Source organism: Panicum virgatum, chromosome 7K (genome assembly GCF_016808335.1).
Source record: "Panicum virgatum strain AP13 chromosome 7K, P.virgatum_v5, whole genome shotgun sequence".
NCBI lineage: Eukaryota > Viridiplantae > Streptophyta > Magnoliopsida > Poales > Poaceae > Panicum > Panicum virgatum.
The window spans coordinates 33423371-33493417 of record NC_053142.1 but is presented as its reverse complement, the minus strand read 5'-3'; the positions used below and the strand labels follow the sequence as shown (position 1 = coordinate 33493417).

The 70047-nt window shown below is 48.5% G+C and overlaps 5 protein-coding genes and 1 long non-coding RNA gene across 7 annotated transcripts in view; 4 read left to right on the top strand and 2 right to left on the bottom strand.

The window, feature by feature from the left end:
* Positions 1-3993: 3993 nt before the first annotated feature.
* LOC120641084 (two-component response regulator ORR1-like) lies at positions 3994-7870 on the top strand. Its single transcript, XM_039917043.1, has 5 exons — positions 3994-4520; positions 4787-4845; positions 5606-5683; positions 5813-5883; positions 6862-7870. Exons 1-5 carry the CDS (start codon positions 4379-4381, stop codon positions 7229-7231), a joined length of 720 nt encoding a protein of 239 aa, XP_039772977.1. The 5' UTR covers positions 3994-4378; the 3' UTR covers positions 7232-7870.
* A 13018-nt stretch (positions 7871-20888) lies between these two features.
* LOC120641082 (polyadenylate-binding protein-interacting protein 7-like) lies at positions 20889-28770 on the bottom strand. Of its 2 annotated transcripts, XM_039917040.1 has the most exons (8): positions 25906-28770; positions 24691-24828; positions 24428-24560; positions 23681-24325; positions 22535-23314; positions 21696-22093; positions 21351-21420; positions 20889-21277 (listed from the first exon to the last, which is right to left on the bottom strand). In XM_039917040.1, the coding sequence occupies exons 5-8, from the start codon at positions 23176-23178 to the stop codon at positions 21214-21216; spliced, it is 1176 nt and encodes a 391-aa protein (XP_039772974.1). In that variant the 5' UTR covers positions 23179-23314; positions 23681-24325; positions 24428-24560; positions 24691-24828; positions 25906-28770; the 3' UTR covers positions 20889-21213. The 2 variants fall into 2 exon arrangements, with proteins under 2 accessions (XP_039772974.1, XP_039772975.1); XM_039917041.1 differs by lacking the exon at positions 24691-24828 and having other exon boundaries at positions 25906-28510.
* On the bottom strand, positions 26045-28729 carry LOC120640152 (putative pentatricopeptide repeat-containing protein At5g08490). Its single transcript, XM_039916027.1, has 4 exons — positions 28158-28729; positions 27260-27470; positions 27056-27157; positions 26045-26941 (listed from the first exon to the last, which is right to left on the bottom strand). The coding sequence occupies exons 1-4, from the start codon at positions 28727-28729 to the stop codon at positions 26045-26047; spliced, it is 1782 nt and encodes a 593-aa protein (XP_039771961.1).
* Positions 28771-32594: 3824 nt separating the features above from the next.
* On the top strand, positions 32595-36933 carry LOC120640151 (predicted GPI-anchored protein 58). Its single transcript, XM_039916026.1, has 5 exons — positions 32595-33005; positions 33946-34017; positions 34159-34352; positions 36706-36753; positions 36850-36933. The coding sequence occupies exons 1-5, from the start codon at positions 32672-32674 to the stop codon at positions 36931-36933; spliced, it is 732 nt and encodes a 243-aa protein (XP_039771960.1). The 5' UTR covers positions 32595-32671.
* A 21232-nt stretch (positions 36934-58165) lies between these two features.
* On the top strand, positions 58166-59173 carry LOC120643041. Its single transcript, XR_005662838.1, has 3 exons — positions 58166-58558; positions 58856-58947; positions 59105-59173. It is a non-coding gene; the product is annotated as an uncharacterized LOC120643041 (long non-coding RNA).
* Positions 59174-68334: 9161 nt separating this feature from the next.
* LOC120641081 overlaps positions 68335-70047 on the top strand; it is a 1774-nt gene continuing 61 nt past the window's right edge. Inside the window, exons 1-4 of the mRNA XM_039917039.1 lie at positions 68335-68405; positions 68836-69046; positions 69126-69296; positions 69819-70047. The exon at positions 69819-70047 is cut by the window's right edge and continues 61 nt beyond it. Coding sequence (XP_039772973.1) covers positions 68888-69046; positions 69126-69296; positions 69819-69911 — 423 coding nt within the window. The 5' untranslated portion in view covers positions 68335-68405; positions 68836-68887 and the 3' untranslated portion in view covers positions 69912-70047. The remainder of the gene's footprint in view (positions 68406-68835; positions 69047-69125; positions 69297-69818) is intronic.

The window sequence follows — 70047 nt, the reverse complement described above, 5'->3', positions numbered from 1 at the left end:
TTTGTTTTTAATCTAGAACAAAAACCAGTGAGCAAATGAAAAAGTGCATGTAATGAAGGTTGTATATCTAGTAACAAAGAACTCAGATCAATTAAGTTTGAATTTTTACGATTTTTCTACGAATTTATATCGATTTTACAAGTTCACAGCTTTGGAAAACAAAAAGGAATAAAAGAAATGCAGACAGGCCCCTGGATTCATAGGGAAAACCCCCTGAAATCCTAAAAATATTCATAGGTAGGTCCCTGGGCGGAGGTTGAAGAAGGGGAGGGTAGGGGCGGCCTTTCCCGGCCGAAATCCGGCGGCTCCGGTCGCCGGCAGCGAGAGGGAAGTGGGGGGGGAGCTAGAGGAGACTGAGCTCTACCCGTTTGTGGGCTCAAACGAGGTTGGGGATGGCCAAAGGTGTGCTCCCCGCGGCGAGCAGTGGGCGGCGGCGATGGCAGGCTGCGGCAGCAGCGCTCCGGCGGGTCTGGACGGCGGCAAGCTGGCTGAGAAGCTTCACCGAGGCGCGAGGAAGGTGGCTGGGGGGTCCGTTGGGGGCGAGGTGGGGCGGAGGAGGGGGTTCTGCGGCAGGCTATGGAGGGCCGACGGCCATGGCGCGGCAATGGCGGGCTGCGCGCGAGCAGGGTCTGAGCTCGGCCTTATATAGGCGCACGGGGGAGGGGAGGTGGTGCTGGGGAGGCCGGGCAGCTCGAGCAGGCGGGCAGCGGCCCGGGTACGGCCATGGCAAGGGTGTGCGCAGTGTTGGCCGCGAGCGCGTGTCGCGGAGCCGGCGTCGTGGTGCGGCATTGAAGCCGAGGCAGAGCACAGCAAGGAGGGAGGCGGTGTCGCAGTGGTGACGGGACGGGGCGAGCTGGGCAGCTGGCGAAGGCACTCATGGCCGGGCGGTGGTCGCAGCGTGGTGGCAGCAGGCGACAGGGGCGCGGCGCGTGGCCGACGGGCATCATGGCCGGGTCAGGGCGGCGCTGCAGCACTGGAAGCAGGGGAGTGAGACAGAGGAGTGAAGGAAAAGAGAGAGAGGAGAGAAAGTTGACTTTAATTTTTCTTAAAAATTTCAATGGACACGTGAAAAACTTTCAACACAAAAGTGGTAGAAAATTTTGAACTTCACAACTTTCTTTTCAGGCAAAAACTCATTTGAAGTTTAGATGAAGAGCTAAATTTGAATGTTCGATAAATATGAATTATTGCCCTATTCAAGTTCATATTCAAATTTTTCTTCAATTTTTGTATAGCAACTTGAAAAACTTTGAACATGAAAGTTGTTCATCATTTGAAACCCTAAAACTTTGGTTTTTGGTAAAAGTTCATTTGAACTACGGTTTGAAATTTATTTTTAAAACCGGTTTATTACAATTTGAATTAATTCGTCATTTTATGTGACATTTATTCAATGCATGTTTGAAGATCCTAATGAATTTATGCAACATCATCTAGGGTGTGCATTGATGCATTTCATGTGTCATTTCATGGTAAGCATGAAAAGTATACTAGCTCTTTATAAAAGGTGTATTTGCTCTTAACTAAAAGCACATACATACACGCACACATGCAACTATTTAAAATTTTCTTGGTTAATGACGCATGATGACAGGTTTAATTCTTCTTGCTTAGTAGTTTAATTACCTAGGCTGTCACAGGAGGAGGAGGAGGAGGTGGCGGCGGTGGATCCGGGCGTCGGCGAGGAGGAGGAGGTGACGGCTGCGCGGAGGAGGAGGAGGAGGAGGAAGAGGAGGGCGTGAAGGGCATGATATGTGTAACATAGGAAAAATATCAAAATTATATTTCAGAGCATATAACGAATAAATGTTTTGAAACAACAATGTATATGTATGTCACATTACTATGTCATACAACTTAAGGCTGACTTTGTGTTTTCAACACTCTTTAACACTAAACGTGTTGAATTGTATTTTTTATTTTTTTTACAATTCTACATGACAGTACATGCTTATGGTAATTATTGCACGTTGTTTTGAAGTATTTTGCATCTCTATTTGAAATAAATGATTTTTTTGAATAAATTAAAAAACATTTGTAGGAGCGGCTCACCCCGCAGCTGCCCCTGAAAATGCGTGCGGTTTGTAGGGGGGTGGGGGGGGGGGGGTTGGTGTTGAGCCGCACCTAAAAATTGAATTTGTAGGGGCGGCCATAGTCACAGAATTCGGGGTCGATGCCTCGTCCCACGACCCGGGAACGCCGTTCCGATTCGAGGGTCGGGGTCGAAGAGGGTCAGTGTCCCATTCAAGGTTGGATCGCGTCCCGGTTTGAGAGGGGTCGCAGCCCCATTGCTAGCAGATTTAATTGGGATAAGAAGGTTATTGATAGCGGATTGATGTGGTTTTTATTAGATAATAAGCTGAGTACGTGTAGTATGATCTAAATGTACTATTTTGTATGTTTCTTATATGTTTGTGCAGATTAGTTTCTTCATTAGTAGCGCGCGCGCGCACACACACACATATATATATATATATAGTTTTTGTCTTTTTAAAGACGCATCGACCCGAAAATATCGACCCGGATGAATTAGAGTCGCGTTCCACATAATAATTTATCGTTCCATAGAGATATACCCCCTTCGTACCACAATTTTATAAAGTGACGTCCCTCGACCCTCGACCCCGTTCCTCGACCCGGTCGACCCAGGAACTTTGTGACTATGGGGGCGGCTCACGCCGCCACCCGCCCCTAAAAAGGGCACCCATTTTGAGGGGCGGCTCAGGGGGTGAGCCGCCCCTACAAATTCTATGTTTAGGGGGTGGTTCGTTTCTACAATACCCGTACTCTATTTATAAGAACGGATGACTTTTTGGTCCGCCCCTAAAAAACGAGGCGTTGCTACAAATCTTTTTTTGTAGTAGTGCGTTTTTCACCTCGATTCCTATTCCTGTTCCATGCTACTATGATCAACATTGTTACACAGTACAATAAATAAACCCTGAGCTCGCCGAAGCTGTGCCAAATAGGGTCTGAAGAGGTAGGTGAGGGTGAAGCCGTTAGAAACCACAACCTCTGGCTTCATTCGCACAGGCAGAAGCCGTTTTGCGACTTCTTCGTAGCTTTGACGGTGAAGCCATTTTGAATATAGCCCTTTGACAGGGCTCCACCCGAAGCCGTACCAAACGAGCATTTTATTTCAAAATGGATTTACAAAATGACTTCACGCTACAATACCAATAGGCGGCGCCGAAGCCGAAATAATCCCCGCCAAACAGACGTTAAAGCCCTTACCCAGGGTCCGTGCGTGTTTACACGTCGCCGAGATGTGCAGATCACCCGTCGCCGCGCCGAGGCTGCTCCCCGATCGCTTGAGATGGCAGCCGGATCGAATTCGAATCCACGTGCTGCCTTTTTTCCCCCTAGTCCCCCGCCATATCTAAGGCTTGCTCCAACAGTTCCCTGGGAACTGCCCCCACCCTACGTAGGGGGAGCTTTGGGGGGAACCGTTAGAGGGATTCCCCCCCCAAAGCTCCCCCTATATACGGGGGGAGTTGAAACTCCCCTCATATATAGGGTGAGTTTCAACTCCCTTATATTCTAATTACATCGTTTCTTCATGATATTAATCCCGTTTGAGTCCTATAATATGATGATAATGCGTATTATGACAGTACAAATACTGTATGATTTTTTAAAAATTCAAAAACAATAAATAAATAGTTAGTTAATGAGTGATAGTATATAGAGAGAATAGATATGGGGGGAATGGTTGGAGAGAAAGAGTTATAGGGGGAGAAATTTTTTGGAAGAATGTAGTAAAATATAGTAAATAGTATATTTTGGGGAGTTGGAGAGGGAGAATGGTTGGAGATAGCCTAACGTCGCCGTCGCCCGCTCCGAAGAATCAAATCGGCACAGTTCGATCGCACCCCCAATTCCAAACGGCGCTCCCTTTCTCCAGCAGCCTCCCTCCAACGGAGGAGTGGTGTGGAGAGATTGCCCGACAGCAAAATCTAGTCTAGAGGAAAAAAGCAAGCAATTCCCGTGCCCCGCGAGCTACCACTCCCGCGGGCCCCCTCCGCGGGAGGAGATGGGCCCCGCTCCCCGCCACTCCCCCTCTTCTTCTTCGGGGGGGGGGGGGTGCTCGTGCTCTCCTCTCCTCCCTCCCTCTCCCGCTCACACGCCTGCCTGCTGCCTGACACATGCTACAACCTCCCTGTCCTGGCGAGCCGTCAGAGGATTGCCTCCTCCTCGTATTCCTCACCTTCTGTTTGGTCACCTGTGGCGTCACGCTTTATAAGGGCACTCGACCGGCAACCCTCTTCCCTACCCACGCCACGAGTAGAGACTAGAGAGCTTTTGCCGCAGCTGCTGCGCGCCGGTCGGAGAGGAAGAGCAGAGGGACACTGAGGGACAGAGGAGGGGAGAGACAGAGATGGCGATGGCGATGGCAGTCGGAGGAGGAGCGGAGGTGGAGGAGGGGGTGACGAGGGTGCTGGTGGTGGACGACTCCCCCGTCGACCGCCGGGTGGCGCAGCTCCTGCTCAGCAGCGGCTCCTGCGCCGGCTCATTCCACGGTCAGCCACCGCCGCTCTCACCTCAGCCCTTGCCCTGGTTTCTTATCCCTGCGATTCATTCGCTCGCTCCCACTGCCAACTCGAATCATGCTTCATCCACTTCCGAACTCTGAATCCTGAAACTCCTATACGCGTGTGATTGATTCATTTCTGGTTTCCATCTGGTGTCATGCTTAGCGTTCATTCATCGTGGTGGTATCTCGATTTCGTTGCTGCCACCTGCGGCTCTGCTAGATTCTAAACAGCTCCTGCGATTTCCCCTGCAGTCATCGCCGTGGACAGCGCCAAGAAGGCCATGGAGTTCCTCGGCCTCAAGGACGGCAAGGTAACACGACCAACCAACCCTGCCACCCCCTGCCTCACCATCGATCGCCATGCTCAATTCTGTTTCAGAGCACATACAGTGTAGCAGCGTAGCAGCAGTAGGACGATTACCGGCAAGCAAACCCCCCGCCATCCCGTGGCGGGCACTCCACCACCGGGCATGGGCGCCTGCGCCACCTGCCGGCGACACGCCGGCCGGCGCCGGGCCGGGCCGTACCGTACCGTACGGGCCACTCCTCCGCGTGCGCGCATGCGCGCGTGACGGCTTCTGTTCTCTTCTCCGCCCCCCTCTTTTGGAAGCAAAAGGTCGCTGCTTTTCATGGCGGGCAAAGGAGAAAAGGAAAGAAAATTAGCCCTGCCGCCTCTCACCACAGCCACAGACCGTAGGCTGAACAAAGCCGCCTCTAGTTCAATGCTACTGCTACTGCTACTGCTACTCCCCTAATATAATGCCGCGCTTAAGACAGCATTAGTCGCCTGATGCTGCATTACAGTCAGTGGCGGCACGGTTAAGTATGACTCGAGTGCTCATCGCCCCGTAAAAAGCTCAGCACTGTAGGGACAGTACAGTGTGGGTGTCTGCGCTGCGCTCTGCAGTAGACTCCAACGGAATCCTGTTCGGTTCCTCCCTGCCTTTTTTTTATTAAAAATTTCCCCCTTTCTTTTGGCTCCTCCTTTACCTTTATTTCTGTGCTTCCAACAGTTGTTTAATCCACCAGTAATTCGTTTTTGGCTAAGCTAATCCCGTGGCGTCTTTGCAGGAGCAGGCCATCGACATGGTGCTCACCGACTACTGCATGCCCGAGATGACCGGCTACGACCTGCTCAAGGCCGTCAAGGTACTGCGAAACCAGTCAACTGCATCTCAGCATTTCTGACCATGTAGTATGTGCAATGCGTCTGCTCCGTTCCTGCAATTCAATTTCATTTAGTCTCACTCTCGCACGCTGCAAAACCAAACATGACAGGCGCTGAACCCCCGGAAGCCGATCCCGGTGATCGTCATGTCGTCAGAAGACGAGCCCCAGCGGATCAGCAGGTGAGCCTGGCACCTCCATTGTTTTCCTCTTTCGAGCATCAAGGGTTGTGTTTAGTTGCAAATTTTTTTCTCCCCAAACTTCACTATTCACTTATCACATCAAATCTTTTGACTCATGCATGGGGTACTAAATATAGGTAAATAAAAAAAACTAATTGCATAGTTTTGATGTACGTTGCAAGACGAATCTTTTGAGTCTAGTTAGCCTATGGTAGGACAATATTTACCACAAACAAACGAAAAATGCTACAGTGTGCTACAGAATTCGATGTGACTCTTTTTACCACCTTTTTGCGGATCTAAACACAGCCAAGTTCTTGTGCAAAGTTACATTGAAAAATGGGGAAACAAAAAAAAGGTGCCAGGGTGAGGTCCTTGTGAATGCCTGCTCCAGCTCCAACAGTACCAGATGGGTTAGAGCAGGTATTATAAGGCCAGCGAGGCGGGCTGGGAGCACAGCCACATCGGAAAAATCATCGCTAGCGGAGAGAGAAATAGAGAGAAGGTGAAGCGGGTGTCTCGCTACACGCCGGCTTCCAGCCGGCTGCTGCGCGCGCGAGCTGCCCTCATTTGCTGCGCTGTTGCTGCGCTCGCGCGCGTGTTGTTTCCATTGGCCGCAGCGCTGCCTCCTTGCTCCTGCTGCCACCGCCCGACATAAATGCTCACCACGCTAGCGATTCTCGCCGGCGGCGGGCTGGGTTATAAGCCCTGCTCTTAAAGCCCAGCCGTAGTGTAGTAAGTAGACATTCACTCGGCCCGTGACTGTGTACCTGTAGGCTGTAGTCCTGCGCAGGCCTTTCTCCTATTATGGGTCAATAAGGACTCGAGCGGTACGAGACAAAGATTTCGTCTTTGCTCGGCGCATTCAAGCGCAATCTTGACCATCAATTGCGCGGCAGAATTGCAGTACGATCCTGCAGGCAATGCTGCTGCTAGAGATTCTAAAGAGTTTTTTTTTTTTTTGCTCTGATGAAACAGATGCTTGAGCGCTGGTGCTGAGGACTTCATCGTGAAGCCCCTGCAGAGCAAGGACGTGCAGCGCCTCAGGAACTGCTCCGCCGCCAGGTCGTCCAACAGGGCCTCCCCGCCGTGCGAGTGCGACGCCGCGGCCAAGAGGAAGCCGCTGGTGCTGCCGCCCTCCGCCGCCGCGTCGCCGTCACTGCCACGGCGGGCGAGCTTCGCCGGAGGAGTCGCCATGGTCCTGCACTCGTCGCGCGTGGAGCTCTCGCAGCACTTGCCGCTGCTGCTCAAGCTCGTCGTGCTGGCCTACGCCGTGGTGTGCGTGGGCGAGCTCCTGCACAGATGGTCGTCGCGCGGCGGCTGCTCGCTCGCCCTCTGGTGCGCCTGATCGAGCAGCGGCAATCCGGCAAAGCCGCGGTGCGGCAGGGCCCAACAGGAGACTGATGCATTGCAAACCCAGAGCTCTTTTCCTGCAGCCTCTGCTGCACCGATCACTGGGCGTTTTCAGGCTCCAACAGCCGCGGAGATTCTAGCTTAGCCTTTAGGTAGATTGTTTGCTTTGAGATTCTAACCGGGGTTTCGATGATGAGCCGGCGGCCATGGCTGCTGCCTCGTGGGTGGCCTCTGTTCGGTGGGAGAGACATGGTGAGGAGCCGACAACCCCTTGTATCCTTGTACAGAATCAGAATGCGATGCGTGATCGATCTGAGCATGTACCTGGCGTCCTTTTTGGCCTGGATCTTGGAGTCGATACGCTGATGCGACGCCGGGGGGCGTCTCTTCCCGCCTTTCGTCCTGGGTGATGTCGACTGCTCACCGGTTTTTGTAGTTCAGACGATCGGATCGGATCGGATCCCATGAGAAAGAGGGCAACGCAAGTTGACTAGATGTAGCACCAGATCCTTCTGATGGGGAAAGGTAGAAATAGGTGGTACTACCTCCCAACTCAGTGATTGTGATCTTTATTACTTCTGTAAGATTGAGCTGTGTAATTGCAGTACCCTTCATTTTGTTGTTCTACCTGTTATCCTCTAGTCTTCTTGTTGAGGTGCAAATTCTTTCAGGCCCCGTTTAGTTCCCAAATCACATCGAATCTTTAGACACATGCAATGCATGGAGTATTAAATGTAGTTAAAAAATAATTAATCACACAGTCTAACTGATTAGCACGAGATGAATCTTTTAAGTCTAATTAGTCCATGATTGGACATTATTTGTCAATCCCAAACTTTTTCACCAACTAAACACACCCTCAGTATGCCTTCCTTGTATGGATTCAACTCACGCTGGACCTTAATAATGACATCTTAATAAGACGGTTGCACTAACAAAGAAAACTAATTACAATAAGCTGGAAAAGTAAAAAAAATCAGGCATCATGCAGCAGTAAATGTTAGTGGGAGTCCAACGCATGTTTGCTAAGATGTTCAGATTGTAGTATTGAAAGCATCAACTGTACTCGGCGTGAGCACCAGCAGCAAACACATACCACAGTAGAGCATTAGCTCCAGAAAGTGAGACTGATGACAGGTAACAATAAATTCTTTACGATTTCATTGGCGATGGTGCAGTACACGAGAGCACTCAATCTGCACCGCAGAGACGCATCAGCCATCATAACTTGACGCCACAACAGTGGAACTATCGAACCGAAAACAGGAGAAGCAAGCTTCACATTTAAGGATGCCAGATGTGCTACTTCAATAATCTGCAATGAGTTTGGCATTTGGGCGGCAAAAGGTACATCGATTAACAACTGATACTATGCAGATGTCAGAGTGGCAAATGAGGATCAGGAAAGATTCTTGCCGGGCATCTAATAGTGACTCTACAAACTGGAATAATTTTGGAATAATCTCTACAAACTGGTTGTAAATATTCACGCAAAATACCCCAGCTGTCTCACTTGCAAGAAAATTTCCAATACGCGGATGTGAGTTGGATGTCACATCTGAACTACATGCTGTCTAGGAAACAGTTCAGACGTGGCACCTCAGATACAATGATTTCAGATTTAAATCTCAAATATTTACATTACAATGTGGGTTTCTTTGACCAACAATATCAGCTCCTTCTAGAGACATATGAATGGGATCACCCACTATTCCTATTTTCCTATCGCTACATAAGATTCTAGTTCTATGATACAGTGTGCAGAGCAGCTAGTCCTCTCAATGTTCTACTTGTTATCCTCTTGTTCAGGTGCAAATTCTTTCAATATGTCATCCTTGTATGGACCAGAATCATGCAAGACCTTAATAACATGCTTAACCTGATATTTACACGAGAAAAGAGCATAGTTGGAGCTTCAGTAAAAGGCAGGAAGGCATGCAAAACATCTATCAGAATACAATGTATTTTCACATTTTTAAACTTTTGGTCTGTGTGACATCAAATATATGCCATACTAGTAATGTCAGCATTTGCGCATCACTAGGAGGAAAAATAGAACAAATTAGCTACTGGGAAAAAAAATATTGTGCACGTTTTGTGCACCAGCAAACATTGATTAGCATTTAGCTCCAAACGTGATGCTGATGGACGGTAACAAGAAATTATTTTCATCACAAAATTCATAGCTGTGTGACGTGTACAAATAGGTGGCTGGAAAAAGAAAAAGAAATGCTATGCAAGTTTCACAGTCAAGGATGCAAGATGAAGTATTCAACCTGCAGTGAGTTTGGCATTTGGATGGCAAAAAGCACACAGATTAACTAATAACTACAGATAATATGTACTCACCATGTTTTCAAATCGTCTAGTCGAACCTAGTCGCCATGGGACCGATCAGACGACTAGTCGCGATTAGTCGTCGATCAGGCCGATTAGTCGAGCTTAGTCGGTCATAGTCGTCTGCCTAGTCGTCCTATGTGTCCCAGGACCGATATGATATATGTACTACATATTACTTAATAAAAAGCAAGTATGAAGGAAACAATAATGGTCAATTTTTCACTTATTTGTGAGAGATGATTTGTGAAATGTCCAGAACTCTGTATTCCTGTCCCATAGTTCATATTCCTGTCTCTCAGCCTCTATATACCAAAAACCTAATGGGCCACCTTGCCAGCCCATCGCCGGCCGAGGCCCACAACTCAAACAGCCCACAAAACAATCTCAAGTCTGATCGTTTTCCAACCTGATCGTGTGACTAATCGCGACTAGTCGGACGACTAGAAAACTAGTCGCCCAGACCTACTCGGTGTCCCTTATCGGGGTCACCGGACCGATAAGCCCGACTAATCGCGATTAGTCGGACGACTAGATAACATTACTCAGATGGCAGAGTTGTAGATGCGGACAAAAAAAGATTCTTGTCAGGCACACATAGATTGGAACAGTGATTTTGGCGAGAAACTGGTTGAAAGTATTGACCCAAAAAATACCTGAGCTGTCTCATTTGCAAGAAAATTTCCAATAGCTTTCCCAAAACCAGGATCTGAGAAGTAGTGGCAGCTGTAAGTTGTCACTGGGAGATAACCACGCTGGATCTTGTGCTCTCCTTGAGCACCTGCCTCCACCTTACTCAGGTTTAATTCTATGGCTGCTTCAATTGCCTGGACAACCGAGTATTCCATAAGCGAACTAAATAATGACATTTGCTGGATTATATGGTTCCAAAGATGCGCAAATTACTTGATAATAACAAGCTTCAAAATGCAAGTTGGGAAAATAAGCATTTGGAAGGCATCCCCATAGTCGACCAAACAGTGTATCGCCTCCAATAAGGTTAAGAGCACCAGCAACAAGTTTATCGTCATTTTCAGCAACAATAAGCATCACATTGTCCTCCATCTTTTCTCCTAAGAGATGAAAGAATTCCCTTGTCAAGTATGGTCTGCCCCAGCTGCAAGGAAAAGTAATCTATGATGGAAAAATACAGCAAGCAAATATTACTGCCACACAATCCGTACCTATCAAACAAAAAGTAGTGCCAGAAGGTGAGTGATTATGTTAGGATTATTCTTAAAAATTAGTCTCTTTGTCACGGATGATAATATTGGAGGAAGGATTACGGCGTAGATTATATTTGAAAGAGGTTACAGGACGCGGCCCTGGACCTCGCCGGCGCGACGGAGCCGTGATGAACTCGACGGCGCACCAGGGAGGCAGGGCGGCGGCTACAGATGATAACAATCTTAAGCCTAATCTCCCTCCTCTATAGGACTTGGCTTATATAACGCCAATCCTGAACAAACTTGCCTAACTTGACTCTCAAGCTAACAAATCAAATCTTCAAAATATCTCTAACTAATCCTCCGCCTGGACGCCTCCCTGGTTTGCCTTGTGCCGGCCATACGTGCGACCCCACATGACATCTCTCCCTCCCTGGAGAAGCAGCTCGTCCTCGAGCTGGAAATCCGGGAACTGCTCACGGAAATCATCCAGCTCCACCCAGGACGTCTCAGCAGCAGGAGCACGCTTCCAGCGAACCAGAAGTTCACGCTTTCCTCTAGCAAGACGACTGCGTAACACATTATCTGGTTCCACCACAACCTGGCCATGCTGAATCAAAGGCAATGACGGCGTCTGACTGGGCGGCTCGCCGTAGAATTGCTTGAGTAAACTAACGTGGAAGACATCATGTATGCGAGCGCCCGCCGGCAAGGCAAGCCTGTAAGCAACTTCTCCAATACGCTCCAGAACTTTGAAAGGACCAAAGAATTTCGGCCCCAGCTTGCCGCGCCCCTTGACTTGGAGCGATGCTACCGGCCGGTGCAAGAGACGCAGCCACACCCACTGCCCTGGAACAAACTGCAGCAGACAATGACGGCGATCGTAGACGGCTTTGTAGTGCTGTTGTGCTTGTTCCAGATGATCGCGGACCTCAGCCAAAAACTCATCTCTTTCCTTCATAGCCTTCACGGCTGGGAGTCTTGCATCTCCAGGCGCATAGGACCGGATTGAGGGAGGCGGTCGCCCATACACCAGCTCAAAGGGCGACGCTTTGATGGACTGCTGATATGAGGAATTGTAGCAGAATTCCGCCCACGGCAGCCACTCCAGCCACTGACGACGATCACCAGTTAAGCACCTCAAATACATTGCGATGATCTTGTTGGTTGCCGCGGACTGCCCATCAGACTGCGGGTGATAAGCCGATGTCATCTGCAGCTTGACTCCTGCCAAACGGAAAAGCTCCCTCCAAAACTCACTGGTGAAGACCGGATCACGGTCGCTGACGACGGACGAAGGAATACTGTGCAGGCGAACAATATCTAAGAAGGCTCGCGCCACCGACGTCGCCGTGTACGGATGGCCCAGTGGAATGAAATGCGCCGCCTTGGAGAACCGATCCACCACTGTCAATATGACTGTCTTGCCGTTCACCTTGGGAAGTGCCTCGACGAAGTCCATGGCCACGTCTAACCAGACCGCCGTAGGGACCCCAAGTGGTTGGAGTAGACCGGCGGGTTGGAGCTGCTCACCCTTGTTGCGCTGACAGACGACGCACGCGCGAACGAAGTCCTGCACCACCACACGATCATTGGGAAAATGAAAATCAGCCCGCAGTCGGTGTAGTGTCTTGTGCACTCCTCATGTCCAGCGCCATGGACAAGCTCCAGAATCGTCTGTCGCGCACTCGACGTCGCCGCCACGTACATGCGACCCTTGAAAAGGATTAGGCCGTCCACCACGGACCACGGCGCTGGCTTGGCGCCGCCTCGAATGGCGCCCCGCAGCTGGGACAGGGCGACGTCCCCATTGATGTCCCGCCTGATGTCGCCTGATGTCGTCGAAGAGCGAGAACCGGGGAGCCGAAAGTGCGAGCAGCTCCCCCGACTCCTCGTCGCGGCGAAACAGCACGTCTGCCACCACATTCAAGGCGCCTGGCTTGTACTCCACGACGAAATCGAAGCCCAGCAGCTTACTCGCCCATTGATGCTGCGGAATCGTTGTCAGTCGCTGATCGAGGATGAAGCGGAGGCTCCGATGATCTGTGCGGACCACGAAGCGACGACCCCACAAGTACGGTCGCCAATGCCACACTGCTTGGACAAGGCCGATCAGCTCGCGTTCATAGGCGGCGAGCTTAGCATGGCGCGGCGCGATTGGCTTGCTGAAGAATGCAATCGGCCCGGCACCTTGATGAAGCACGACCCCGAAGCTGGAACCCGAGGCGTCGCACTCCACGATGAAGTCACGATCAAATGCCGGGAGCTGGAGTACCGGCGCGGTCGTGAGGGCACGCTGCAACGTATGGAACGCGCGCGCGGCCTCGTCGTTCCATCTGAATCCCTCCTTGAGGAGGGCGGTGAGTGGTGCTGCGATGACGCCAAAGTCGCGGATGAAGCGGCGGTAGTACCCTGCCAACCCCAGGAAGCCGCGCACCGCCCGTGCTGACTTCGGGGCAGGCCAGTCCAGTACCGCCTGCACCTTCTGCTTATCAATGTCGACGCCCTCCATGGAGATGACATGGCCTAGATAGGCCACCGATTGCTGCCCGAACTCGCACTTTGATCGCTTGAGGAAGAGCTGATGATCCTGCAGAGTGCGAAAAACTGTGCGCACGTGGCGGAGGTGGTCCGTCCATGACGAGCTGTAGATCAAGATGTCATCGAAGAAAACGAGGACAAACCGATGCAAGAAGGGCAGCAGGATGGCGTTCATGAGCGCCTGGAACGTGGCTGGGGCGTTGGTGAGGCCGAACGGCATAACGAGGAACTCGAATAGGCCCTGGTGCGTGCGGAACGCCGTCTTCTCCACATCATCTGGATGCATCAATACTTGGTGGTACCCCGAGCGCATGTCGAGCTTGGTGAAAAACTTGACACCCCGCAGCTCGTCCAAAAGTTCCTCCACCACTGGGATGGGAAACTTGTCTTTGATCATGGCGTCGTTGAGGCCGCGGTAGTCGACGCAGAACCGCCATGAGCCATCATGTTTGCGGATGAGGAGCGCCGGTGAGGAGAACGCCGAGGCGCTGGTGCGGATGAGGCCCTGACGAAGCATCTCGTCGCATTGCCGTTCCAGCTCGTCTTTCTGTGTGTGCGCGTAGCGGTACGGACGCACTGCCACGCCACCCACGCCCGGCTTAAGGCGGATGCGGTGGCAGAGGTGACGGCGAGGTGGAAGACCTTGCGGATCCGCGAACAAGCCGGCGAACTCCTCCAGGAAGGCGTCCATGAGGTCGCCTCCCGGGCCCGACAGAGATGCAGCGGATGGCCCTGGCGTGGTGTCGACGCCGCGCCACAGAACGCGCCTGTCGCCGCGCGTGAATGCCATGGTGTGCTTGGCGAAGTCCCACAGGATTGGGCCCAGCATGCCCAGCCATTGGACCCCAAGTACCATGTCGTACTCGCCGAGGGGGAGGGCATATAGGTCGATGTCGAACGCCTCCTCGCCGATGTGCACGGTTTGGCCCAGGACCCGGCCCGGGGACACGACGCGCTCGCCGTTTGCCACGGCGACCGATAGGCCAGCGCGCTTCTGTAGACGAAGGCCCGCCCGTCGGGCCATGCCGTCGTCGATGAAGTTGTGGGACGAGCCGGAGTCGAGAAGAGCGACTGCCACGGCATCCCCGACGGAGACGTACACCTTCATGGTCTGGAAGCCCTGCGCGCGGACGCCGGTGATGGCGTGCAGGGAGATGCCCGGTGAGTCCAACGCGCCCGAGAGCGCGGCGCACTCGATCTCCTCGTCCACCTCCTCATCGTCGTCGAATCCCACAATCTCGAGGACGAACAACTTCTTGCAGCGGTATCCCAAGACGAACTTCTCGTCGCAGTTGTAGCACAATCCGTCGGCACGGCGCTGGGCCATCTCGCCCGGCGAGAGACGGCGGCGAGGTAGAGACGATGCCAGCGACGTCGCAGCGGGGGCTGCCGGCGCGGCTTTGGACGCGGGCCGTGTCCCGGATCGGAGGGATCAAGTTGCAGGCGTTGCTCATAGGCGCGGGCCAGCATGATGCCGTCGTCGAGGGACTGCGGGCGGCGGAGTGCGACGTCGGTCTTGAGGGGGTTCACCAGTCCCGCCATGTACATCTGGACGAGTTGCAGCTCGGTGAGGTCTGCGTCACGACATGCCAGGGCGAGGAATTTGTCAGTGTAGTCCTCGACCGTGCCCGTGCGGCGAAGGAGCATGATCTCGTCGACCGGGCTGTCCGTCATGGGCAGTCCGAAACGCTGCTGCACGAGTTGGGCGAAGCGGCGCCAAGACAGTGTGCCCCCCGTGAGTTCCAGCCGGCAATACCATAGCTGGGCAGACCCGGTCAGATGCATGGCCGCGTACCAGACGTGACGGCGCTCGGGCGTGTTCTGGCCCTGGAAGAAGGTCTCACAGCGATTAAGCCATGGAAACGGATCCTCCTTGCCGTCGAACGTCGGGAACTCGAGGCGAACGCGCGGATGGAAGCGGGAGTCGATGATGTCGTCCTCCTCCTCGCGGAAGCGATCACGCGGCGGTGGTTCCTGGCGGAACGGTGGTGCCTGGTGCGGTGCTGCCTTGGTCCACGACGTGGCGGCCCGTTGGTGGAGTCGATCGTGGCGTCGGCATCGGCGGCCGCCTTGCTGTCACGCTGAGACGACTCGACGCGATAGAGGGCGAGATTGAGAGCACGGACTTGCTCCGAGTTCTCGAAAGCGGCGGACTGGAGTGTGACCACCTTCTCCGGTATGCCGGCGAGCTGGGAGGCCACAGGGGCAAGTGGCGCCAGCTTATCCACCTTGACGGCCAGGTCGTCGAACTTGGCGCCCAAGTTGGTGACCGTCGTCGCCAATCTCGTAGGGAGGCGGAGATCGTCGCCAGCTCCGTCTTCAGGTCCGCGTGATCACCCATGGACACGCAACAAGGCTCAGCAGATACCAAGTTATCACAGATGATAATATTGGAGGAAGGATTACAGCGTAGATTATATTTGAAAGAGGTTACAGGACGCGGCCCTGGACCTCGCCGGTGCAACGGAGCCGTGATGAACTCGACGGCGCACCAAGGAGGCAGGGCGGCGGCTACAGATGATAACAATCTTAAGCCTAATCTCCCTCCTCTATAGGACTTGGCTTATATAACGCCAATCCTGAACAAACTTGCCTAACTTGACTCTCAAGCTAACAAATCAAATCTTCAAAATATCTCTAACTAATCCTCCGCCTGGACGCCTCCCTGGTTTGCCTTGCGCCGGCCATACGTGCGACCCCACATGACACTCTTCCTATCCAGATAGAAGCCTATGTGTTAGCCATTACATGCAGCTTATCAGTAAACTACAAGCTCCAATACTAATATTCCTTTCTTGCTTTTATCACTTTTAGTTCTTATTAGTTATTACCGGTGGCAACCTCAAAATATTATTCCTTTAACAAAGTCATTCGTGTCTAATAGAGTGGGTCAATAAGAATGGTGCCAGACTATGATATGTGGAAATGCTCACAGAAGATGGACTGCCATTTCAAGGACCCTATTGGGATCATATAATGTTAAGCACAGAATGAAAAATACAAGGTAAATAGGAATGCAGAACAAAACTGATTATCAGTAGTGTTGCGGTAGAATTTATAGAATGTGTCCCAGTGGCTGCTCTGCAATGTGAATGAAAACAACTATAAGTTGCCCAGAAATCAACAAAGCTAACAAAATGTTGGTGAAAGAATTTGATGATGAGAAGGAAATGAATGTAGTGACAATAAATAACTATTTCTGCCTGATAATTACCTTTATTTCGTCTCCACGAAGTCGCTTCATTTGCAAATTTTGAGCAGGAATCTGGCAAGTTTTATAAAAGATTATCCTCAATTGACAATTACATTTGAATCAACGAGTCAAAAAGAAGGAAAACCTTTTTACGTTCTTGTCTGATATTCTTCCGTTTGGGCTGCTTCAAATCCATCAAAAACTCATCAAAACTGGAAAAAAAGGGGTTAACAGAAAGTATCAGCACATATAGAGATATTACAAGAAACTAGTTAACCAGAGCATGTATACTCAGAAAGTTTTGAGAAATCAATAAATCAGGGCAATTATTCCATCAAAAAGTTCACAACATGGAAAATCCACTGTTTTAAAATGGTGGTAAATGCATCTCTAGATATGCTTTAGCGTATATGTTTTCTCTTAGGTACAGCAATCTGGTCAAGGCAAGTATTTTATTTTGGCACTCATACAGGAATAAATTAATTACATAAGCAAATAAGGCATCATAGTCTACAAAGAAAGTCTAATCAGAATGCTACAATTCTCCGGCTCACCATTATTTCAAGATAGACTAGTACAGCAAAAAATCACAGAGAGTATAACCGAGTGTCATGGTTTTTACGAAACTTGAAACATGTGAGGTTAAGGAAAAGAAGAGAAAAATGACTGGACTAAAGTGTTATATGTATTGGAACTGATGCAACCAAGCTGTGAGTTCTTTTGCGGGTAGATCCATCAAGCTTTCTTAAAAATAAATGTCCCATCCAAGTATGAAAAGGGGCATTGGTCCCAAGTTACAGTATAATATGGTTAGAACTTAGAAGTCCCACATTGAAGCATTGAACCATCCAGAAAGAAATGCTAGTAATCACATCTTATATTAGCATACCTTTTGTAATTCCGATTTCTCCAGTGATATTGCAACCCAATCCTTTGTAACAGCCCATTATCCTTCAGTTTGCTGAATTCACCTTCAGATGGAAAAGTAATATGTAATGATGACACATTCATCTGTAATGCAGCAGAAACCAAAAGATTTAATTAGGTCAATACATCCAAAGGTTGTCTCCTCTAGAGCTATACAGAAGTTATTAATAAATGAACATAGCAGCTCTAAAAAGTTAATGCTACTTCACATAATAGTATAATACAAAACTTAAAACAGTAAACACCACGAAGAGAAATGATTCTAAAGAAAGCCAGATCTTGATAACTCTAATTACTTCATCATAGACTTACTGCCACCAGACAAATTCCGTAATGACCTAGTGCTGATTTGGGAATTTTGCAGATGCAAGCAGAATACATAGTTCTTCTAGTTCCGTAATGACTTACTTGATACAAATTGTAAATGTCAAGAAAAACAAAATGAGAACAAATGAGTCAAGTATCAAGAAATGGTGAGTCCTAGAGGATATCACAATGCCATATGAAATATAAGAGCTGATAGGTAGAATTGATTAACAGCAAAACATATACACTATAAGATTTTCCTTGGGCATTCAAGCAAATTACTACCAAACCAAAACTTGCAAAAAAAAATTCTAACTCTGATACCTTGGCTGTCAGGCTCTTCAAACCTTTGACTAGTGCATCAAAAACTTGATCTCGGTAAGGTGTACTTCGAAGTAATATTCTTTGGCCAGTTACTGGAGTAAATGGCACGCAAGACTGGAGCTTCGGATAGTATTCAAGGCCATAGCTGTAGTAAGCTTCTGCCCATGACTGATCAAACACAAACTCTCCTCTAGAATGGCTGCAAGTTCACATTATTGTTGCTCAGCCATTGAATAAGATGAAAGGAGCATACTGTACACAGAAAGTAGAAAAACAAGAGATGATATTCTGTTAATTATGTTAAACCTTTTTAGGTAAAGTGGAACAACACCTATAATATGTCCAGTCTCATCCCGTGCAACAACATGGAAAGGTAACCAACCTGTTTCCTGAAATTAGTCGAGGAGGTAAGGTCTCAAGGAGGTCAATAAGATAATAAAGTGTGCAACCATGCATAGTAGTACATAACAAAAGCTGCAGCTAACCTTTGTCCAATCTACGGGAATAAATTTTACAAAGACAACTTATTACACATCACATCTAATCATGTGGGGGTCAGGCTAAGCACATAGCAAAAGCAACTCCATCGTCATAGGTAACACATAAATTTGTGATTCATAAATATGTCTGGCGACATTGCAGCACAAATCTTGTTTGTTGTTCTGTTCTCAATTAAATGTGGCAAATTATTGTCAACAACAATGTGCACAGCATTGCAAATGTTTGTAGTTGGCTTGATTGCTTAACAATTAAAACTGAAATGCCACTGTATGCTTCAACAAGAAAACTAACCTACATGACAAAGGAAAATACTCACATCAATGCGTCAATAAATTTACAAATGGGTTAGCAGAGATACCACACTATGAGTGTGAGGTGTCCAACTGTCGATTCTCAGCAAGGAATCAGCAGTAATGTTTCATATGCTTACCTTCACTGCAGAACCTGATTCTTCTAAGCTTGAGAGGAATGCATGGGTAAGGAAGGGGTTGAACTCTTCAGGACCAGCTGGATCACACGCACAGGCATCCCAATCCGCAGCAGGAATGTCCATGATAGAAGAAGCAACAGAAATAGACACCTCATGTGGTTTTGCACCTACCTGAAACAAAGGGATGATTTAAGGAAATCATGAATTAGGTGCATAGGTCCTGGAAACAGAGTTCACCCAAGAAACACAAAACACCTCTGAGGCTGACCCTGAGAGCGTATATGATTCAGCAGGAGGGATCAATTCACGTGCTGTTGTGTCTCCCCTATGCCACCCAAACAGGGCATTGACCTTTATCCGTGATGTTTGGTAGCCCAGTTTGAATGGTGGATGTCCCTGCAAATGAACATTGCTGGAGTAAATAAACTTAATCTTTAGAATTGAATTCTGTAGCAGGATGAACAAACATTTTACATAACAGAAAATAGGCAAAGAAAGGAAACTAAACCGATGCCAAAATGGGCATAAACCTTATCGTTAGTTTAGACCAAGCTCATTTATGAATGACATGGGCAGTTTGCAGCATTAAGTGTAACACATGCTAAAGGCGCGCGCGCGCACACATGCGGCGTGATAGAACCATTTCTCTCCTAATTATTGAAGTATGACCAAAAACTTAGAAATGGGCAAATTATAGACACAACGTCAGTATATGCTGCAAGCAGATATAATGGTTTCTCTGTATATCATATAGCCATATACTGACGATCCAAACCATCAATTTGGCCCTTCAGTAAACACATTCACACATTTGATCCAAACTACTGTTACCATCTCAATCAACCTCCAAATCAAACACTCACAGTGAATATGTAATTCTTTTGAATGAATATGTAATTCAACTCTAATGTTTCATTTTAATTAGATCCGGATAATTAATATCGAACTAGTTCCCCTAAATGTTTCCATCGTCTCCCGCTGCTTCAGAACGAGGTGCAGCTTTCAGACCCTTATGTGCCGGGCGCCCACTAGCCGCGGCGCTGCATGGGGATTCCATCAACGAAATTACAGAGTTCTACTGTCAGATTACGCCACTCTAGCATCAAAGCCCAGGAATGAAGAGGACGAGGCAAGTAGTTGTGCGGTGGCAAGGGCTGGCGACAGGGGGTGGACACGAGCACTCACACGGCGGCTGAGGCGAAGCCGGTGGCGAGGGGCGGAGGCGAGGACGGTCGGGGAAGGGTGCCGCGTCGCCGCCGCCAGGGAGGCCATCGCTTGCTTGCTCACGCCGCGGCCTCCGAGCGCCTAGGAGACGCGACGAAAGCTTCGGCAGCGAGCGGTGTGACGCTGACTCCTGGGTCCCCCGAGCCAACTACGCGATGCGTGCTGTGGCCTGTGGGTGTGGCGCTGTGGCCACGGGCAGGCACTTGTGGTGTGAACCACGAGACTGCGCGAAAATGAAAGCTCGCACGCCGGCATGCGGCGCAAAGGCCACAGAGGATCAGAGAGGGCCAGAGGGGTGTGCCGTAGAAACGTATGCCACGTGGCAAGATGTGCAGCGATCAAGTGCTTGCTGCTTCTTTATCTTCTCGTTTCCATTTAGCTCCTCTCTATTTTGTGGCCTGCTCCGCTTCGTTCGGCAGGCTGTGGCAGTTCTAATTTGCTATGAAAATAAATTATCGCTGGCTGGTTAGTGCTGATTTGGTGTGAAAGAAAACCTATGCTGCTGGTGTCTTTTCTGTTGCTGGGGACAGGGTTGATCTTCCCACATGTCCAAAATTCATGCATGGGCATAAGCTCCCAATCTCAAACAGCCATGGACTGAGCTGAAGACTCATGTCATGGCAAATGTTTATCAACTGACAAATGCATGCTTGGAGCTTGGAGGACAGATGCATTACATCGCTGTCAAATATTAGAGTCGAGAAGGTGATCTGGAAATACTAGTAACCAAATACTGGTTAGAGAGAATTACAACCGAATTCTGTGGTACAATGTTGCATGTCAAGCTGTAAACTAGTACAGTTACAGAACATTACAAATGAATTTAATGTGTCTTTTCTCAAGTGACTACAGAACTGCAGTTCAATGAGACTAAATAACATCAATACATGTATACATTTGCTATATTCAAGATAAATAGACTATTGCTGGAATTTCTGCTATTCCCTCCTGCCATTCTAGTTTCACAGGCAGTAGCTATGCCAGCACAACTTATGCATCATGTTACAATTGTACAAAATTCTGCAGGTTCACCGGCGGCGGAATTTGGGACGGACAGCAAAAACACCAGGCCTCAGCTCATCAAATCGATACCTGCAAGCAAAGAAAGCTGTCAATCATACATCCATACTTGTGTGTTGGTTGTACAAATGGCATAGACTGTTACCCGTTCTCAATAAGGAAGCTCTTAACTGCAACAGGCAGTGAAGCCTGCCCTTTGCTATGTTTGCCAATCCCTGTGTAAAACGCAAACAGAAATGAGTGCTTACCAAAGCTTGTGTTGCTAATAATAAAATGAGATCAAGTATTCTCTCTTCTATGCTGTTGAACAAACCAAATGAATACATTATTTGTAAGAGAGATACTCTCGTCATCCATTAAACTACACATTGGCAGATCATAATTCCAAAGATAGTGGCAAGAAAATTTTATGAACGTAAACAGTTAAAGCTTTGATATGAAACCACCAACTATATGAAATAGCAAGCAATGCATAGAGGAACCATATTACCTGTGATCACATGTAAAATAGCCTGCTTAGGTTTGCGTAGCACCACCTTCTCAGCAGCAAGCTCAACATTTGAACCAGTGGTTGATTTAGAATATGCACCTTCCAAAATAGCTAAGTCCTCAGCTGAAGTTGAATTGTTCCCAGTTTGCTGGAACTCTATCATGTAGAGATGCCTCTCCAATACTTCTACAGCCTCTGAGGCATGTAGACCATGCATGTCTATCTTCCAGATGTCATTATTACTATTTCTGAGACGAAATATTTCTTCCGCTGCCTTATTATTCAGTTTTTCAGCAGCCGCCCGCTCTTCCTGAGCTCTGAGAGAAAGTTCCTTGGCAGCAGCGTGATCACCTCTCAGGAATGCATTGCTAGCGGACTGGGAATGCCTTGTGGCAGCTCTGTGACCAAAAGGAAAGAAAGAGGTTCCTTATTTCACTGGAGAAGAGTTGACTTTGATCATCACGAAAAACAAGTGTACAAACCTCCGCTATAAGAATGCAGTAAATAGTTAGAGGATACCCATTAGGCTTTAAACAAAAATATGGTCATCTTCAAATTCTTAGTAGCCAAACAATTTTTAAAGACTCAAATGAGCCCTATAATTCATGGTTCTCAAATTCTATCTAGAATACTGTACAAATTATTGACTTTGAATGCTCAAGCAAGTTTGGGATTATAAGAGTCACATATGCAGGTTCTATGCTTAACATGGTCATCCTGACTCCTGGTGGAAAGAAAGAGCAGATACACTTCTCCTATGCATAACCCAGATCAAATTCTATGCTAAGAGAAGACAACTTGACAAATCATGAGCATAAACAAGGATTTTTTTAGCATACCTCATTATCTTCAATGCATCTTTCCGGTAGTTCAAGTAATCATCATCAAGCTCCTCCAATTCAGGCTCCAAGGGTATGGAGGGCGAATTCATTGGCAGCAGCAACAAATGTGAGCTATCTGGCTTTCTATTGTCTTCTGTAGAATCTTCTGATTGTAAACTATGAGTTTTATTCATCTCAGCAGCAAGTTGGCCACATGTTCTGCCCTCTCCTGTCTGCAAGTCAGGAGATACTATAGCTTGCAACAAATCAGATGCTTGGGTGACATCATTATTCACAGCAGCCAGTACATCCTCGATTAAATTACTGTCAGCCCAACTATGAGCATCTTTCAACAGCTTAATTTTATTATCAGATGCAGCGCTTGCACCATGATTCACATTATCCACATGATCTGCTGAACGCTTACTTCCGCCCCCATTGCTAACAGCACCGAAATCAACACTAGGGCGAACCACTGAAGCAAAAGGCTTTGGTTTTGGCCCATTCTTTCCTGTAATTGAGCTGCTAGCAGGATTGGGGGCCCCGAAATCTGAGAGGGCTGGAAAAGAATCGGCCCCACCTTCATCCCCTCTGCCATCTGTGCTGCGCCACTTGCGATCAAACGCAGCCCACCCAGAGTTTGGGATCTTCTGTCTATGCATTTTGACAGTTGGACGCCTTCTTGAACAATCTAATTTGTAAAGTGAAGAAGGCCCCAATGTTATGATTGGTATCACAAGGATGCTGGGGCCTTCGGTTTATTTCCCACCACCAGTTGAGAAATCCACCAATGTTCTCCTATGACATAGGGAAAAGGGGTCAGCTCACTTAACCCAACACAGGCTCATCATAATAAGGCTTAGAAGAGTGAAAGCTGAAAAGAGACTAATTACAATCAGGCTCCACTTCTATCTGCCATGTTTGGATTAACCATTGTCACGACTATCAAGACTTGTTATCAGTATGATCCGGCGAATCGGAATAATCTTTTTATGTTGGAGAAGCAATGGTGAAGTAGTTCGAATGAACAACCAACTGGTTGCAAAAGTCAACAGCAACCAAGCCCGGCTTAAAACCAAGGCCATCAAAATTAACACGCACTGAACATCCCAATCCAGACCAGAAATTCCAACGTATTCAACCGAATCGAGCCAGTGAGCGTACCTCTCGGAGACCCGTTATTTGGAGGCGTTGACCCACAGCTCCCGGAACCACGGCGTGGCGGGGGCCGAGAAGGGCAGTCCGGACGGGCGGGAGGTCGCTTCGAGCAGTGCTGCGGCGGCGGCGGATTTGGTCCTTCCGAGATCCATCAACAGCGACGGAGTTTCCCGGCGAGCAGAGAGCAAAGGGGAATCGACTTTTTTTTTTCTCCGCGCGGCGCGAAGGGGAGCGGCTTCGTGGAGGCAGAGGACGCTATTATAGCAGTACGGCCGAACGGTCTTCCCCGCGCCGAGTTTGGTTGGTGACCTGTTCGGGCTCGGAATTTCGTGGACGGCGGCCAGGGGTATTTCCGGAAAAAAAAAGCGCGCCCTGCACTGCACGGCTGCAAGCCTGGACCCCCTGGTTAGGTTTGTGTTCGTGGTGGATTCGGCTTCTGCCAGTCGCAATTGCTTTGACTCTCGAGTCTCGAGAGCTATGAAGATTCCTTCCCAAACATCCAGCCCCTTCTCACGATGCAGCAGACAAGTGACCACAACAAACTTGCCCTTTTGGCTTGCTGTTTGAACTGGATCCAGCAGTTGATGGTGAACTTGAGCAATTCGACCTTGGCCCCCTGGATCCAATAGTTGAGATCAGCAGCAATAGAACCTGGAATGGGAGCGGCACAATAATGCAAAAGTGATGCCATACCACATATCCCCAAATTCAAAAATCAGGAATCAATACGACGAATTTTAATCAGCTTCTTACCAAAACTGCAGGAAGTTCTGAACCGTAGCAGGTGCAGGATTCTGCATGCTTATTTCTTGAAAGTGGCTTTCTGGACCAATTGGATAAAGTTTCCTATTGAAACTTCATTCACGTGAAGCCTCAAGCACCGGAACTGGCAACATTTACAATGAATAATTTAGATCGGAAGACAAACAATTGAACGTGGTCAATTAATGGTCACCATGAGCATTATGCGGAGAAAATAATTATAGTCATCCCTTCAAGCCTAAATGCTTTTTTACCTTCAGGTCTTTGGTCAGAGTCTGCCTACAGAAATGCTATTGACCGTGTTGACAGTTGACACATTGCCAAGTGCCAATACCAACAGCTGCTACACTAAACCTGTCCTCAACAAGGGGAGAAGTGTGTACGATATGCACCTATATGGTTGAAATGAAGGAAATGTCAACATTTTTTAACAGCAAGTCACAAGTTATACTTTCTATGAACCCCAGTTACCTTGAAAAATCACTTTAGAACTCATTTGTTTTTTTTAAAAAAAAATAGAACCTCATTCACCAATGCATACGATGGTCAACATGCTCAAGAAACAAACTGAAAGCACATATAAGCTTTTTTTACTCGTTTTAAAAAAGGAAACAAATCTCTCTCATGTTAAAAGCGTAAATCCTACTTCAATCACCATGATAGATTACCTTAGTAAGGCCTCCTCCAACGGAGGTCGAAGTCGCCAGCTAAATTAGTATTTTAATCGGTGAACAGTAGTTGCTAGCGGTACAACTCTCGCTAGGCGAGAACGCTACCGGATGCAGCTCTCCTCACAGACACGCATCCCAATCTACATGTTGGTACTGTGCTGGCCTTCTCTCTCCTTCTCTTGGCTGGCGACGTCGCTAGTGTTGTTGGAGGAGGCCTAAGAGAGAAGGGATAGCCGGAAAAGGTAACAGTAGGCCACATGAAGGATTTTTGTACAGGCCTATTGCAGACAAGAGAAAAGGAACTTTATTTTTACTTAGAGCAGAATACATTCTCGCCTCTGGATATGAGTAAAATTAACAGGTACAACCTTACCACATATTTTAATAAAGTTATAAAAGATAACAAAATGCCAGGAACGAAATTCATGAATAAAATAAAAATCTATTATACCTAGGTCTACAAAGACAAAAAGAAGTGAAATCAAAATGGCATGGGATGCTATTAAATTACCATCTGCTAGGACATGAACATGCATACTGTTCTTGGACAGATTACAACAATTGCCTTCTAAGCAACTGAAGCTCAAATGCTCAATAGACCTAACTGTAAATCCTCATTATTGGCTCTGCCAATAGGATGAATTTGTTAGTTTCACGCAGTACAACTGTACTGATGTAATATAAACATTAAGGCCTACAAATTATTAGTTTCACACACAGATCAATAGCACCAGCGGTCAGGAGACAAATTAGAATGCATCATACACATCAATGTTACATGCTTAGGTTACTGCATACCTCAGTCAGACAAGTGCAGTTTCATCAGTAATTTGCAGACTGGAAGTGGAGGTCTTGCAACCCGAGTCAGGCAAGTCAATGAGCACATCTTTGATAAAGAGCACTGCACCTCTAGTTTCTGCAAGACTGCAACTGGCGGTCACATAGATTGTGTCATCGTCATGTTCTGTGTCTGGGTATCTTTGATCTGCTGGTACAAACTTCCTAACATATCATAAATACAAGACCTATCTTGGTGCTTAACATCACTGGCTATGAATAAATGCCTGGTCTTCTCAACCTCAATCCAGCTGCATCCTGCAGGTTTCTTCATATCCTTGGACTTCATAAGTTTCCTGACATGCTCAACGCCATCCCATTTCTCATCAGCTGCATAGATGTTTGACATAATGACGTAGTTCCCTATGTTCTCACCCTCCATAGTGAACAAGTGATCAGCTGCAAGCTGGCCAAGTTCGATTTCTCCATGGACTTTGCATGCCCCTAGAAGGGAGCCCCATGCATTTGCATTGACTGCGTGAGGGGGCATATCCAAGGCAAACATATATGCATCTTGGAGATGTCCTCTACGGGCAAGAAGATCAACCATACATGCATAGTGTTCAGCTGTAGGTTCAATTCTGTGAATATCTCTGATGGACTTGAAAATCTTTATTCCTGCATCAACCAGCCCAGCATGACTGCATGCTGACAGTAGTGTGGTGAGAACTACATGATCTGGCCTAATGCCAAGTTTAAGCATTTTAGAGAACAGCTCTACTGCCTCTTCTGCCATTCCATGCATCGCATAACATCCAATCATGGCAGTGAATGTGACAAGGTCCTTTTTTGGGCTGACTTGAAAGATGTTGTATGCATTGGTTATGTTGCCGCACTTCGAGTACGCATCAAGAAGAGCCCCTTCAAGATGGATGTCTTCTAGGGATGCTCTGAGCATGTAGGTATGGCATTGTCTCACAAGCTGTACAGAACACAAATGGATGCAAGCCTCAAGAACCCCTGTAATGCTGACAATATCAGGTTTCAATCCTTCAGACTGCAAGTGATTAAACAGACTGACAGCTTGATCATCCATGTCATTTTGTGCATACAATTGGATCATCAGATTCGATGAAGTCAAATCTTTCTCAGCCATATGGTTGAAGATTACCTCGGCATCCTCTATACAGTTATTCTTCATGTAGCAAGAAATCATTATATTGTCAGTTACAATGTTCCGCCCAGCAAGGTTTCTGAAAAATATATTTGCATCCTGTGAGTATCCACACTTCACATATGCATCCAGAATAGCGTTTCCTACTGAAGTTTCACCTGTATAACCGACTCGTAGGGACCAGCCATGCGCTTCACGAACCATGTTAATCCCACAGAAGGCACTCATGCGTATAACATTCAAGACTGTGACTGAGTCCCACTGATGGCACATTTCACCCAACAGTCCAAAGAACCCCTCAATATGCTGTTCACTGTTAGCACAAGCAGACAGAATTGCATTCCATGATATTAAATCTTTGTTCAGAATAGCCGTGAAAGCACGGAAAGCATCATCAAACCTGTCACACTGGCTATAAAATGTGACGAGAGCATTCATTAAGGATGTTTCTTGTAGAAGCGCTGGCCTTCGAAAGATATAACCATGAACCCCAATCCCTGCTTTGACATCACGTAATTGAGCACAAGCAGTGAGCAGACTGATAAAAGAAACAGAATCGGGAGCGATTCCTGTGGACAGAAGCCCCTGAAATAGGTCTAGCGCCCTAAAGTGATACCCATTCATCACATATCCGGCAATAATGGTGTTCCAAGTAACGATATCCCTCACATCCATACTTGCAAATACAGACTCCAAAGCCTCTATTTCAAACACTCTGGAATAATGTGTCATCAGTGCATTGCAAACAGAAATATCCATGTCCAAACCATGCCGGACCAAGAAACCGTGAACTTGTTTCCCATAATACCTACCAAACTCTGTGAATGCACACACAGGAAGAATGTTAGCCACTGTTGAATAATTAGGAAGAAATCCCTGTGAGATCATCTGGCCAAACAGCACAAGTGCCTCCTGAAATAACCCATTCTCTATGTACCCTGCAATGATTGAATTCCATGAAACAACATCCTTACAACCAATCGAAGAAAATGCTCTGCATGCATCATCCATTGCCCTGCTTCCACCACACTTTGCATACATCGACACCAACGCATTTCCACACAGAGTATCTGATTCCAAGCCGGTTTTGACCACGTACCCATGGACGCTCCTGCCAGTCTGCAAACGCCTCCACTTGGCGCATGCCGGAACAACCACAGCCACTGTCACCGCGGTCGGCATGCTCTGCACCGCACCGCAAGCGAGCATCGACCGGAACAGACCGACCGCGTCGTCGAAGTGCCCGCCGCGAGAGGACGCGGTGATGAGGATGTTCCAGCACACCGCATCGGGGCGCGCAATTTCGTCGAACACCAGGCGGGCGTCCGCGAGGGCCCCCGACCGCCCGTACATGTCCATGACCGCCTTCGCCACCGCCGCGCTGCTCGCCACGCGCCCGGCCTTCACGGCGATCCCGTGGAGGCACCTCCCGAGGGCGCTGCCGCCGCCGCGGGCGCCGTCGGGGACCGCAGAGGCCGACCTGATCGCCGCGGCGAGCTCGAGCGTACACCCAAGGTGTTGCGCGGCGGGCACACCGAGCCCGGGCGGCGCGCGGCGATCGGGAGCGGCCGCCGCCGAGTGGAGCGCGCGTTGCGCCGTCTTGCCGGAAGAAGCGTGGGTTGAGGCGGCTGCATAGCTTGTGCGGCTGAAGCGGGAACAGTGCGCGCGCATGGGAAGCTGAGGCGGCTCTCGTGGGGACGCGTCGAGCACCGCGTCTGGGACTGGGAGGATTGGCCTGTACGGCGTGAAGGAGTGCAGGTGCGCGCCGCGCGCGTGTGCAGAGGGCTCTCGGCTCTCGCTGTCTCGCCTCGCGGGCTCGCGCGCACGAGGAGACGTGGAGTCCAGGGGGGCTTATGCAACCTTATGCTTATGCTTATGCAACTTTATTGCTTGCAAGTTGCAACCTTATGCTTATGCTGGCATTAAGCAGCACGCCTAGATTTATCGTTGGACTTAATGGTACAATGTGAATCTAGAAGTAACAGCAAATTAACCTATCTAGTATAATAACTGTTAAAATGGGAATGAAATCTTGGCATCTTTGCCGAACCGTGGTCCAACCATTGACTCCTGACGGCGCTCTTCAAGCTTGCGAACTGGCTGAAGATGAATGAGGAAGAAACTGGATTAGTTCGAGTACAATATGATTAAGAGTGAATGCACATAATAGTCCTTCAAGGTGTCCCAAGTTCTCGTCCTAGTTTTGATAATCTCAAACAGCACGAAATGGCTCTTAAACTTGTCTCACGCTCTTATCCAGACCCATATCTTTCTAAAAATATATTATTTATTTATTTTAAAAAAATTATGAATTGTTTAAAATTTGTTTGGGCTTGAAATCAAGTTAGATTTCAACTCAAAGTGGATCCAAAATTTATGAATAATTATCATAAATTGAATGTGGAATACTAAAATCTCTAAATAATGCAAAGTTGAATTATTTTCTGTGAATTTCTTAGAATTTTTAGAGCAAAGAATAAATGGCTTTAACATTGTTTTTATCTCTAAGATAAAAAAATCAACTATTAAATAAATGCTTTAAAATAACGACTTTAAAATCATCAAATATTGTATCCAAGATGATAATTTCTTATCAATTTTGAGTGAGATTGTGATTTGATTCAAAATTCTAAAAGTTTGAACAATCCAAAGAAAATCTAAACACATGAATGCATTTTGGAAGTATATGGACATGTTTGAGACTAGGAGATAAGTTCACGGACCATTAGCATTAGGTGCATTTTGCAAGTAAATGATCGGGATGAGAATTTGAGACAAGTTTAAAGATCGTGATGAGAGCGGAGACTATTATGTGTATTTTGATAGTATCAGGATCGGGATGAGAACTCGAGATAAGTTTAAAAATTACCAATAAAGTTTACTCTATGATCAACGTCCAGGTAGAAAAGTTTAATCTCTGGTTACAAGACTTGCAGTAATTTGCCATGCATACAGTCTCGAATGAGATTGGAGTTGAAAGTATTGTCACTTATTGTATCGTCTTCCCCTTCTTAAATAATTTGGCGGTGCTCTACTGTTTTTTCAAAAAAAGAAACATCTTGGCTTGCTTTCAAATATATCCCAATCATGTACTGTAAAAGTGGCATCGTCAGATTCGTAATCAAAAGTATGTTGCTAGCAGCAATCTGGATTTAGAGCTATTCGATTCATGGTGCTTAAAAAGTAATGGTCAAAGCGTCAAAGCTCAACGTGGATTGCAAATGGGCCTACTCGATGCTGACGCGAACAGATTAAGCGGGAATTCAGTGCAACGGGAATTCGATGCTCAGGCAGAGAGAAGACTCACCAGCTGTCGTGGGGGAGCGCGTCGACGATGCACGGGCGGTAAGGGAGCACGCTCTCGAGGCGGTCACCGTCGCCCGGCGACATCACACGGCCAAGGTACTGCACCTTGCCGCTGCCGAGATGGTACGCCACGACGTGGAACGCGCCGGAGGCGAGGAAGATCACCTCCTTGTCCGGGTGGCACCCCAGGACCGAGAACGGGGACGGCGCACCGGCCCCAACGTCGAGCAGCTCGTGCTCGCCGATCTCTATGTCGAGCAGGCTGGCGTCGTCCCAGTTCCACGACCGCCGCCCGGGGCACCCATCTCCCGCGCCACCATCGGCAGCGGCTTCTTCGCCGTCCTCGTCGGAGAACCACACGCACTTGCCGCCGCCGCCGCCGCCGCGGCCAGTGGGTTCCTCCGCCGCGAGCGGGACGCAATTGGACGGCGCGTGGTGCAGCAGGTCCAGCATGCGCGCGTGCGCGGCGAGGTCCGTGTCGTGCGTCAGCGTCCACTCCAGCAGCGGCCCGCCGCCGCCGTTGCCTGCCGATTCGCGCAGCGCCCACGCTTTGACCCGGAACGTGTCGGCGCTGGCGTATCGCTGCAGCACCCCGTCCTCGGTGCTCGGGAAGATCGAGTCTACGGGGAGGCTCGACAAGACGTGCCATGCGGCGTAGCGCTCTCCCTGCTCGGCGCCGTCGCCGGCGTCGGCCGGGAGTTCGAACACGTCGTAGGTCCCCTCCGACGAGCTGCGGAGCACCACCAGGATGCGCTTCTCGCAGTGCGCGTAGAGCGCGCCGCGGCAGTACACGGCCGACCGCCACGTCCGCACCCACGCGTCGCCCTCCGCGCTCCGCCGGCGCCGCCGCATCACCCTGTCGTAGAGGCGGGGCGGGGCGCACCGGCCCGGCGCGAGCAGCCTCTTCGTCCACTGCCCGGTCGCCGACGAGAACACGAGCAGAGGCAGCCGCTTCTCCTCGCCGGGCACTGGCTCCTTCCCAAACGATCCCGGAAAGAACATGCCCAGCGTCACGCGCCCTTGCCTGGGAGCCTCGGCGGGGAGGCCGGCGTCGCCGTTGCCCTGTGGCCGAGGGGGCGGCACTGGGAGGAGGAGCACCTCGTAGTCCAGCGACACCGCCGGGTCGAACGCCAGGAACAGGCCCTCGTGCCCGCGCGGCCACCACACCGGCGGGGGCGGCACGCGCGCCCACCGCTCCGTGGTCGGGTTGCACACGAAGCCCGCCGCCCCGGGCGCGTCCTGGAAGCAGAGCACGAGGCCGTTGCACTAGTGCCGCACGGCGGCGCCGCGCGGGAGGTGCGCGCGCAGGAAGGCGAGCCTGTCGGGCGCGGGAGCCCACGAGGCCGGCGGGGGGAGGAAGCAGGGGCGGGCGCTCCTCCACGGCGTGACGCGGGCGTCGGCGAAGAAGCCCGGGAACGCGCGCGGGGGCAGCGCGTGCGGCAGGAGGAGGCCGCGGCCGTCCACGAGGGCGCGCCAGAGCGCGCACACGCACCGGCACCTGGCGAGGGAGTGCGCGCGGAGGCGGCGCAGGACCTCATCGGCGAGGATGTCGCCGGGGAGTGCGTCGATGCCGGCGCCGGAGGCGGCGCCGCCGTCGGCCAGGCCCGGCCGAGGTGTTTCGTCGCCGGACACGTGTCCGCGCGACCACGGCGCGACCGCGCGCCGCCCGTTACGCTCGCGGACGTGCATGTGCGTGGGGCCTGCTGCATGTGGATTCTCCTCCGGTTGGATGGACATCGAGCGAGCCCAACGGTGAATCCCTCTCCGGCTTGCAAAGGCGTAAGCCTCGCCGTCAGGATTAGTAGCAACGGACGGATGGATGGGATGGACTTGAACTTGGACACCACGCTACCACTGGAGATCGAGGCCGAAGAGCATACGAATCACGTCATCCGCCGGGACGAGTCGTGCCGGGTTGACACGGACCAGCCTCGTGGCGTCCGTTAAACGAGGCGAACCATCAATTCGATCAACACAAGTCCGATCGAGTCGTCACGTCGCTTCAAGACGAAGGCGCACAGTGTCTTGGCCCATGAAACGGCCCAACCCACAAACAAACTCGGCTCATACTGATACTGGTTATCCGGCCCAGCCCACGACGCACGCACACCACGCCGCCCTCGCCACACCGGCTAACCGGCAGCTGGCACCAACCCGCCTCGGCTGCTCCGCTCCGCTATAAAAGCCGGCCCCTTCTTCCCCACTCGCACCAGCCTTCACCATCCAGAGCCTTCCTGCCTACCCGGCGCCGAGCGCTCCGCCCTCAAACCCTAGCGAGCGAGAGGCCCCCGCCCCCCACCGCCACCCATGGAGAGCCCCCTCCGCCGCCTCGCACTGCTGCTCGGCCTCCTCGCCGTGGCCGCGGCGGCCGCCACGAGGGCCGGGGCGCAGCCGGCGTGCGAGCCCTCCAACCTCGCCACCCAGATCACGCTCTTCTGCATGCCCGACATGCCCACGGCGCCCTGCTGCGAGCCGGTCGTCGCCTCCGTCGACCTCGGCGGCGGCGTCCCCTGCCTCTGCCGCGTCGCCGCCCAGCCGCAGCTCGTCCTCGCCCGCCTCAACGCCTCCCACCTCCTCGCGCTCTACACCGCCTGCGGGGGGCTGCGCACCGGAGGCGCCCACCTCGCCGCCGCCTGCCAAGGTACGTGAGACCAGCGCCCGAGTCTCTCTTCTCTCTAGATCTGCGTCTGTGCGGTGCGCGAGATGGGTGTGTTTGGAGGGATGGTGGTTTTGCGAGAGATGGGTGCGTGTGTTCTGCTGCTCTCTGGTTTGGCTCTTGAGCTGTTCGAGTTCGCGCTTTTCGGTGATGGTGTTTGGTTGCGAGTTCTCTTCTTCCGCAGTGGCGACGAACCCGTACGTCCTGTTCCCGTTTGTTCGAACGTTTTTGCTTCGTTTTCCTCTCTTCCGGTCCGGATTTTTTTTCAGATCACATGAGCTCTACTACTAGTAGTTGGAGCATATTTCGGGTCAGATGTACCCGTGGCTCCGTATGCGCTCGCGTTTCCTGATCTCTCTGTGCGACTGTGCCTTTCGTTTTGGTTTGGACGCGAGCTCTCTGGGTTTCGAGGCGTTGGTTTCGATCTTTGTGGGCTTTTAATTAGCCATGGATCGCCTGATGATTTGACCCGTTTCTAGTGCTTTTTTCTTACAAAATCTGTTCAACTGCTCAAGCGAGGCTAGAAATGTTGCGTTTCCTTTTTGCTTTTCCACCGCTTCCCTTTTGCGTTTTTGTCTGCTTGTTCCGGCTGCGTGAAAAGGGTTGTTGCGTTTGAGCCTTCTGAGTTCTGAACAGAGAGAGCGAAACCGCCCTCTGGCTTCTGCAGCACACAGCTGCACAGCCTGCAGCAGCGCTGCAGCCTTTCAGGGAAGACCGGCCCGTTTCTCTTGCCCGTTTGGTTTCTTGGCCCTCACGAAATGGCGCCGGGGCGCATCTTTTCTGCCCAAAAGACGATACTGCCCCTGCAATAAATATCTCCTGCTTCTTTACTGGAAATATTTTCTGTTGTTTGCTTTTTGAATCTACGAATTATCGCAAGTTTTGGACTAAACGCCGTTAACCTCTGCTGTCCTGTTGCATGCAGGTCCGTCGCCCCCTGCCACCGTCCCCGTCATCGCCCCGCCGCCCCCCGCGCCTCGCCACAAGCTGCCAGCACGTACGAACTCGCGCGCACCCGCTCTGTTCCTGCTACTTTCCGCTTTAACTTTTCGCGTTCTCTGTTTGATCGATGCGAGAGCCGAGAGGTGAACTAATGCATGCGCTGGTTTCTGTTTGTTTTTGTTGTGTTGTTGCGCAGGCGGCGAGGCCCTTCCCCCACCGCCGACGAGCGAGAAGCCGTCGCCGCCTCCCCAGCAGCAGCCCGGTGGAACCGCCACCCACAGCAAGGCCATCCCCGCCAGCCCGGCCGCCGCATCCTCGCCGCTGGCGCCGGCCGCCGCGCCCACCCCGCCGACCTCCGGCTCCGACAAGAGGCGCCGCCCCTCCACCTCCGCACTCGTCTTCCTCCTCCTCTTCATCGTCGTCGTCCTCGACTGATGAGCCCGCGGCGCCTCCCCGGCCGGCCGCCAACCACCGCCGGTGCCTGGCTTGAGCTCGTAGCGGCAGCAGCAAGTAGTACTACTCGTCTTCCCGATTTTGTTTCAGCAGTAGTAGTAGAGTAGTATTATCATCATCAGTAGCAGTAGAAGTGCCCTCTTCGCAGTTCTGTTGCATCTTATTAGTAGTATCATGTGGTACTTGATCGGTGGAATCGCCAGAAGGGCGGACGTGATGGTTGGTCTAGCAGTAGTAGTACCCATATGATGATACCTGCAGTATGTTCGTTCGTGTGCCTCCTCGGTCGCATGTTTCTGCTGGGCGTCTACCGTGTCTTGATCGATCACTTGCCTGGGTGAAGTGACTCGAACAAGAGAATCCAATGTGGCTGAGGAGGAGAACACTGCGTTTTTGGTTAATCTTGTCTATGCAGTTGAACTATGCTTTCGATCTGATGAATGGTGATGGAATCTCGGATGGTTTGATACTCTGGTCTGCCTTGTTAATTTTGCTCGCTGGTGGTGGAATGGAAATTTGGGATGTATATGAGTATATGACATGTTTGTTTTACTCTTTCTCTTTCTGTTTCTGGTCTTGAGTTGCTGAGATATTTAACTTTTCAAAAAAGTTGCTGAGATATTTTAGTAGGGGAAGATTTTGACTCTGCCTAAAAGTTATGCCTGATCATGGTTGAGTAGATGATTTACATGCAAGTTATTATTGGTTTTATTTGTGAAAAATGTTGTCTAGTTCTCTAGTAGTAGACTAAAATTCCTGCATAATCTGTATTGTTGTCTGCTGATAGATCAGTAATGGTTTTTTTTGCCTATAACTATGAACTTATCTTGAGGATCTCACGTGCCCTACTGATGCTTTTATCAGCAATGATTGTTGCCTAGCTAGTTGTGCATCTTAATAGTATCATGAAGGGCGGACGTGATGGTTGGTCTAGCAGTAGCAGTAGTACCCGTATGGTGCGCAGCAGTCCGCGCACACGCCTGGTTTGTTCATCATTACAGTTTGATGGCGCTTCCATTACAGTTTGATGGCGCTTCTCAGACGTATGCTGCGGCAACCAGGTAGTAGATGTTTTCCGCTCCAATTTCACTTGAGCGGTAGGCAACACAGAATTTGAAACCGTCCGTCCGCCACCGGGCTTGCAGCTAGCAAAAGTTGCCGCGGCATCGGTGCATCGCGCTATGCCCACTCACGGACGCACCACCCCTTGCAGCTGGCAATGGCAGGGGGAAAGCTTGCGGCCTTGCGTTCGGGGCCAGGGGCAGGTGGGCCCTCGTCCGCTGAACGTGGAGTGGCCCCTGCAACTGGCCGGGGGGATATGAAATATCCATAGTCGATGCGTCGGATGGACGCCAAGTGATTGATATTATACCTCCCGGGCCACAACTTCTAGTTTCAGAGGGGGAATCGATTAAGCTGGATCAACTATTAACAAGCAATCCTAATGTGGGAGGGTTTGGTCAGGGGGATGCAGAAATAGTGCTTCCGGATCCATTGCGCGTCCAAGGCCTTTTGTTCTTCTTCGCATCTGTTATTTTGGCACAAGTTTTTTTGGTTCTAAAAAAGAAACAGTTTGAAAAGGGCCCTCGGTGGACGAACGCGCGCGCTGCAGCAACGGGGCGGGCAGTCTCGCCACGTCTCCCCTGCAAGCGCGCGACTATGATTTTTTTCCTACCTGTTTTCGTTTGGGTTTCGAGATTTTGGTCACGGCCTCTGGGTTAAATCCATGCATACCACTATCCTATTTCCTGCAGTTCATTAGGTCTGCCATTTGGCTCTATTTTTCGTTCCGATCTATGTAGCAGTCAAACGTTCTTATGCATCTTCCAGTTATCTGATGGCCATGGCCATGTGATTCTTACACAGCACTGTGTCTAGAAATCTTCTCGTTGTTGTTTCTTCCAAGCTGAAGGCAAAAGTTTGCGGGTTTCAATCTCTCGGCGCCTGCCGATTCTTTTTTTAATCTCAAACTTTCCCTGTAGGTTTCTCTTTATTTTTTTTGCCCCTTTTCTTTTGGCTTGTTGCCTTTTGACGTTCGTCTCTGCACGCCGCGCCCCTTTGATTTGCTTCACCAGCTGCAAGAAACTTTCACGACTCACATAAACTCGGCTATATATGCTGTGTGTTATGAACCTTGATCAATTTCATTGTAGCTGCCGTCATAATCCGATCTTCGTTGTTTCTACCATGTCGAGTTTAAGCTAGATCTATGTTATATATTTTTCTTGTTAAGGCGGGGGTTGATCGGTTGCGCAGCAAACTTTATAATCTTACTCTGAATATTTGGTAGGATGTGGAGCCGTCTCTGCAGGATACGGAGTCTGGCGACGCCCACCTTGTGAGTTGATGCTTGATCTATGCTTTTTTTTTTTCATGTCCGGGGTTGATCGATCGTGAAGCAAACCTTTCTAATCTTTCTTTTAAAATTTGGCAGGACAGGGAGCCCCTGCTTGATGAGGAGTCCGACGAAGAGCACGCGCCAACCTTCCCAGTTCTAAGCAAGAAGGTAAAGCTCTAACTAGAGAGTTGACGTGAGCGCTTAGGCTTTTGCTCCGATCCATATATAAGCAGCGTGCGTTATTGATTGTGTGCTTTGCAGAGCACCATCGAGCTTCTTCCGGCGTTGGCGACCGCAGCCACTACTACAAAATTCTATTTTACGAGGCACTAAAAAATGGGCTCGGAAGCGGACAGAAAAAATAACCGCCTCAGTTAATGGCCTGCATTAACCGAGGCGGTCACTATTTATTAACCGAGGCGGTTATAAAAAACCGCCTCGCAAAATTGATTAACAGAGGCGGGCATTGTAAATGAACTGTCTCGGTAAATTAGACCCAGCCCGCTACCCCAAAAGGCCCAATTTCAAGCGCGCGCATAAATAAACAACAATTTGGGTTTCACATACCCATTCTCTCCTCTCTCTCTCCCCCCTCTCCCTCATGCAGCCGCCGCAGCCCCCTCCTACAGCCCAAGCCGCCCCTACCTCCCATGCCCCTCCCAGGCTCCCTCCCTCCCCTCCCGCTCCCTCCCCTCCTGCCGCTCAGCCGGCTGGCACGGCCGGCGAAGGAGGCCGGCGAGGCCCAGCTCGGCTGGCAATGCCCAGAACTGGTGGCGACGCCCGGATCCAGCGGCCTCCTCGACGAGGCAGAGCACGCCCGAGGCGGCGCTGTGGAGCTCGGCCCGTGGACGCCCGTGCGGCGTGGTGGCCCGTGGACGGCGGCCCCCTCCCCGACCTCCCTCCCGGCCTGCAGGAACTGCGGCGGGGCCGGATCTGGCGGGATCCGGCGGCGGCGGCGGATGGGCTCGGCGGGCCCGTGATGGGCTCGCGCGGGCTTTTCTTTTTTTTAATTTTTTAATTTGATTAACTCGGTTAATGCTTCATTAACTGTGACGGAAGCTCCGAGGCGGTTGCGCTGCCCGTCTCGGAAAAGGCTTTTTGCCCGCCTCCGAAAATATTTTTTTTTGTAGTAGTGAGCTCTGGTTGGTGTCACTACGATCAACGTGACGAGCACGCAGGGGCACAACCCAACAGAGCCAGGAGCTACCCACAAGGATATGAGCACTTTTTTTATCTCGGCGCCCTACACACTACTGCCTGTTGGTATTCTGGGGCTCTCGTTTGCTTTTGTTGCCACCAAGAGAAGGCGCCGCCTCCTAGGCTTTGCCTCTGGTTTCCTATTGTTTGAGCTTATGTACATCGTGTTTGTGGGAGGCCTTGTCACCATTGCGCGCTCAGATGTTAGTGGGAGGATTGTCTGGCCTGTGACTTTGCTAATCCTTGTTGCTCACCTCGGAGATGTACTCCCTCCTCCCCTGCTTCGACGTCTTGGAGACCCTCTTGATGGCCACATGGAGCCCTAGATCCGGCAGGAACCCACGGTAGACCGAACCGAAGCCGCCCTCCCCTAGCATGACGTCGTCGGAGAATCGGCTTGTCGCCCGCGATAGTTGTCTGTAGGTGAACCTCCGAGGCCCTGTCCCCTTCTTGAACTCATCGTCCATGTCTCGTCGTGACGCTTGCCTAATTTCTTTGGTGCCCTTTTCTTTCTGGTACTTGCGGTAGCAGAGCCACGCCGCTATGATGAGCAGTATGATGACGATCCCATGCCAACCCGGCAATTAGGTCTATGTTTCTTGTCTGTGTACTCTTTGATGTCGTTCTTATTGCTGTCATTCGAAGATAAGTTCAATTATTAACATATGGTGTAAATACTAGGAGCGACACAACTACATAGCAACCACGAAAACTATTGCAGAGGCTTGTAAAAACAATGTGCATCATTATTTGCTGATGATGAGCATACAGGATTCTCATAGAGTGATTTTGCAAGAACACACGTGTAGTGACAGGGCACAACTCAACAATGATGAACAAAGTTCCAAGCTTTATGGAGGGCTGATAGTGGTCACCCTTGAATGATGAGTGATTGATAACATTGAGTGAATTTGATGTACATCTTGGCTTGTGACGTGCAAGCGTATGATGCGACGTGGTGGTCAACGGCATGTAGTGAAGCTCAAGCGAAAGGAGTGACACCGGACCCGGTCCCGAGCGGGAAGCGGGTCCGGAACCGTTGGTCCGGTGAGATGGAGTTGGACCCCAGGGGTCCGGCTGCTCAGCTCCTTAAGACGTAGTTACGGATAACTACGCGAGTCTTGGCACAGTAGGAGTGGGTACCCCAGTTGCAGGGTATCGACAGAGGCCCCCGGGCCCGCCTCGGGAGAGGCAACGAACCCGCAGGTGGGGCCACTACTGTGAGCAACTTGGCTGCTTCTGGCGCCCAGCGGTGCGCGCTGCAAGGGTCTTATCCTGCGTCGTCCATCCTTTGGGTCACCTTCTACATCATCACGTTTGGACCTGCACATGACTCAAGGTAGATGCTTAGTAGCGTGACCACGGGTCCCAAATCCTGTTGGTTGTGATCCTTTGAGATAGACAGCTAGGCTCAGTGAACGGAGCTCAAGGGGCCGGCCTTTAGGTTAAGAGAAAGTCCGGACCTTCAGGTTCCCAGTCCTAAGTACTATGGCACTCATTCACAGGAGATGGTGCGTGCAGGCTTAGGGTACGGAACCAGGCTAAGCGGCTGCACGGCTCCGAACCTCCCCGGAGAATGAGTGCGCTTCCCTGAACCTACAGGTTCCCAGGGGTCCGAACCCCTCTCTTCCATGAGGGGTCTCGAGCTAAGTCACTAGCTAGCCAATTCAATTCGGACCACAATCACCGCACAAGAGTAAGAAGCCACGTGGGGGTTAGTGCAAACAGAATGCGTAGATTGAAATTGGAATGTAACATCCTTAGAGGCGAACTGAGAATAAACTTTTCCTTTATAACTAGATGTACATGAGATGTGCGATGTAAGCCAGAACACGGGTTTATGAGGCCGGAGCTGTCTGGACCTCCGGGACCCCAGTCTTAGGTACTACGGTACTAGCCCTAGGGAGGTAGAGCATGCAGGCTTAGGGTACGGAACCATGCTAAGCAGCTACAGGGCTCCGGACCACCCCGGAGGGTGAGTACGCTTCCCTGAACCTGGTTCGCAGAGGTCTGGACCCCTCCACGGGGGAGGCTCACCGGACTGGACCACACGGAAGTACTAACTAGTTACAAAGAAAAAAGTTTTATTCCCTGCTGGGCCTCTAAGGGTAGGACTTACAGAGATGTATAGTCGGGAGTGCGACCGGAGTCGGCTTAACATCGAAGAGAGCCACTAGAGTCGGCTTAGTGCGATCGGAGTGGGATTTTCGCCGGAGCGGGCTTGGTGCGACCGGAGTCGGCTTTCCGCCGGAGCGGGCTTCCTCACATGAGTGAGGTATGTTGCGAGCTGGGATTTGTTGAAGCTGTGCTTCCCCCAGACCTGCTTGATGACGAGCTGGGAGAGCATGACCCGCTGTCGCCATCCTGCTGACGCGGGCGCTTGCCGCGTGAGTTCTGGCCTCTGGGCACTCGCCACCTGAAACATGGTGATGCCGATCCGATGATCAAGCGAAAGCCAAGCTCCCCTACCTGGCGCGCCAAATGTCGTGGCGTGCAAACCCACAGCTGGGTGGCGTAGTGCACCCGTCTAAACCCAGAGGGTGTATACTCGGGGGTTAGCTAAGATTAGCCCAATCTAGATGCAAGAACACGATGAACATAGAGGGTTTAGAGTGGTTCGGGCCGTCGGAGCGTAATACCCTACGTCCACTGTGTGTTGTATTGCTTGTGCTCTCAAGAGGTTGAGAACGGGATTGTTCGGAGTCCAAAGAGACCAGAGAGATGAGAGAGACCAGAGTGTCCAGCCCCGGGTCTGCCTTCCCTTGGCCTTGGAGAGTCCAGAGTGTGCAGCGAGTGCCTCCCTTTTATATCTCAAGGGAGGCGCGTACATGGCCGTTGAGTCCCCGATAGGTGGGCCCAACGATGTAGTATAAAATAACATACTGTACAGACATTATGGCGTTGCAGGCGACGGAGATCTCATTTCTGGATTTCCTTGCTCTGCCCGTGGGAATCTTCCGTCCGGCATTGCCATGCCCTGTCTTGTCGAAACGGCGCCAGGGTGTAGCTTGCGGCGTTGCCTGCCGCGTAGCTGAACGGGCCGTGTAGCTTGCGGCGTAGGCGGTATGATGAAAATGTGTCGTGCCGTCGTATCCATTTAATGCGGTAGACGGGCTCTGTGCGGATGCGGCGCATGCGGCTGCGCTGTGTACCTCGGTAATATACGGTCTACAGTGAGGCCTGACAAAAGCTGCACCGCATGCCGCGGCGGCAGAGGGCGCCTCAACCACCCGCATTGAATGCGGTGGGTGGGCGAGTCTTCCAGCGGAAGGCTTGTGCCCGCGCCCGCATATGCGGGACACGTGGGCGAGCTTCTAGCGGAAGGCTTGCACCCGCGCCCGCGTCTGCGTGACACGTGGCGGCTCCGGACCCCTCTGGGACACATGGTGACACCGGACTCGGTCCCGAGCGGGAAGCGGGTCCGGGACCGTTGGTCCGGTGAGATGGAGTTGGACCCCAAGAGTCCGGCTGCTCAGCTCCTTAGGGCATAGTTACGGATAACTACGCGAGTCTTGGCACAGTAGGAGTGGGTACCCCAGTTGCAGGGTACCGACAGTCGCCGACACTGGATCTGCCATGGCCACGTCGGATCCGACGCCTCACTGACAAACGGGCCCCACTTGTCAGTGAGGGTGAGAAAACCCGACCGATGGGGCCCAGCCACCAGTGAGTGTGAGAGAGAGGAGAGAGGGAGTGAGCTGAGTTGGGCCGTAGCCTTGCTTTCGGCCCGACAAGCCGAACCAGCCCGAGCCGAGATCCCGAACTGGCCCGTTCCTCCGAGCCATGTGCCCGAGCCGGTCTGCCAACTGAAGCCGAGACGCTTGGGCCGAGCCGAGCCAGCCCGTAGCGCTTTGAGCCCTCTAACTCTTTTCCTTTTCCTTTAACCCAGCGCTGACACGTGGACCCCTGAGCCGTGGACTCGTTGACCAGTCAAAATTGACTTGGTCAACGCTGACGTCAGCCGGACCCACTGCTGATGTCAGCGGACCTGACCCCTTTGGATGACGTCATGCGGGCGCGTGATGACGTCAGCATGCCATGTGGCGAGCCCAGAGGCTGCCACATGTCACTGACTGTGTTTTTATTTTTTGATAATCATTTATTAATTCCAAAAAATAATTTAAGCTTCAAAAATTCATAATAAATCAACCGGAGCTCAAAAAATTCTTCTAAAATCATGCTCTACTCGTTAGAGTAGGTTTTGTTGTGTGGTTGGATCTTATTTGTGCATTTTTAGAGCATTTTTGCACTTTAGTCCCTATAGTTATACGTATTTACGAATCGGTCCCTACGAGAAGGAGCTGACCGACGCCCCAGACGCCCAGAAGACCCAGGAGGACGTTCTGGACTACAAGAAGCCCCTGAGACCCCGGAGGACTACGAAGAGTTATCAGGTTCACACCCATCTATGACTTGAATTCTTATTAGACATTGCTTGCTAGAATTGCTATGTTTTACTTGTGTGTGTGAGATAAGCCTGCATGGCCTATTGTATACCGTATCCCTTGCATCCCTATTATACCTTGATTGATTCTTGGATGCTTTGGCTACTATGAGAGAGAATGGGTATGGGAATTCCATGATATGATAGTCTTGACATGCATGAGACCCAATTTGTGAGGAGCCAGAGATAGGGCTTTTTAGTGGGGGCGAGCGATTGGCCGGAGATGTGTGTGGGCACATCCCAAGGAGCACCTGTGGCGGGTGCAGGATGAGGAGGGATGTACCTGTGTGGTTGCCCAAGGAGAGGTAATACCTGTTATGGGTGCCTTTGGCGGACCTTTGCGGAGGACTACGTGAGAGAAGATGCTTGCCCCGGCTCTTATGGACATGTGCGGTAACTATGATTTGTGGGACTTTGTTATCGTACGCACCACTTACTCCGGAATGGGTAGGGGTCCCAGCAATTTCTAGTTGTGCAGTACTATGACTGTAGCTGTGTTTATGGAGAGGGTAGGCCGTGCATGCCCAATTCGGGGTGTGTCAGGCCCGGTCGAGTGTTTCGACCCTTGTCTCCAGGAGAGGGTGGACCGCGCACGTCCAATTCGGGGTGCGTCGGGCCCGGTCGAGTTCTTCGACCCTAGTCTCCGAGATTCTCGAAGCCGGTGGCCAGGTTAGAGATCCACAGCCCCGGGACATTCGTTGCGGCGAATGTATCCCACCCCGGAAATGCAGGATGGTACTGTCATAGCTAGGGAGTCATGGTTGTGGGCTGTCTCAAGATGGCGACGACCGTCTTTGCAGCTCGAGTGGGTACAGGTGTACAACCCCTACAAGATGAAAACTATATGTATAGCCGCGTACTCGGTCATGTACATCCTACTCTTCTGTTACCCCATTTAGAGTAGTAAACTCTGATTTCTACCTCCTCTAGTCCACTTCCCCATGTGGAGTCAGCTAAGGTGCAGGAAGAATGAGTTCCTGCACCGCCCCGGGTTTTGTAGTTGACCGGTGCCGGTGTGGCATGTATCAGAGAGTGACAGATGATTTGCATAGGAAACCTCAGCCTATCCATTGGCTACTTTTTATACCCTATTGCATCCACTTAAAGTTTGTATACGGATGGTGACATGAACCTATCCAGTTCTTAGGGATAGCCTGGTAGATGCAGGATTCGACTCGCGCATCAAGCTCGAAGACGAAGGATAAAGCTAAGGATAGTTCGTGCTACGCTCGAGTGCTGCCTGTGGAGAAGAGTTAACAAGACGAAGGATGCCCAGAAGAACAGCTACTCCTTCCGATTTCTGTTTGTTTTCCTTTAGTCCAAGGTGCTTGTACTCTGATTTTCGTACCACAACCCTCTGGGTTACGTAATAAATAAACCCATGTCTGTGATATCTAATTGAAATGAGTTCTGTATGTGATAGTTACTGATCCAGGGACTATCACGACGATACAGAGATTCGGATTCTCCTTCCGGAAAACCGGGTGTTTCACTGTCGTTCCTGAAGGCCTCGACAGGTTGGAGTTTATGTGGCGCAGAGCTTTGATGGGATACTGTTTTGTTTGAATAATAATAATAATAAAAAAGCAATCTGCAGAGCTCGCTAGGGTTTTGTTTGGTTTGTGCTATGCTAGGAATTGTATCAACTTTGACCACTACTTAGAGGTATTAAATTAAGACAGTTTCGAAAACTAACTTTAGAACCCCTGCGCTAGGAACCTGAAGAATCTATTGAGCCCTTTAACCGCGTAATTAGAGGATGCTTACTGTAGTATCACTGTAGCCCATCATCGATTAATTACCATCATTAGTTCGTCGCGAAAAGTTACCCTCATTCCTAAAAAAAATTTATAAATAGATTTCATTTAATATTTTATACATGCAAATTTCTTCTCGGAATCGTATGCTACGGATCCTGGAATAGAACCAAACAAGGTCAGGAGGTGCTTTTGCGATTGAAGAGGCTGAAACGTGGCAGAATGAACAATCTCACGGCGGTCGGCTCGGCCGGTGCAGATACGCCGCCGGCCGGCGGTGGGGGAATGTAGAGAGGTTTGTGCACCGTAGTAGTTGGCAGGCTGGGCCGGATGCGTTGGGCCGAGCCGAGGCGGAGAGAGAACGAGCCCTCGTGCGGGAGGAATAACTGGGCCGAGCCGAGATGGAAGAATGGAAGATCCGGGCTGCTGTTCTTTATTTCAGGCAAAGGGAAAGAGTTCAAATTTGAATAAATTGCGGACTTTAAATATAAATAAAAATATTAAACAATTTATTTTGTATAACAAAAAAGGGGGAATACGAGTCGTAATAGGTTTCTCGAGTCCTGTACCCACCTCATTGTCGCTGCCTGCTCTGGCCTTTATATACAAGGTCGACATGCCGCTACCCTCTCCAGCGCCAGATCTAGGCGAAGTAGGTAAATCAATCAAGGAACCAGTGAGGCAAAGGAGCAAGGGAGGCCCTGGTCCTTCGGATTTAACTTCGAAGACGGCGGCGATGGCGACGGCCAGGAAGAGGAACGCGACGGCCGCGGAGGACGAGCCGGAACTCGTCGATACCAACCCTACGATGGCCAACCTGATCAATGCCTTGATCGTAAGCCCCGATGGTTTTTCCGTTTCTACAGCAACCTGATCTTTTTTTCTCTCTCTCTTCTTCTTCTTCTGATTTCCTGGCCTCTTGTGACGCAGGCGATCTTCTGCGCGGCAACGGTTGGCACTTACGCGTACATGGTGCACAAGTTCTTCAGCATGGACGTGCCGCGCTGGGAGGCGCTCGCGTGGTCCGCCGCGCAGGCGCCCATGGACGGGGACGTCTATTCCTAACGCGCGCGACTAGCGGCGCTGCCATCGCAGAAGCCTCTTGGCCGCTGCGCCCCCGCCTTCCCCCGCCTCCCCGGCTCCGGTGCCGCCGCCCTCCGCCGCCGCCGACACTAATCAGCTCGAATCCGCGCTCCCCCGCCCGGTGCCTGGCCCACCACTTGTCTCCCCGCCGCCCCCGGCCAGCGGCGTCCCCGCCGCCGACCGCCGCCGCCCGCAACCCGCCTCCGCCGCCTGTCTTCCCTACCACCCCACCCCCTCTTCTAAGGTCGGTGGTGACCACCGGACCCCGGCAACCCGGACCTCGAAGGCCCAACCTCCGGCCGCCGCCGCAGCCTGCTCGAGGAAGATGAACAGCGGCCTTCTTCTGCGACCCGAGCGATCCTATTCACACGCTCGATAAATAGATTCCCCGCCCATGGACCCGGTGCCGCCTTCGTGGTGCCCATGCTGAGGAAGGATATCATCAGCATATATACTACGGGCACCCCTGCCGCCAACAAGCAAATGATGAAGCTACCGGTATCTGAAGACGTGTAGCAAATTAAGCAGTCACGGCTCGTTCTGTGCTTCGTGGTGTTAAGCTGTGAACTTAGGTTAGTGACAATGTTAATTTGTGTACGTGAGCTTAGGATTAGTGATGCTCTTAAGTTGTATATTACACGATTAATCTAATAATACTTATTTTGTAATATAAATATTAATACTATTTTATATAAATTGGGTCTAATTTTAAATTATTTGACTTCTGGAAACGAGAGTTGCATTCTTTATAGGGATGGAGGGAGTACCGGATTAAATTTACCGGGACGGAGGGAGTACCAGATTAAATTGCTGCCATGGTCGAATTTAAGTTTTAACAGTTGCAAACTTGAGCTACGGATGTATTTCCACGTACTACTACTCACCGGCGCACACCTCGACGCCAGCGCTTAAGCTTGCAGCCGGTGTCGACGCCGTGCAGCACGAATTGGGTGTCGCCGCCGCGCAGGTGGCCGTGCGAGCCGGCACGCTTGCCTTGCGGTTGCGGCATGGGGGTGGTAGAGTAGTCCAGTTTTCCGAAGGCGAAACGGCGTCGTGCGTCCTTGCGGGCAAGGACGATTGGCTTTCGCCGGTCGTCACCGACTTCCGCGTGTGTCCGTGTCCCTCTCTCCCCTCGCTCTTTAGTCATGTCCTCCCTCTTTACCTGATGCTCTACGCGATCGTAAACCGATTTAGAGAGAATTTTTTATTTTTTTAGTACAATTTTTTACGATAATTATGGTGGTCTGTTCGGCAGACTATCATGATCTATTTTTGAAATTTATCAAATCCAGAGTATTATTTTGTAATTTTTGTAAAAGGTCGTAATAAAAAAATAAAAAACTCCAAATCTCTACTCCTGTTAGATCTGTAATATATTCATTTTTTTTCTTATCCATCCAATTTGCCTTGTCGCGGAACCTATATAAATTAATAGATACACTAGTCTATTGACCCGTGCTCCTGCACGGGCGAGTTAGAGATATCTGATAACGATCTATCTCAAGCTCTTTTTACCTAATTAAATATTCTAATTTAATAGTGTAAAGATACATATTTATTATTATGTAATTGTAAAAAATATGATAGGCTTAGTTACTAATTTTTTTTCCTCATTTTGCATCTCACATCTATATATGTTTGATATGTATTTAATTGAACATTTTGTTTTAACTATGTGAACAATATGAAAATGGGTATTCTTATCTCTTCTCTTATACATGAATATATGGTGACACACACACATTATGGTTAGTATTTTTATATAAACAATAACATAAATAATATATTAATAATGATAAAAATAGTAATTTAGAATTTTATATTGATGCGCTTTAAGATTTTATTATAATCATATAATTTTTTATTCAGGTTTTGGGTTTATTTTATATTTTTATTGTGTTATTATTAGATAATATATATATATATATATATATATATATATAAATTTAGGGGGTTATTTGATATTATTTTATAATGACATAAGTGGGTAATTTATATGAAGATCAGGGGGTTACTTTAGATTATTTTTTATAATGGCAGAGTTGGATAATTTACATACATGTTTAGGGGTTACTTTAGTCTATTTTCATAATGGTAAGGGTGGGTAATTTGTTAGAAAAATATAACAGATCCAATGGCTATTATGATTAGAGTTGCCGAATTGATGGCTGGATGTTTCTAATTTTTGTGATAATTTATACGATTTCTCCATTTTTTTAGACTATCCACCTAGGATCCTAGGTGGCTTGACCTGAACGCTTCAAAAAGAACCCCCAATTAGTAATAGTAAGATAAGATGAGAGCAGTTGAACCTCTTGATGAAACCGATCCAAAAGGGTATACAAGATCAACCAGCAGCAGTAGCAAACCGAGCATCACGTCGATCTGGTTCCGAACGAGTCCCGTCTGCAGACGGCCGCCGGCATCGCCGAAGCTGGCTGGCAGGCGCCGTGGCTGTAACATCCGTCATATCACCACCACCTGGACACCCTTGCCAACCGGCTTGCCCCCCGCTCTGTCCGTCCTCGTTCGCGGAGCCAAGCTGCCGGAGCACGGTACCCACGGAATGGTCGCAGCCCGGCAGAGGCGGCATCTCGCACCCCATCCGCGCAGAGGCCACGACCACGGGATGACTAGGTTGCATGATTGCCGCTTGCAGCCCTCCGGCGACGGCCTGATGAGCCGATCGATGCGGTGCGCGTGCACACCTGGTCTGGCCTCCTAGCCATCGGCGAGAGGAGCAATGCAACCCAACCGTTGTGAGGGCCATGGCCATGGGCGCCGTGAAGGTGATGGCGACGGGCGCCCGTCGGCTAGCCGCGCACCAGCTAACCCTGCCCGATGCCCGCCCATAAATACACGCACGCCCCACCCTCCACCTCCTCCAGCCCTCCTCATCTCTAGTTCTTTGCCTCGCGCCCTCGCTTTCTTCCGAGATGGGGTGCGAGGGTCATGGCCATGGGTGCCGTGACGGCGATGGGCGCCCGTCCGCTAGCCTTGCACCCGCCAGCCTTGCTCGGTGCCTGCCCATAAATAATACATGCGCGCACGCATGCCCACCCCACCCTCCTCCTTCAGCCCTCCTCATCTCCAGTTCTCTGCCTCATGCCCTCGCCTTCTTTCGAGTTCCGACTAGAGGGCGCCATGAGCATGAACACCCACCCCCTGCTTCTTTTTTCGTTCTCTACGGGCGTTGTTGGATCGGAGGGTCGCATGTGCGGCATTTATTTTCGCAGTGAGTTCTCGTCTTATGGCAAAGGATTTGCTGCCTGCCTCCTCTTCTCACCAGTAGAAATTGATGCATCGGTGACAAATGACATTTGTCACTGCAGGGCCAAAATTCGTCATAAAGAAAGTTTGGTGATGAATTAATGACGAAATTCGATACGTCGTGAAAGCCACGTCAAGTTTGTTCCATAATAACGGAAAACGAAAAACATCACGAAACTTGGTTGTGTTATGGAGACAGCTCTGGGTAGAAGGAGTAATTTTGTTTTGAAGGACTTGGTTCTAGTATAAGGATCTAAAAGATCTTCCTGCTGAGATTGAGTAAGAGGTAGTGTGCTTGCCATTTGATTCAAGTCATAGATCTGGGTAAGTTTTTAAATCTCAGTTCTTTCTTCCTTGTGCACTTGGTAAACTAGGTTCTTCTTCTCTATTTTCTTTCATATATAGAATATCAATTGTTTTAATTGTATCTTGTTGAGAAATTTGTATGATACCACATCTTCTGCACATTCATTACCAACACATAAACTTCACCTAAACACCAACACCGTAGACCAACTCTATATAAGAGAACTGAACTATTTATTCACTATAACTTGGTACAACATGAGACTGTAACTCTTTATATGTGGCTACCCTACCATGACACAACTACACTATATGGCTACCATACCACCTTCTACTTGATGCCTCTTATGCCATAGTATGACAAGAGGGGAAGGAAGCACCTCTATATATAGGTGCCCATTGGTGTTATAGTATTTCCATGTGGCAACTTCCACACTCTTCTTTACAAAAATATGCAACTCTAGATTTTTCTCTCATCCTTGTCTAACTATGCAAAATATCTAATTTTTTAGAATTCTTGTCTTGCCATGAAGCACGGTAACTCCTCTCTCTTGCCATTTTCAAATTCTTCTAGAACCTTTAAGTATATATTGTTATTTTCAACATGCCTGCAAAAATTACATTACACCAGGAGGTGTGCATGATGCAAAATATGTTTAAAATTCTTTTATCATGTGAAGATTACGATTGTGACCGGCGTACAGGGGATCTGTTGGATGCTCTGATAGTGAGAAAGTCAAAGGTGTGCTTCTTAAGGCCATTATGTATGACACTACTACAAAAAAAATTTCCAAGGCGGGCGAAAAGTATTTTCCGAGGCGGGCAGGCCCAACCGCCTCGGCGGTATCATCACGGTTAATCGTGACTTAACCAAAAAATAATAAAAAAAGAATGAAGCCCGCCGAGCCCATCACGGGCCCCGCGAGCCCATCGGTCGCCGCCGCCGCCATATCCCACCGTCGGCGCGTCCCATCGTCGCCTCCTCCCGCATCCCGTCGCCGGCACGGGCCCGGGACGGCGCACCGCCACTGCTGGACCCCGCCGACACGAGCTCGCGGCCGCCGGATCCCGCGCAACCGAGCTCGCAGGGGCCGGATCCCGTGCCGCCGAGAGCCGGGGCCGCCGGATCCCGCACAGCTGAGCTCGCAGGGGCCGGATCCCGCGCCGCCGAGCCGGGGCCGCTGGATCCTGCGGGCAGCCACCGGATCCCACACCACCATGCCCCGTGGCGGAGCCTGCGCCGCCATGGGAGGGGGCCGGAGGAGGGAGGAGGAGGTGGCTAGATCCCGCGCCCTGCCCTCCGCTGCGCGGACGCCGTTTGGGGTTTGATGCGTCTGGGGCAGGTCAGGGACAGAGAGAGAGAGAGAGAGAGGTGTGAGAGAGAAATGTGTTGGTTGTATTGGAAACCCTAAGTCCTGTATATATAGATATTCTCGTAACTGGTCTTTTTGGGCTAGTGGGCTGGGCCTGATTTACCGAGGCGGATGAGTTACAATGACCGCCTCGGTTAATATATTTTGTGAGGTGCTTATAAAGACCGCCTCGGTTAATCCGAGGCATTAACCGAGGCGGTTAAAAGATCTGCCCGCCTCTGAGGCGATTTTGAAGTGCCTCGCAAAATAGAATTTTGTAGTAGTGTGATTTTGTCTGAGTCATTTTGCTTTCACTATCTTTGCCTCACAATACTCGAGAGAACTCAAGATGGGGAGCAGTCGAGGACACTGGACCCTAAAACCTAGATTCTCATCCACAATTGGGATGAGTGTGGTCTTCAGGTGTTGGAACTATAGAAGAACGACCTACCACCCCTACATACAAAAGCTCTTGAATGGTTTGATGAGATAAAGGTGAGAAGGACCACCGTGGTTCTAAGGATCTAGTAAATCTTAGCACAGTGAATGACATCATATGTGTGAAAGTGGAAAGCTTGTCATTATTTTATCGTCATGTCTACTTAGAGATATACCTAAGGTAGAAGAAATATCATGGGGATCGCAGAGATCAAGAACACAATAATGAAGCAACATGAGGGTTTAGACAGGTTCGAGCCGTGAGTTGAGTAATACCCTATGTCCTGTTGGGTGGTTTGTATTGCTTGAGTTGCGAACTCTTTATTTTGATACACTCTGATGTTTGGGGTCCCTGCTCAGTCACATATGTAAGTGGATTCAAGGGATTTGTCACCTTTATTGACTGTTATACTAGTATGACATGGATCTATATGATCAAGGGTAAGAATGAAGTTCTCCAATGCTTTCAAGATTTCCATAAGCTTATCGCAAATCAATTTAATGCGAAGGTCCGGATCATCCACACTGATAATGGAAAGGAGTATGTGAACAATGATTTTGGGGTATACACTTCTGATCATGGGATTATACATCAAACCACTTGTCCTGGTACTCCACCACAACATGGTGTAGCTGAGAGGAAGAATCAACATTTATTGGAGGTTGCAAGGTGTCTAATGTTCCAGATGAATGTGCCTAAATACCTCTGGAGTGAGGCTGTGATGACAGCGGTATATCTCATCAATCGTATGCCATCTAGGGTACTTGGCATGAAGTCACCTGATGAGCTCATGTTGGGACGTCGAGAGTTTAAGGTGCCTCCTAAGGTGTTTGGTTGTGTTTGTTTTGTCAGAGACCACAGGCCTTCAGTGGGAAAATTGGATCCACAATGGGTGAAGTGTATCTTTATTGGCTATTCATCTACACAAAAGGGATACAAGTGTTGGGATCCCATTGGAAAAAGACTGTTTGTGAGTATGGATGTAACATTCCGTGAGAAAGAACCATACTACACAAAGAAGTGTGGTCTTGATCCATTCTTGGAGGAGTTCTCTTCAGTCACTGAGAGTGACAGTAGAGAAGGGAGAATGAGAATGGTAAAAATAGTGATGTGCAGAATGATGATGTGACTCATAAAAATGTGGTTGTTGGGACAATCCCATGTCCTATAAATGAGTATGGTGGTTTAGGAGATTTAGCCAGTGAGGCTTCAAGAAGTGTGATTGTTGGTGGTGCAGAGGAGGATGAGGCTTTCGGAGGTGTGAGTGGAGATCATGATGATCCAAGTATTGATGGTCAGGAGGGGATGAAGGATGGTGAAGCTGTAGTTGTTGGGACAATCCCGTGCCCCACTGGGGAGGAGGTGAATGAGAAGTAGGGGGAGAAACAGAAGAAGGTTGATGAGAAGCAGGGGAAGCGACCCATAGTGTATTTTTGAAGGAGGAATAAGAAGCAGGGAGAACAACCACAACCCGAACAAGCTGAAGCTCCAGTCCCATATCTCTCCTCGGACTCCTCTCCATCGAGCCTGCCACCCCCAGCTGGTAATATTTCTCCCACCTCAGAACCTGTAGAGTTACCCCTTGCACAAAGTAGAGATCATAGAGTCAATGCTGGAAAACCTCCTATTCGTTATGGCTATGAACATGACATTGCTAAGTTTGTTTCATACTCTAGTGTCTCTCCTGCATATAGAACCTTTGTTGCATCATTACAAACAGTGCCTATTCCGAAGGATTGGAGGTGTGCTAAACATGATCCAAAGTGGAATGATGCAATGAAAGAAGAGTTACTTGCCCTTCAAAAGAACAAAATATGGGAACTTGTTCATCTTCCAAAAGGAAAGAAGACGGTTGGTTGCAGGTGGGTATTCACGGTAAAGCAAACTCCGAAAGGAAAGGTGGATAGGTACAAAGCAAGATTGTTTGCAAAGGGGTACATCCAAATATATGGAATCAATTATGATGAAACTTTTGCACCTGTGGCAAAAATGAGCACGGTGAGGACATTGATATCATGTGCAGCTAACTTTGGTTGGCCACTTCATCAGCTAGACGTGAAGAATACATTTCTTTACGGGGATCTGCAAGAAGAGGTATACATGAAAATTCCACCTGGGTTTGCAAATGAATAGACTCTTGGGGAGGTGTGCAAACTCAAGAAGTAACTCTTCTTGCAGGCGGGCAGCATGTAGCAATGGAGATCACACAGTTTTCTACAGACATCAGAGCTCTCGTATCACTATCCTGGCGGTATATGTTGATGATATAGTGATCACTGGGGACGATGTAGAGGAAATTACGAAATTGAAGGGAAGGCTAGGTAGAGCCTTTGAGGTAAAAGATCTTGGACTACTTCGATACTTTCTTGGGATTGAGATTGCTAGGTCATCAAAGGGAATTATTCTCTCCCAAAAAAAATATGTCCTTGATTTGTTGGCAGAGACATGGATGCTTGGGTGTCGCCCATGTGGATAACCCATTGACAAGAATCACCAAACTTGTGCTGAGTTAGGTGACTCTGTGGATAGGGAGAGATATCAGAGGCTAGTTGGTCTGTTGATATATCTTTGCCATACTAGACCTGACATTGCTTATGCAGTGAGTGTGGTGAGCAGGTATATGCATGATCCTAGAACTGGGCACCTGGAGGTGGTCTATCAAATCCTGAGATATCTGAAGGGAACCCCTAGTAAGGGGTTGTGGTTTAGAGCAAACCGCCACTTGAATCTAGAAGGGTATTGTGATGCTGACTGGGCAAGCAGTAGAGATGATTAGAGATCCACATCTGGATATTGTGTATTTGTAGGTGGTAATCTTGTTTCATGGAGCAGTAAGAAGCAAACTGTGGTGTCTCGGTCTACTGCGGAGGCCGAATATAGAGTGATGGCCTTGACTTTGTGTGAGATGATGTGGGAACAGAGTCTTCTGAAAGAGCTTCAGGTGTTGAAGAATGAAACTATGTTGCTTCGTTGTGACAATGTAGCAGCAATCAATATAGCAAATAATCCAGTTCAGTTTGACCGAATGAAGCACGTGGATATTGACAAGTTCTTCATCAAGGAGAAGATGGACAGTGGGGCTCTAAAGCTGGAATATGTTAAGTCTCGTGGTCAACTAGCTGATTGTCTCACAAAAGGTTTAGGTCCTAAGGATAATGAGGTTGCATGTAACAAGATGGGCATGTTGAATATTTTTAGCCCATCTTGAGAGAGAGTGTTGGTGTATTATTGTAATTAGTAAATGTATAAGGACTATTGTGTAAAGTGGAGAAAAGTGGAGAAGATAAAAGAGAAGAGAAGGGCTATGGGGAGTTTTAGCCCCAACCAGAAATTCCCCAAACTGCAACATGAACTATGCGACTGATGAATGGTGATGGAATCTCGGATGGTTTGATACTCTGGCCTGCCTTGTTAATTCTGCTTGCTGGTGCTGAAATGGTAACTTGGAATGGATGTGACATTTGTTCTACGCTTGCTGTTTCTGGTCTTGGGCTGTCTCTGCAGCTGCAGTGGGGAAGAATTTGACTGTGCCTGAAAGATTTGCCTGATCATTGTTTTGCATGAGTAGATGATTTTCCTGCAAGCTGTTGCGCTGGTTTTATCAGTGGTAAATGTTGCTTAGTAGTTCTTTAGGAGCAGCCTTTTGTTCCTGAATGACTTTGTTGGTGTCTTGGTTTTATCTGAATTTGCCTGAAAACATGCTGCCCCGTACAGACAGTATCCATTAATTTCTGAAAGTATGTCATCTCTCTGATGTAGTAATCTGGTATGCATCTAAAATTTTGGACTCTGAGAACTGAAATGTATTGTCTCCAACTAATCTCTGCAGAGGAGAGTTACTTTGCTGGCAGATAAGTTGCGGCTCACTGTGGTGTAGCCTACACCGTGTAGGATTAGTACTTCAGTTTTCCGAAGGGCAAACGGCGTCGTACGCCTTTGCGGGCAAGGACAAGGATTGGGCTCTTGCCGGTCGTCACCGACTCGCCGCGTGTGTCCGTGTCCCTGTCTCCCCCGCTGCCGCAGGCATCTCATATACACGAGCGCCGCAGGCATCTCAAAGAGAGACGACGAAACCAGTCAGCAGGCGCTGGGTACGGAAGCAAGCATAGGTCATTAGGTCGTCCGATCCAAACCCTTGGGATTTCAATTCCGATCGAGGTGACGACGCGTCGAGCGCGCCATGGGAGGGAATAAAGGCGCTGGGGCAAACGCGAAGGCGACGACCGCGGACGCGGAGGCGGCGGCGCCGAAACCCGTCGTCACCAGCCCTGAGGCAGAGAACGCCTTCGTAAGCGTGCTCATCTCTACTCTCTCGGCGCTGTTTAGTCATGTCCTCCCTCTTTACCTGATGCTCTACGCGATCGTACACCGATTCAGAAACTAGAGTCAAATCTCTACTCCTATCAGATCTGCTACAAGTTTCCACAAGAACAAGTGGACTAACGTACCTAACCAATCTGAATAAGGAGTGATATCTTTTTTTTTCTTTCAAAATTTTTTCCTACAGTACTCGTCACATCGAATTTTTAGATATATGCCTAAAGCATTAAATGCAGTTAAAAAATAACTAATTATACAGTTTATAACTGTAAACGACGAGACAAATTTTTTAAGTCTAATTAGTTCATAATTGGATATTAATTGCCAAATAACAATAAAATTGCTACAGTACCAAAATTCAAAAAAATTCGTGAATTAAACAAAATTGCCTTGTCGCGGAACCTATATAGATTAATAGATACATTTAGGGGTGGTAAAGGGCCTTACAGTTTAGTCTAGAGAATCTAAGGACCGGATCTTAAAAGAGCCGGACTCTAATTCTATATAATTTTAAACTAAAATATTTAAGGGCCATTGTGGGCTGTGAAGAGGCCATTAGGATCATGACCCGTTACCACCCCTTACATTGTTTCATTGCTAGATTTGCTCAAATTCCGTATACCTTTTTCCGATAAAGGAAGCTTTATTGACACTACAAGAAATCCATTGATCCATGACGAATTTTTTGTGACGTTTATGAACACCGTCATAAACAGGCAGGATCTATGACGATTTATGAATTTTCGTCACAGATTTGTAAAGAGCCCATATGGGCTCTAATTTGGGCTTAGTTTCCATGACAAACCTCTGAAAACGTCATAGAATGAAAATAGAAATCGTCACGGATTTGATATGGTGCTCAAACCATAATATGTTGCTTATTTTAAAGAAAATAAGATGTGTTACTTTTTTTCTTAAAAAAATGTGGGTGTTGTGCAAGGTAGGAGATAAAAAAATAAGTTGCCTTCATTTGCATGTGATGGAAGAAAAAAATTCTCCCGCAGAATTGGTGATAAGAAAAATAAAGAGGTGCTCACAAAAAAAAAGATAAAAATTGGGGTAAAAAAAGAGAGAATGGAGGGTTCGAACCCTGATCACCAAGACCAGACCGCCGTACCTTACCACTGGTCCGCGCATTCATTTGTGAAATAGATTGGTATTAACATCTTTATACCTAATATCGGTGCTTTAATTTAGAAAAATAATAAAAACCTGCCCTTTTAGGGCATCGAGCACTGCGGGGATTCGAACCCTGGGCACGGAGGTTAAGACCCGGGTGCCCTACCAATGCGCCAGGCCTTTGTTTTTGATTACGCTGAATAATAAATGTTTTATATAATAGTATTGCAACGTGGCCCTACAGTGAAGAACAAATGTGTGAATCATCTTTTTCTTTTTGATCCCGAATTAAATTTTGTAATTGGTATTTCTTCCTCATATGAACTCCAAATTTGATGATTCTTTTTTCTGAAGTTTTCTAAAATCTGGATCTTTTATTTAGTGGCTTTTTTTACATTAATTGCTATATCTAGATTGTTTTCGTAATACATTTTTTATTCCAATTAAATAGAGAATTGAAAAACATGTTTTTTGCATAACAATTGCTAATGTAATTTCATATTTTTCATTGTTATGGTCAATATAAGGTGGTGTCCAAATTTGAGGTACATACAAGTTCGAACATTTTATGAGGTATTCAAATATCAAAGTTTGACTTGAGATATATGAAACTATGTGAGAAAGATATCCATTTGTGAACAATGTATAGTGACATATTATTAGAACTACTTGATTTTTTTATGGGAAGCTAAAAGACCAAAAACATGTTGTCATATCAATTTATAGAATTTTTTGACTAGATTTGGATATTACTGTAATTATTATATGGTAATTTGGAAAAAGAAGTTTGAATTATCCCTAGAAGAAAATTGAATTTTTCATCCATCTACGACACTTGGGGACACAATGGAACATATGAGCCTAAATATAATTTCTTTACAATTTTTTTGTATCTTTTTGGGGTACACATAGTTCAAATTGTAATTACTTTCAATAAATATGCAGAAATTCATTTAAACCATGAAAAATAGTAAATGAGTTTGAAAATTATTAAAACTTCTACCAGACAATTTATATGTAGTCTATTATATTCAAAAAAATATATTAGTGTATAGAAGATAATTATTTTTATATGTTACTTCATTATGGTGCAACAAAATGGGAAAAATAAAGAAAAATGTTGAATAGGCCGAAACTGCAGCTACAGCCATCTTCCATCAAAGCCCAACTTCTCCCGACCGTCCATCTCTGATCCAACGACTCAGATCGATCCGTAGACGTATAAATAGGCCAGCAAACCCTAGGTCAGCCGCCCTCCCATCCATCTTTAGATCCCGCTGCTCCTCCGCATCCGCCGTACCCCGCCACCGCCCCTCCTTCATAGCTGCTTGCAAGGGGCCGAGGGTGCAAGGGCGCCGCACGCCACGCACACGCACCACGCTCCGTCCTCATCCGCCTCCCTCTCCGCCAGTTAGCCCGCGCGCAGCTCGTGTGCAGGCGGTGGCGCGCGCCCGGCTGCTCCCCCAAGTGCGCGCTCGGCCTTCCTCGCCACCGCCAGGCCGCTTCTCCCTCGACTTCCTCTGGCGCGCAACCCAGGGCCGCAAGTGGGCCACCGTCGGGTAGCAGATCCGTCTGGCCGCGGAAACACTGCATCCGGCTTGTACTTCTTAGGGTCCTCAATAGGGTTGTCAGCCCTCCTCAGATCCAGCCGCCGCCACTCTCGTACAGCCCCTCCGACACACCACCGCGGCGCCAGGAGGCAGATGGCGACGATCGAGATGCGGGGCTGTGCGGCGCGGCAGCGGTGAAGGCGGGGAGCCGGCCACCGCGGCTCAAGGTTGCGCTCGACGTCGACCAGCACCGCGTTGTACTGCTTAGGGTCGCCTGCAATGTTGGCGAGAACCTAGGCCTGCTTCCTGAGGTGCTCTGCACCTCTGCAGCTGCCTACACCCCGATGTGGATCTCATAGATTCACGGAAATAGTAACCTCGTCTAGATTGCAGGTATGAATGTGATGTGCGCCTGTGCCTATGATCTGTGGATTAGCTATGGCTACTCTGGTTATTAGTTACCTGATTGCTTGATTGTGACTGGTTATACTTGGTATGCTAGTTTTGATTATTGCCTTGTTGTCTATCATGTCCTGTCGAAAGAGAGAAGAGATTACAACATATTGTTTCACAGTGCTTACTCTTTCCAAGTCATGTTCTTGTCCATTAATAATTTACTTTCTTGTCCAGATTGCCTGTGATATCTTTGATAGTCTGCAAGACTGCAATCCAGTGTTAGCACCCCCAATATACTCTACTTAGTTGATATTTCATAGATCATTTCAGATACATATATTATTAGTGAATGTTGACAGACACTGCAAAATGGCAATATGAAAAAAAATTCTATTTAGTTTGACTGTCTTCAAATTCTCCTTTACATTTACTTGTGACCCAGCTCCAATATGTTCCTTTTGTTGCAGGCCATGGCTGACAACTTGTAGGAGCATCACCAGATAAAGGAATTGATTGCAGAAGCATGGAGCTGGGATTGCCCAAACTGCAATCATGTCATTGATAACAGTGATGTAAGTATATCTTTGTCGAGTGCTCCATCTCTACACAGATACATGGCACATGATCAGATAATTGTCTGCCAACACCCAAGTTCTGATAATGAAGCCCCTCAAGTATGAGTATTGCTAGTGAAGTCTTGCTAAGAACTACTTTAATTCCTGTTAGCAAGTGGTTTGCTTGTCCTAATGGATCACTAGTATCAATTGTCGAGCATAGTATTTTAATTAAGTCTACAACATTAATTCCACTATTATAATAGAACCAGTTCGTGCTGCTGATCCATTATTTTCTTGCTTGTTTTTTCCGAGGCTGTGGATTCTGGTAGGAACAATTGGCGAAACTCGGATGAGCATGAAAAAGCCAAAGTTGTCATGTAGTCCTAGTGCTGCCACCAAGTTAGGTTATATTCAAATCTTTCTAGTCATTTTCTGGTCTGCTATGTTACTTGTGTTACTTTATTTTCAGACGTAAAATACCTGCAACTATTGGAACTCATTTGCTGCAACTAGGACTTTTTAGAGACTAACTGTGATCACTTGTTGGTATTATTATTTCAGGGGCAGCTCGGCTTAGTGATGCAACATCAATAGCTTATGCCTAGGTGTTTGCTCCTAACCAAGTATGGCCAAAAAGGAACTCATTTGCTGTTGGAATTTAGGGTCGTGCTTTCCTTCAAAGTCCTAGCTGTTGAAATAATTGAATATAGATGGTAAGTGGCCATGACTATGTGAAGTGAGGCTAGTTATGCATTATTGTGAGATTTTTGCTAGATTGAAACCAAAGTTAGAATGTGATTCCATGCTGAAAGATTAAGTTTGTTGCATGCTTGCAGTTCTCATGGCTCTGTACAAAGACCAAGAACCAAGTGCATTGAATTTGTTTGAGTGCCTCTGTAGAAAAAAAAAGAGAAATGATACACCTTATGTATAGATTGCCATTGCATGTTAGCTTTCAAATACAGCTCATTGCAATTCTAGATGAAAATATTTTAGGGAATTTGCTGTTGTATGTGATGAAATGCTCTATCAAACATTTATGTGATGAGATGTTAATTTATTGTTGTATCTTGGGTTGGGCTGAAATGATCATACTGTTTATATGGGCCTTGTAAATAAGGCCCAAATTGGCTCATGCGCCTGCTGCCACATCGTGGTCCATGTGGCGCGATGTCACTGCCATGTCAGCATCCATGTCATCGTCCACGTCAATTTACATGTCATCACTGCCATCCATGTCATCCTTCATGTCATCAATGTGTGACATGGCAATTGAATCTGTGACGAAAATTATACTGTTCGTGACGTTAATTTTCGTCATAAAAAACGGGTTTGGGTTGGGCTTCAGGGCCCCGGAGACATACAATGACGATTTTAAAACGTCATGGATCGAGCAATCTATGACAAAAATTTAAGAAAGGTCACCAGGTGTGATCTGTGACGCTCAATACATGACGTTATTTGAGATCGTCATAGATACTGTTTTATGACGGTTTTTCAGTGATCTGTGACGAAATTCAATCGTCATGGATCATCAGATTTTTTGTAGTGTGATTTTTCAAAAACAACAAAAGCTTCCTCTAGGAGGGAAAAAGTAGTACATGGCATTCCGTATACACAAACCACTGGTTTCAAGTCACGCTTGCTTGTGCATCTTTTATCTTTTCTTTTACCTGCTAGCCTGACTCCCCCCGCCTTTTGGGCCTCTCGCTGTCCATGACCTTGCAGCTGCCCCTCTACCTAATGGTGATCTGCATGCTCGCGTACGTGGTGCTCCAGAACTTCTGTGTCGATGGGCCTCTGTGGGAGGCGTTTGCGTGGTCTGCTGGGGAGGCGCCTCTGTCTCTAGTACCTATCTGGTTTATGGAAAAGACGAGGACCGAATTCCTCAGCACTTACGCTGAGGAGCCTTATGACGACGGCGGCAGTGACCTCTCAAGCAACCTACTAGGGCATGACAATGTGTAATTGATGGTACAAGTTACGCGTATAATTTTTTTTTGAGGATCAGCATTGTACCACACATGAATAAAGCGCACGGCTTGATACAAATTAGGCGTATGATTTTGGTGCTGTTGGTGAAGTGATTTCACTTGATAATGGAACTTATTTTAGGCTTTTGCAATTGACGTGCACATGCAAGTATCTTCGTTTTTAAAAAAAATGTGGCACTGTCCGCTGGAGAGTTTTTTTGGTGCTCCGTTTGATGCCAAAACAGGTTTGATGCCGCCATCCCCCATTATTTCTGAAAGGCCAACGGCACGCAATTTCTTTTGAAACATTGTAACCGCTCGCAATTTTGCCGGCCATAGTTCTCATTACATGCAACACACTTGGAATTTCAGCCGAAAATTGGCGAAATCTGATTCTAGCCGTCAATTCTCGAATCTGCAATTTTTTATTTTACCCAGATAAAATTCGTTGCAGTTACCTTTCAGCGAAAAGTTATTCAAAGTTTAGTAATTTTTAGCTTGTCTTTCGGCCTGTCCTATGAAAACAGCGTTGAAGCTTGAAGGTGGCGGCGTAATTCTGTGCAGATGTGTTCTCGCGAGGCAGCGCGCCAACTCGGTTCAGCCGGTGCAAATACGCCGGCGATCAAATGGGTCACAACAAACAACAATCTAACTGCAGTCGGTGCAGTGAAAATCGAGCTAACCGTTTTGCGACTGCGGTTGGTGATGCACCCGTAGTAAGAGATCGAGGTGGGCAGTGGCAGCGGCGGGCGACACGGCTGGACAAAGAAGCCAGGGCTCAGTGCCACTGAGGCCTACTACTTGCGTGAGAGAGGGACGCGCTGGCGCGACAGGTGGCAGGCTAGTCTGGTTGGGTTGGGCCGAGCCGCGACGACAGAAAACAGGCCTCGTGCGAGAGGGAGTAACTGGGCTGGACCGAGATTAGGCCTGCTGTTCTTTAATATTAAAAAAAATTCAAACATTTCTGAGAAAGGGAGACTTCGAATTTGAATGAATTCCGGATTTTAAATATGACATAGGTAAACACCAAACAATTTATTTCTGATAGAAATAAATTGAAATACGAGTCGTAATAGGTTTGCTGAGTCCTTATACCCAAAACTCATCGTCGTTGCCTACTCCTGCCTTCATATACAAGGTCGACATGGCGCTACCCTCTCCAGCGCAAGGTCTAGCGGAAGTCGGTAAACCAATCAAGGAACTAGCCAGGCAAAGGAGCGCGGGCACGGCAACGGAGGCCCTGGTCCTTCGGATTTAACTTCGAAGACGGCGGCCATGAAGAGGAGCGCGACCGCCGCGGAGGACGCGCCGGAGCTCGTCGTTACCAACCCTGCGATGGCCAACCTGATCAACGTCTTGATCGTAAGCGTGCTCGTCCTGATGGTTTCCGTTTCTGCAACAACCTCATCTCCTTTCGTTTTCCCTTCTGATTTTCTGGCCTCTTATGTTTCTACGTACGCACGTGGTCTTCTGCGTGGCGACCAATGACGGAGCTTCATTGGGGCCAAGGGGGGCCATGGCCCCCCTAGCCAATAAAAATCTCCACTGCATGAATAGCCCATGTATCGGGTGCCCGCCTTCGTGGTGCCCATGCTGAGGAAGGATATCATCAGCATATATACTACGGGCACCCCTGCCGCCAACAAGCAAATGAAGCCACCGGCATCTGAAGACGTGTAGCAAAATATATAAGCAGTCAGAGCTCGTTCTCTCTGCTTCGTGGTGTTAAGCTGTGAACTTAGCTTAGTGTCAATGTTTGTGTACGTGAGCTTAGGTTATCCTTGAAAAATGCAAAGCAATATTGAGAGTCATATTGTTATTGTTAGAAATAATAGTGTGTGTGATCAATTAGTACAAGCGCATGATTAACACATGGCTTAGTCAATCCTATCATTATCGGACACTAATGACGGGACACGCCCGTACAGAGACGCACCTTCCGAACAGGCACGTTGGTGCCCTCTTTCGGCACCCATATATATATATATATATATATATATATATATATATATATATATATATATATATAATCATTGTTCATTCATCATTAACACGAGAATCAATTCAAGCATCATGTAGTTCCATTGCATCTCCTAGTGTTATATATGGTGGGTTGCTTGTGTTATGATTCTAACCCATGAGCAACATATATGGTTTGATAAGTGTGTAGAAAGCTACACAAATTTACCCTTCATGGTACATGAACCTCATGAGGTATGTATTTCATATAAGTACCATGAACACAAGCTATAGGATAAACTTCCCAATTATGTCAAAATCAATATGCATACATTTACTTCGTGATTCAAACACTAAATGCACATATTTAGGGGGAGTTCATCCTATGGTTTGTGATTTTGAGACTAACATGTTTGCAAGTTTATCTTTTATAGTCTCACGATGGAATTAACACTCTAAGAGAATGTTATTCACGATTAATGTGAACAAACAACTCTATAAGAGTGATTAGATAAATTGTGCTTTCATGCATATTGAGCCATACTCTATTAAATTTAAATGCTCATATCTAAGTTTATAGGCTATGTGCTCATATATTTGCTTAATTTGGTGTACCAAGTGCTCTTCTTTTAAAGACTTCAATTGTTGCAAGTCACTTTCGATTGGTACATGCAAGGTAAACAAAGGCCCCCGGAGGTATGCAAGGTTCTAAACTCTTTCAATTGGTATCATTGTCAATTCCTCATTATTTTAGAGCTACATCCGTGCATGATATGGCCTAAGCTTCCTTATTTGAACATCAAGTTGTGCATTTAATTTTCACATTATCATGTTGTGCACACACTTTGTAGGAAGTTTAGCTCATATCATGCTAGTTTTGTGATTTTGTGATCCACCCTAGTAAATTTTCAATTGGTATCTTCATTGATATCATACAATTGGATCATGAGTCATGGAACTAACTCCTTAGGCTACTAATCTTCTCTTGAGCTATATTGTTTTGCAAGAAACCTTTTTAGGTGATTTGATTCCAAAGGGGGAGAGATGTGGATCAAAGCAAGGCATGTTCCCAAGGAGGAGAAGTATATTCTAAAAGGGGAGAAATGCCGAGTGGATCAAGTCAACATATGAGAGAGGAGTAGCAAATAGGGGGAGGAGAAAAGGGAGAATCATGGTTTTAGGGGGAGGCCCAAGCCGACATTGGATGGTGGCAAGCATCCAAGCAAGTGTAAGTGGTTCAATTTGACAATTTTTGCAAATTTATGCTTGCTTTGATTGTGTTATCATCAATCACCAAAAAGGGGGAGATTGTAAGGAACATGATCCCATTTAGGCCATTGTTTGTGATTTTGGTGATTGAGTGACAACATAATCAATGGGACTAATGAGTTTGTGAGATCATACTTGTAGGCGTTATTAGGTCCCATGGATATGAGTCAACACGTCTAATTCATCATCGAGACGCAATGTCCAATCCATCGTCAAGACGCTATGTCCAATCCACCATCAAGATGACAAGTCCAATCCGTCGTAGAGGTGTCAAAGTATAGTGAACATCCAGAGATAGAAGACATTTGCAGATTCAGCTGCACCAGTTAAACCGATGGCCCCACCATCGGTGCATCCGATGGTTGTCGGAAGATCCGACGCCTTATGCATCGGCGCAATTTAGTGTGCCAACTGAGCCAAGTGAGAAAATCTGAGTGGCACCGGTTGAACCGACGAGGTCAAGACGAGCATCGGTACATTCAACGTACTATATTCCAGAGACGATGTAAAATGCGGAGGAGCCACGCCTTCAGCACCGGTTGAACCGGCAGTGCATCGGAGCATCCCATCGGTGCAATGACGTCAGCTGAAGAAGTTGGTCCAACGGCAAGTTCAGATGCTGCGAGTGACCGGTTTAAACGACACCCAGTCATCGATTAAACCGATGGCTCCGCAGACAGTGCGTCAGAAGCTCAACGGCTACTTCAGGTCTGAGAGTGACCTTATGAACCGATGCCACCCCATGCAGAGGCATCGGTTCATCCAATGGTTTGCTGATTTCAGCTATTCGTTAGAGCAACGGCTCCAAGACTTGGTGGTTTATATATACGCCTCACCCCGGCCATTTTGAGGTTGCTGGAGACTAGAGAGACCCCATACACATTGAAGAACACCTCCAAGCCAACTCAAGCGCATATTGATCATATCATTAGATTTTAGCACTAGCTTTGTAAGTGTGAGTGCTAGATTAGCTCTTGAGAGAGTGAACAAGTAAGGTTGTGATCCTTGTGGCTGATTCTAGAGTGAACCAAACTTGTACTTCGATGCGCCGGCCTTCTTTGAGCATTGGTGGCTCGCCGGCACGTCAACGACCCTCCGACTTGGTGTGGAGCAGCGTCGACAACATTGTGCGGGGGACGGAGACCCCTCCTTCGTGGGCAATCTCCCTTAGTGAAAATCGGAGTCAAGATGACCGTGATTGTGTTCACGGAAGAGACTTGATTGCCGGGAAGCGATACTCTTCGTGAGTGCTTCAACAACGTGGATGTAGGGGCGCCTTTGTAGCAATCCGAACCACGGGATAAATCCTCGTGTCGAGAGTTTGCTTCCTCTCATCCCTTCTCTTTAAGCTTCAGCATTTCATATTGTCAATTGTGTGCCTTTACTTTCTTAGTGTAGTATCTTGCTAGAATTGGCTATAGGTTGCAAAACTCTTTTGGGATGAGAATTTCACACTAGAAGAACCATAGTTGCACATCTAGATAGCTTGTTTTAGCTTAAATTTTGTGCAAACTAGTTGGAGCCATATGTCAAGTTTTTAAGAGAGCCTAATTCACCCTCTCCCCCTCTTAGACTAGAGCACCCGATCACATTCACTCGGTCACCTTCATCATCCATGGTGATCAGATTATCGCCGAGGATGATGCGCACGATGAAGTTGCGGCGGCTCATGGCGAGCGGCGGCGGTGGGCAAAGGCCATGGGAGGGGACAGAGCTGGCGGAGGACAGCGGCGAGGCGGAGCCCGGACAGGCGGAGGACGACGACGACGTAAGTCCCGGCGGACAGAGACGGCGGCGAGGCGTGGCCGCGCGAGGGGGGACAGCGGTGAGGCGCGAACGGCGGCCGCCGGCCGCTGCACTAAAGGGTTGTCGGGCCAAACGAGCCGGCACAACACGCTTAAGGCACCTTCGGGCCGTGCCTGGGCCGGCAACTCAGCCCATGGGTGGGCACAAAACGGCCCGTGACTTTAACCGTGCCTAAACATGCCGTGCCGAGCCGCCCGTTTGGCTTAATGGTTGTATGGCACTGCACATGGCCTTGCTCACCGCTATAGTCAGCCAAATAGGCTGAGCCCGACGGGCCAGCACTGGCACAAGCCGAAAACGGTCTGGCCCGGTACCGCCCGCGCCCGTGCCCGGGCCGTGCTAGGCCTAGTGCCGTGCCTGGGCCGCAATCACGGCCCGCTTACAGCCCACGTAAAATAAAAAAGTCCACATCCACTCCTTCCCCCCTCTCTCTCTCTCTCTTCACGCGCCGCTGCTGCCACCTAACCCTACTCCCCTTCACGCACCACCACCGCTTTTTGCCTCCCCGTGCCTGCATTCGCCGCCGCCCTCGGGCGCCTCCGCCGCTGTCGTCCCCGGTTCCCTGACCACCGCCGCCGTCGCCCTCAGCTCTCAGGCAGCCGCCGTCGCCCCAGCCTCCCCGGCAGCTGCCGTCGCCTTCATCCCCGCCTCCCCCGGCCACCGTCGTTGCCCCGCCACCCCGGCCACCACCGTCACCCCTCCGGGCTCCGGCTGCTGTTGTCGTGCCGTCGTGCCCAAGGGCACGGCACGACACGCCGGCGCCCTCGTAGGGCCGTGCCTGGGCCGGGATGCCGGCACGGCGGCACTACGCGGCATGGCACGGCAGCGCCGCCGTGCCCCGCCGGGCCGTGCCTCGCCGTGCTAGGGCCGTGCCATGCCCGGGCGGCCCGTTTGGCCATGTATACTCACCGCCGTAGTAAGATTTGTAGCCATCCGGCCGGTTCATCTCATGTGAGTTACCACGCTAATCTATAATTTATATTCCGTATATTTCTATTGGAAGCTGTTTTCAAGTGCATGCAGACATATAATAGGGCTGCTAGCGCTCTAGCTAGTACAAAACCGTAGGTTGGAAGTTGGAAGTTGCTGCATGCAAACACGAGTCTTCTAGCGGCCAGCGATGGTACATCCGTATTGCTTAAAAGTGATATTCCCTTGATGCACTTTGCTGCAATGGCAATAATATATGAAGTTAATCTGCTCCAAAATCTAGATTTTGATGCTAATAAACCTCGCACATGCATGCTCAACACATGTACACCGACAGAAGTAATGCAGATGCTTCGTCAGCGCACGGCAGCGCAGCTACATGATATCAATTCTGAATGATTGTTGCCTAGCTATGAACTTGTCAGTATGAATCTCATCTGGCCTGCTCTGAATTGCCTGAAAATTTCATCAAAAAAAATCACTGAAAACTTATAGTCTTGTATGAGATAGTGTTCTGTTCCATTAATTTCTGAAATTGGATCTCATGTGTCTATCTAAAATTTCGGAATTTGAGAACCAGAACGTGCTGTCTTCAACCACTTTTTGCTTTAAATTTATTTTGCTAGCAGATGATCAGTTGATAGCCATTGTTCTGTAAGAGTTGCTTAGTTTTCATGCATATTAATTAGTATACTACTGTGTAGGTCCTGGTCTAATTTTTCAATAACATTTCCTGCTTAGTTGTGTAGGAATAATACGCCTGCATAATAGGGCTCTTGCCTCTTGGTGATTGCTCTTTATCGGTAATGGTTGCAGTATAGTTGTGACTTGGTCAATATGAATCACATATGTGGATTTCTAATTCCTATCTGCCTCAAAAAAAAAAATGAAAACTCGTAGAGACATTCACTAGTTGCCGGATCTCTCTAAAATGTGGAGGTGTCGTTGGTCTTGGTCTAATTTTTTCTGTAAGGTGTCTTGATTACTTCTGTTGGAGTAGATTAATATGCCTGTATAAAGGAGTGCACGCGCACCACAAAATCCATATTTGAACGGATGTGAACTTGTGGAGACATGGCTCGCTGTTTTATCTTACACGTGGATCACAAAATGAAAAATCCCATCTCTTTGACGTATTTCAACCGGATGTAAGGAGTCCGAAACAAAACGAAGTGTCCCACCAACGGAAAAAAAAACATTGCATGTACCTCTCAACCTACACTGTTCGTAGAACAGGTCACCACCACACAATTGTAAGGACTTCGGAGCTCTAGTTTCCCGTATACCGGCCGTATCATCACAGTTTGATCGTTAGCTTTTCTCGTAGAACAGGTAACCACCACACAATTGTAAGGACTTCGGAGCTCTAGTTTCCCGTATACCGGCCGTATCATCACAGTTTGATCGTTAGCTTTTCTAGGTACTCTTCTTCTTCTTCTTTTTTTTTTTTGAAAAGCACTTCTAAGTACTCTTCACTATGCTGCAACCAACTAGCTAGAGATGTTCTCCTCTGCGATCTCACTTGAACGAGGTAGCAGGCAACACACAATTTGCAACTGTTCAGCGCTGCGGAGAACTAAGTTGGCCAATGCCGGCCATGACGTCCGCCCGCCGTCGGGCTTGCAGCTAAGCTGCCGGCCTGCCGCGGCACGATCGCCCGCGGGATCACCGCCGCAGGCACCGCGCGAGGTCATCAGCACGCACCACCTTGCAGCTGGCGTGGAGCTTGAGTGAGGGGCCGGGCCTGGCAGCTGGCGCACGCTGCGGTGCAGCCCTCCGGCGCGGAGCGCCAACCAACCCCTGCTGGGCGTCCTCCGCGCCCCTCTGGGTGTGGCCATATCTTCATAATAGTTGTTTTCATTCACATTGCAGAGCAGCCACTGGGACGCATTCTATAAATTCTACCGCAACACTACTGATAATCAGTTTTGTTCTGCATTCCTCTTTACCTTGTATTTTTCATTCTGTGCTTAACATTATATGATCCCAATAGGGTCCTTGAAATGGCAGTCCATCTTCTGTGAGCATTTCCACATATCATAGTCTGGCACCATTCTTATTGACCCACTCTATTAGACACGAATGACTTTGTTAAAGGAATAATATTTTGAGGTTGCCACCGTGTAATAACAAACAAGAACTAAAAGTGATAAAAGCAAGAAAGGAATATAAGTATTGGAGCTTGTAGTTTACTGATAAGCGGCATGTAATGGCTAACACATAGGCTAATTTTTAAGAATAATCCTAACATAATCACTCACCTTCTGGCACTACTTTTTGTTTGATAGGTACGGATTGTGTGGCAGTAATATTTGCTTGCTGTATTTTTCCCTTATAGATTACTTTTCTTTGCAGCTGGGGCAGACCATACTTGACAAGAGAATTCTTTCATCTCTTAGGAGAAAAGATGGGGGACAATGTGATGCTTATTGTTGCTGAAAATGACGATAAACTTGTTGCTGGTGCTCTTAACCTTATTGGAGGCAATACACTGTTTGGTCGACTATGGGGATGCCTTCCAAATGCTTATTTTCCCAACTTGCATTTTGAAGCTTGTTATTATCAAGTAATTTGCGCATCTTTGGAACCATATAATCCAGCAAATGTCATTATTTAGTTCGCTTATGGAATACTCGGTTGTCCAGGCAATTGAAGCAGCCATAGAATTAAACCTGAGTAAGGTGGAGGCAGGTGCTCAAGGAGAGCACAAGATCCAGCGTGGTTATCTCCCAGTGACAACTTACAGCTGCCACTACTTCTCAGATCCTGGTTTTGGGAAAGCTATTGGAAATTTTCTTGCAAATGAGACAGCTCAGGTATTTTTTGGGTCAATACTTTCAACCAGTTTCTCGCCAAAATCACTGTTCCAATCTATGTGTGCCTGACAAGAATCTTTTTTTGTCCGCATCTACAACTCTGCCATCTGAGTACATATTATCTGTAGTTAATCTGCGTGCTTTTTGCCATCCAAATGCCAAACTCACTGCAGGTTGAATACTTCATCTTGCATCCTTGACTGTGAAACTTGCATATTCTTTTTCTTTTTCCCGCCACCTATTTGTAAACGTCACACAGCTATGATTTTTTTGATGAAAATAATTTCTTGTTACCGTTCATCAGCCTCACGTTTGGAGCTAAATGCTAATCAATGTTTGCTGGTGCACCAAACGTGCACAATATTTTTTTCCCAGTAGCTAGTTCATTTGTTCTATTTTTCCTCCTAGTGATGGGCAAATGCTGACATTACTAGTATGGCATATATTCTGATAGATGTTTTGCATGCCTTCCTGCCTTTTACTGAAGCTCCAACTAATACTTTTTTCTCGTGTAAATATCAGGTTAAGCATGTTATTAAGGTCTTACATGATTCTGGTCCATACAAGGATGACATATTGAAAGAATTTGCACCTGAACAAGAGGATAACAAGTAGAACATTGAAAGGACTAGCTGCTCTGCACACTGTATCATAGAACTAGAATCTTATGCAGCGATAGGAAAATAGGAATAGTGGATGATCCCATTCATACGTCTCTACAAGGAGCTGATATTGTTGGTCAAAGATCCCC

Excerpts from the sequence above, each read along its gene's own strand:
- LOC120641082 (XM_039917040.1), bottom strand. The coding sequence starts at position 23,178 with ATGCATAGACAGAAGATCCCAAACTCTGGGTGGGCTGCGTTTGATCGC. Across the intron at positions 21,421-21,695 it reads TATTTTACATGTGATCACAG|GGATTGGCAAACATAGCAAA; the intron begins GTAATATGGTTC and ends CGTTTTACACAG. Across the intron at positions 21,278-21,350 it reads AGCTTCCTTATTGAGAACGG|GTATCGATTTGATGAGCTGA; the intron begins GTAACAGTCTAT and ends CTTTGCTTGCAG.
- LOC120641084 (XM_039917043.1), top strand. The coding sequence starts at position 4,379 with ATGGCGATGGCGATGGCAGTCGGAGGAGGAGCGGAGGTGGAGGAGGGG. Across the intron at positions 4,521-4,786 it reads CTGCGCCGGCTCATTCCACG|TCATCGCCGTGGACAGCGCC; the intron begins GTCAGCCACCGC and ends TTTCCCCTGCAG. Across the intron at positions 5,684-5,812 it reads ACCTGCTCAAGGCCGTCAAG|GCGCTGAACCCCCGGAAGCC; the intron begins GTACTGCGAAAC and ends CAAACATGACAG.
- LOC120640152 (XM_039916027.1), bottom strand. The coding sequence starts at position 28,729 with ATGCGCGCGCACTGTTCCCGCTTCAGCCGCACAAGCTATGCAGCCGCC. Across the intron at positions 27,158-27,259 it reads CCTTCTGTGGGATTAACATG|GATGCAAATATATTTTTCAG; the intron begins GTTCGTGAAGCG and ends GGATACTCACAG. Across the intron at positions 26,942-27,055 it reads ACTGTATAGAGGATGCCGAG|TCTGAAGGATTGAAACCTGA; the intron begins GTAATCTTCAAC and ends AATCACTTGCAG.
- LOC120640151 (XM_039916026.1), top strand. The coding sequence starts at position 32,672 with ATGGAGAGCCCCCTCCGCCGCCTCGCACTGCTGCTCGGCCTCCTCGCC. Across the intron at positions 34,018-34,158 it reads TCGCCACAAGCTGCCAGCAC|GCGGCGAGGCCCTTCCCCCA; the intron begins GTACGAACTCGC and ends GTTGTTGCGCAG. Across the intron at positions 34,353-36,705 it reads GGCGCCGCCCCTCCACCTCC|GATGTGGAGCCGTCTCTGCA; the intron begins GCACTCGTCTTC and ends AATATTTGGTAG.